General features: G+C 30.7%; 5 protein-coding genes and 1 long non-coding RNA gene across 10 annotated transcripts in view; 4 read left to right on the top strand and 2 right to left on the bottom strand.

Annotated features, from left to right (window-relative positions):
• Positions 1-8,209: 8,209 nt before the first annotated feature.
• Positions 8,210-14,163, bottom strand: LOC129302822 (transcriptional regulator STERILE APETALA-like). Its single transcript, XM_054941694.1, has 2 exons — positions 13,903-14,163; positions 8,210-9,436 (listed from the first exon to the last, which is right to left on the bottom strand). Exons 1-2 carry the CDS (start codon positions 14,161-14,163, stop codon positions 8,312-8,314), a joined length of 1,386 nt encoding a protein of 461 aa, XP_054797669.1. The 3' UTR covers positions 8,210-8,311.
• A 3,849-nt stretch (positions 14,164-18,012) lies between these two features.
• LOC129300336 (pentatricopeptide repeat-containing protein At4g26680, mitochondrial) lies at positions 18,013-22,017 on the bottom strand. Of its 2 annotated transcripts, none has more exons than XM_054938907.1 (3): positions 21,881-22,017; positions 19,445-21,581; positions 18,013-18,546 (listed from the first exon to the last, which is right to left on the bottom strand). In XM_054938907.1, the coding sequence occupies exon 2, from the start codon at positions 21,185-21,187 to the stop codon at positions 19,589-19,591; it is 1,599 nt and encodes a 532-aa protein (XP_054794882.1). In that variant the 5' UTR covers positions 21,188-21,581; positions 21,881-22,017; the 3' UTR covers positions 18,013-18,546; positions 19,445-19,588. The 2 variants fall into 2 exon arrangements, with proteins under 2 accessions (XP_054794882.1, XP_054794879.1); XM_054938904.1 differs by having other exon boundaries at positions 19,284-21,581.
• A 17,099-nt stretch (positions 22,018-39,116) lies between these two features.
• On the top strand, positions 39,117-39,881 carry LOC129304231 (uncharacterized). The gene is made up of 2 exons (XR_008591631.1): positions 39,117-39,475; positions 39,687-39,881. It is a non-coding gene; the product is annotated as an uncharacterized LOC129304231 (long non-coding RNA).
• A 4,769-nt stretch (positions 39,882-44,650) lies between these two features.
• LOC129301615 (heavy metal-associated isoprenylated plant protein 47-like) lies at positions 44,651-45,555 on the top strand. The gene is made up of 3 exons (XM_054940168.1): positions 44,651-44,722; positions 44,820-44,898; positions 45,181-45,555. Exons 1-3 carry the CDS (start codon positions 44,717-44,719, stop codon positions 45,456-45,458), a joined length of 363 nt encoding a protein of 120 aa, XP_054796143.1. The 5' UTR covers positions 44,651-44,716; the 3' UTR covers positions 45,459-45,555.
• Positions 45,556-50,149: 4,594 nt separating this feature from the next.
• On the top strand, positions 50,150-57,842 carry LOC129304087 (uncharacterized). Of its 3 annotated transcripts, XM_054943728.1 has the most exons (13): positions 50,150-50,512; positions 50,693-50,988; positions 52,189-52,276; positions 52,498-52,791; positions 53,210-53,368; positions 54,218-54,358; positions 54,511-54,567; positions 54,949-55,087; positions 56,543-56,647; positions 56,761-56,957; positions 57,152-57,193; positions 57,297-57,414; positions 57,525-57,842. In XM_054943728.1, exons 2-13 carry the CDS (start codon positions 50,879-50,881, stop codon positions 57,542-57,544), a joined length of 1,470 nt encoding a protein of 489 aa, XP_054799703.1. In that variant the 5' UTR covers positions 50,150-50,512; positions 50,693-50,878; the 3' UTR covers positions 57,545-57,842. The 3 variants fall into 3 exon arrangements, with proteins under 3 accessions (XP_054799703.1, XP_054799701.1, XP_054799702.1); XM_054943726.1 differs by having other exon boundaries at positions 57,297-57,842; XM_054943727.1 differs by lacking the exon at positions 50,693-50,988 and having other exon boundaries at positions 50,152-50,512; positions 57,297-57,842.
• Positions 57,843-62,972: 5,130 nt separating this feature from the next.
• LOC129302335 (uncharacterized) overlaps positions 62,973-64,812 on the top strand; it is an 8,875-nt gene continuing 7,035 nt past the window's right edge. Inside the window, exons 1-3 of one of the 2 annotated variants that reach the window (XR_008591259.1) lie at positions 62,973-63,377; positions 64,042-64,107; positions 64,656-64,812. The exon at positions 64,656-64,812 is cut by the window's right edge and continues 116 nt beyond it. The gene's annotated coding sequence lies outside the window, so the exon portion shown is untranslated. Of the gene's footprint in view, positions 64,108-64,655 lie in introns of both variants that reach the window. The other variant, XM_054941135.1, reaches the window with a different exon arrangement.

Here is a 64,812-nt window from a genome sequence, read left to right on the forward strand (position 1 = left end):
ACTATTAAACAAGAATAAATATGAAAATATAGAGTTAATTTGAAAACAAGTAACTATTTTATTAATAGATGAGTTTCGATTAAAAATATCTTACATATGTAAGGGAGGGAGTATAAAATAAAATATTTTTGTTATAAAAAGACCTATATATATATATATGTTTGTAGATTGAAATGGGAGGATTATATGTATATATCTAGAGCTAAGAGCCCCTTTAGTTTTTCATTTACGAAAAATTTATTTAACAAAAGCTAATTTAGTAAAAGTCAGTTATTATAATAAAATTTGTATTTGAATGTTTTTTTAAATGTAAATTTGATAAAATAAAATTTGTTTGGATAATATATAGTGAAGTTATTTTTAGATGTGTAATGACTAAAAAGGATAGATTCTTATTATAAATAATTTTTTTCATGCAAATCTTGATATATTGAAAAAAAATTGATTTACAAATAATTTATAAATAACACACTTTTCAAAATTTTTTATAAGTATATTGATTTATATAAATTTAAATAATTTATAAACAAATACATTTTAAAAATAAATGATTTCATTAAAAAAGGTATAAAAAGAAAATAAAAATTAAGATTCTTTCACTGAAAATATATTAAAAATAATGTAGGAAATATAAAAAGAGCAAAAATATTTTATAAAAATTAAATAAATATAATTAAATAATTCTGTTCAAGATATAAAGGTATGGTAAGAAAATAAGCTACAAGGGTATTATGGTTAGGGTATTTTTACTTCACTTTCAATTTGAAAAACATGAATGAACAAGCCACTGGAAGTTAACGGCGTTTGAGTAAAGAGCATTTGACATTTGAAAAAAACTTTTCAAATGTTAAAAGTTGTTTGAAAATTTTTAAATTGGGCAAAGTGACTTTTGAATGTGAATTGAAAAAGGATTTGAAAGTGAATTTTCAAAAAGTAAGTGAGAGTTGAATTTGAAATACCAAATGCAAGTTAGAACATTTAATGAGGAGACTTAATTTTTTAAATGACCATGCTACCCTTTATTTTTTTTTTCTCCCTTCTAATTTTGTAAGTGGATTTCCATAATTTTTTAAGTGGATTTCCTAATTTTGTAAATGACCATGCCACTTAATTTTGTAATTGGATTTTCACAATTTTTTCTAACATATCAAATTTTATATTTTTTATTCTTATTATTTAACTTGTTAGATTTTATGTTATTTTAAAATTTTTCACATTTTTTAAACATTTATGATATATTATATCTGTATAAAAAAATATAAATAATCATAGATCAATGTCTTTTTTAGTCTGTATATATTTAAAAGTACAAATCATCATTATCTAAATAACTTTTAATTTACTAAATTAATTTTTTAAAAAAATATATTTAAATTTAAATTTCATTATAAAAACTGACTTTTTTGTTAAATGAAATTTTAAAAAATAAACTTTTAACAAACTAAAAATCAAACACACTTCAAAATCACATTTTACAACTTTTTCAATGGACTTCTTAGGTGGACTTTAATTTAAAAAAAAAAAACCAAACAACTTTGGCATTTAAAAATCCTCAAAAACACGTTGCAAATGTAAAAAGTTTAGTGCCCAAACACACGCTAAGTCACGCAGGGATCGTTTTCTTTTGTTTTGTGTATTCCATTTCAACGATTTCTCCAGTCTTTCTGTATCAATAATTAATTGAGTATCATGACCAAAAAAAAAATAATTGATGTATTGGAATATTTATCAGAATCCAATGTTGAATTTGAAATTCGAGAGTTGACATTTGTTTATAGTGCTATATATATACACTAAGTTTGATCGCTAATAATGTCAATGCATTCACATATAACAAATTGTTCAGATCGCTGACCATCAAAGATTAAGCACATGTGATTAATTATTTTTGGTTTCTTCTCAAGCTAGCTTTAGCTGAATGATGTGAGAACTTTTTTTCTTTTCTTTTTTTACTTGGAGTCACTTCTTTAAGTTATGATGTCTGCTGTGAGAAATTTTGGTGTGTATTTGATGTGTCTGTGGTTAACAGTTTTTTTTAAAAAAAAAAACAAATTGTATTAATTATACTTCAAGCAAAGTATGAATCCATTGACTATATATATGTATATGTATATGTATATTAAGTATATATCTTGGGAAAACGTTTTCTTATGACGCCATTCATCTTACATCCTATATGTCCGATGCAAGGCAACAACCACCAACTCTTTTAATAACTTGACTTTCTTGAGTCTACAATTTATATTATCATTCATATGAACCTACATTCACAAAATAAAGATATAAAATGAATTATTGTGCTGAACAAATTATATAATGACTTAACAAATTAAAATTTGTTGACATTTCAATAATAATGCATCGATCAAATATCATTCTGAACAAAGAATCAAGTCGAATAAACATATATATAATATAATCTTGAATTCCTTGAACAAATAATCATACAAAAGAGAAACCGGACGGAGAGTTCAGAGTTGTCCCCTGGTTCTCACTCATGCTTCTATAGCTATCGATGAGAGCTTGTCTTGTCCTCATAAACTTGATACTTATAAATCTGATCCAATAAAGATTTAAATTTATAAGTTCTCTCATTTTGAAATTAACACTTTGCTCAAGCTCAGTCTTTATTAATAAGACTTTGGACCTGACTCGAAAGCTTGTATAACTTTTTTTTGTTTTTGTTTTCAACTTAAAATTTCTAATTATACTAATACATTTATAAATTGCAAAATACCTTGATCATCAAATATTTAAAATATAAATATTCTTTGGTCCTTATTATCACCAATCTTCATTTAAAAATTAAACATAGACTATTCATAGGGAAGTCTACTTTGAGGAGGTTGGGCTATTTTGACAATCTCACTAACTTCAACTTCATTATCTAGAATAAATGTTTAACAAATTGTGTTATTCTTATATATCAATTCAAAATTTTAAGTAAATTAAATATTTAAAAATACCTTAACCATCAAACATTTAAAATATAAATATTCTTTAGCTTTTATTATCACTAATCTTTATTCAAAAATAAAACATTGACCATTCAGAGGGAAGTCTACTTGAAGGAGTTGGTGCTATTTTGACAATCTCACTAACTTCACCTTCATCACCTAGAATAAATATTTAACAAATTTTGTTATTCTTATATATTAATTCAAAATTTTAAGTAAATTATATGCATAAAGTTTAAAAAATTATAAGAGTTTAAGAGTTAACTTAAGCCCCGTGTGTATAATTTTATATCAAAATTCTTTACTTGTTTTTGAAGTCCGTCTAAAAAAGTGGCCCGTCAGGCCCATCACTACTCTAAAATCCTCCAGCCCTCACATGATGGGCCTGTGGGCTTTTTATGCGCCACGAGGGAGAGACCAAGAGACAATCCTCCCTCCAAGACACTGCGCATCAACGACAAATGAATCCACGTAATTTGGCTCGACGCTTCAATAATTGGAGATATATCAGATAGAGTTATAAAAAATCAAAATTAATAAAATAAAAAACAAGAATTACTCACACGTTGAATCCTAGCGTGTTGAAGCATGTTCAGTTTTTTTGGATTCATGTCCACTGAAATATATCATCCTAATTCAACTCCAAAAGAGATCATTTTCACTAATGATATCGTGCAATATTAAGTAACAGACAAGATAAAACTTCATGTTATATATTTTTGTTTTATATTATCAAAAATTAAAAGTAAAACTAACTTATAATAAAAAAATCTATTAAAAAGTATTTTATGAACTCAAATAAGCATTTTACGTTGTTCGTTTGATAAAAGAGGGAACAAAATAAAATAAAAACTCAATATATCACGATAGTTCATGCTGCAGATTTCCTTAAATATTGAAAATTACAACAGAAATTTTAATTAACCAATGCTCGTGTACTTTGAATAACTATCCATCACCAACACAATGGATCCTCTTCTTCTGCTGCTAAGAGAATTCCTCTATCGTTCTGATCTGTTGGAGGCTTCAATTTCTAGGTTGCTAGATCTTCTTTCCTCGGAACCAGTCATGTATTTCTCCAGCTTGTCTTCTATTTCGTTCATCATTTCTCTGCATTAATTACTATGCCACTCTATATATATTAACTCTATCTGGCCCATCAGTTGTGTGTTAACCTGTCAGCCAAACCCCATATCAGTAAATAAGGTATTTGTTAGGAAGGACGTGAATGAAATGGATTGAAAAAGTGAAAGCAAAAATGAATTAAATCACTCATTTCTCTCATAAAAAATATGATAAAACTTATATATATCACAAATGTGGGGATTATCATATTCTAAAATTTTTTATAACTTATAATTCTCAATCCTATAAACTAAAATTACCCTTCCTCCTTGTAAATATAGTTCATGTATTTCCTTCCATATTTTAATCATATTATTTTTACTTTTATTTTTCAAGTCATTTCTTTCTACCAACTGAATGGGACCTGAATTGTACTTGTTTATATATCTTGTGTCTAGGAAAATGCGTGAGGAAATAGCAACTAAAATAAGATGGTCTCTTTTATGCAGTCCCAGTGCAAATTTCTGCTTGATTTTTTCTTTTTTTGTCTTTTTTATTGTCTACCTAGTATCCAAAGCTTCACTTTGACTAATCTAGGTCCAACTTGCATCACGCACCTAACTATGGTGGGTGAGTTTTTCAGCTGAGAGTTCTCTGCATACACAAGACTTGAACTCAAGACCTTATTTAAATGAAATCAAGTCGTTTATCACTCGGACCAACCCCTGTTGGAAATTTCTGCTTGATTAGTTCTATTACAAACCACTCATCATCAGTGAAAGAATCATTTTATATACTTTCAAATTAAACCAAAAAGAAACTGTGTGTGTATATGTTCAATAGTGTGTCGAATCTACGTACCTTGACATATGTGTGCCCGAATGACCGGCAGGATTTGGAGAAATTGATGAGCTGTGTCACTTGAATGTCATGTGAATTTCATAAAGACACATCTCAAATTTATTTGGACGGGAGATGATAATATTAGTAAGTTTTTTAGGATTCCGAACGATGGCATCAAATTAAAAAAAATTAATGTTTAGTGATTTAATTTTGACAGTTTTGGCAGTAGAAATATCCCAGTTGAGTTCACTTGGGTTGCAAACTGGATAGCTAGCAATTCCAAACCTCTAAATACTGATATGAGACAAAAACAAATAACGAACATATTAGTTCTTCAATGAATTTGAAAAGTACTGCATAATCATGTGTAGTCCTAGGATAAATCAAAGTACATACTAGTTTTAATTTCTTCGAATGTGCAAACACAAACACACCAAGCGTATCAGGTCTCGAATAACTGTCAAAACATAATGCATGTGTTTGTGTATTCGACTGTTCGTATATATTCCAGGAAATCCTTGTGCAGATTTTTTTGGCTATATGTAGTTAACTTGGAGCATATTACATCCAAAATTGTCAAAGCGTAGCAAGTTTAGTACCTTTCTCTAGGGTTGGTAAATTCTTTCACTGATGATGAGGTCACATAAGTATAAAATAATAAAATATTATTTGGAGAAAAATACACCAATGACATATTTTTTCTTTATGTATGTATGTATAGATAACGGTAACAATTTGATCATGAGATGAAAAACCTTACAGATAATTAGTCGATGCCTACACATCCAAATCCTGTAGATTGAAATATTGTCTCCGTTCATCTTCTATGAATTTCTCAACATTGAATTAATCTCATGACAACTGATAATTAGTGATTGTGTGATTATTGTTTCATTACAACACAGATCGAAGAACGAGGCAATCTGGAAAATAAATAAACTAGCCCCTGTTTAACTTTCTTTCTTCTAATTTACATAAGCTAAAATTCAAATTTAGTTATTTAAATTTATATAAGATTTTAGTTTGATCATTTAATTTTATAAAGTACCAATTTAGTTTTCTTGACCATTAATTTCAAATAATTATTTTTTATTCTCATCATTATTATTTTAAAAAATTAAACTTAATTAACATGCCAATGTTTGAGGTTTGAAATTTTTTTGTCAATATTTAAAAGTTAAATGTATAAATGTTTTTGTTAATAAAACTAACAGTGTTAAAGTTAAAAAAAATTAAAAATGTACTTTATAAAATTAAGAAATTAAAATAAAATTTTATATGAATTTAAAAGAATAAAAGTGCATTTTAACCCTAATTTTTAGCCCTAATTATTTTAAGAATAAAAATTTAAAAATTAAGGTGAGGAAAGATGATAAGTATATATATATATATATATATATATCAAAGGAAAGAAGATGTAAATTGGTAAAAAGTAACTTTAATCATTTAACTTTATATAAAATTCTTGAGCATTGCTAAGAAAATGGCAACTTTTTAAATGACATTTTATATTTTTTGAGAGATTAGTCTCATAGTTGCTTGCTATGGAATACCTTAGGGGGAAAAGAACTAACGGGATTTAAAGACACTTAAAATCACAAAATCAACATTTGTACAATGATATAATCTAATTTTGATACTCTTCCATCCTTATTATAGAAGGATAATCCCGTGAGAAATGAATTAAATTCTTCAAATACTGTCACTCTAATGTATCTCTTTGGGTATTTACTCCTTAAATAATATGGGTAAATTTTTAAGATAAAATTAATAACTGAACCATCACTCTTTAATCTTAATAAAGTGATTAAATGTATCTACACATGCCTTACTAACGCCATTACTCCTTAGATTTACAATGCAGATTTGACCATAATGTATTCAACATCTAAACACCACATGAATGACTCAATGAGTAGAATGATAAGTCCAATAGAGTTTAAACAAATTATTGTTCATATTTATATATTCATAGATGAGAGACGCATAGGATGTCTGAAATGCTAATTTTACTCACATGCAGAATTTTTTTTATTTGGTTTCACATGGTTTCTAGTCATAAGGTACATTAAAGAAGAAATGTGATTCGTACAAAAGTCTCACATACATATCTCAGTTTTCTGACCAAGCAGTGCCTGCCTTCTTTGACTACCTTCCCATTATGATTCAACCATGAACCCACCAACATCCTTCCAATTCCAATTTCAAGTTTAAACTTTAAAAACTCTCTTTCTCTCTCATGTAATACACTCTCATATATATATATATATATATATATATATATATATATATAACATTTATTAAAGCAAAACTGAAACCCAAAAAAGTAGCCAATCGATGATACAGAAGGTGACATAAGTACAACAGAACACCTGCACCCTTTCCATACTTCTTCAATTATGAACAACTCTTACCCTGCCCCCTTAAATCCCTCAACCTTTTCTTTTTCATTTTTTTTTATCATTAAAAATCCTGTGAATCACCCTTTGAGTACAACCAAAGTCTTGTCCTCACATGTCCCGCCTCTAATTCACCCTAACTTACAACTACAAACCATTAAGTTGGTTAAATTAATTTATTTTATCATTGGCCTGACGTCATGGATCCTTCAATTAATATTCTCATCAATTTACTCAACAATATTATAACCATTATTATTATTATTATTATTATTATTATTATTATTATTATTATTATTATTTTCCTTTGGCTACAAATATTTAAGAAAATAAATTTGCAGACATTGATAAATCCTAAAGGTCCTCCATTTAAAAATATAAAATATTTTTTAAAAAATTAAATATTTAAAAATATAAAACATCTTCAAGCTTTTAAAATATAATTATGATCTTTTTTTTTGAAATACTTCTATTAATGAATGACTTTATATTTATCGTAAAGTATTTAATAGAGGTAAATATAAAAAAAAAGTTAGTTAAAAAATAAGTAACTATTTTATTGAAGAGTAAAATTTAATTAAAAATACCTTATATTTTTTAACATAAAGAGTAACTCTTAAACATACATTAATTAATTTAAAAAGGTTCTTGATAAATAATAATATAAATTATGAATAATTAAATAACATTCCTCAAATATAAAACATCTCATCTTTTTTTTTTTTCCGGACATGCATCCAGTCCTCTTCCTATCCATCTTCTTCCCTTGTTTTTACTTTCTAATCATTAAATTAAGATTTAGATAATTTAAATTTGATCTCTTATAAAATTATCATTAAAATATTAAATTATAAAACAAAATAAATAGTAATATTCAAACACCTAAAATTGAATAAGAACAGTTAAAAGTGCAGTAAAAGAAAAATAAAATAAAATACTTTAAAGGAGATCAAATCATCCAAATTTTTGAGTTCATGATTAAAAATTAAGAATGGAAAGAGCAGAGGATGAGAAGGAAGAAGACGCCTCTCCCCCTCTGGTTTCCCCTTATACATCGAAATCCCATAGGTGTATCGACCTGTCATTACAAGAAATCGCCACGTGTCTCTCAGTGCACACCATAGCACTCCCCTCACCCACCCTCTCTTCCACCGTCGAACGCCGTTGTCCCCGCCGTCGCTCCACGTCCCACACCTTCACTACACCGCTGGCGCACGTTAGCGCGTACCCCAAGTTCCTACACCCCATCAAACCCCTCAACTGACGTGTCCTGAATTCACATAGCAGCTCTAACGTGCTCGCACGGCGCACCTTAGCGTCGCCGTTCCTTTCCACGACAAAGAACGCCTCATGGCTCACGTCCATCGACATCACGATGAAGCCTCCCACAGAGGACGAGAGCTCGTTCAATAAAATCTGGTTCGTCAGGTCCAACACTACGAGTTGTGAGCTCGTGCACGCCACCGCCAGGCCCCGGTTCGTGACCCGAAGCCGGCCCAACGGTTCGACAAACTCCGTCAACATGTGCCAACCCATGACAGCTTCCGGGTCGGTCAAGGATCCGCCAATGAACACGAGTTGTTCGTTTTCAGCGTCCCATATCTGAAAAGCCTGGCCAGCAACTCCGGCGAAGAGTCCTACCCACCAGCGGCCGCGGCCAGCGAACTCTACGAGGACTCCGCTGTTGACTACGTCACCGATGCGTGCCCTACGTGTATCATTGTTGGGCTCGTCGAGGTGTGCCACGTAGATGTCGCCATCCAGCGTGGCGAAGACGAGCTTGTTGTCTGAGAGCACGATGCCAGACACGGATCTCGCGAAGGGACCTAAGCGGTTGGCTTGGTGGGACCGGTACGTCCTGAAGTGGACCCGCGTATCAAGGTCGAAGAGGCGGACGGTGCCGTCGGTGAAGCCGCAGGCGAGATGGTCATCGGAGAGGGTGAGGCAGCGGCAGATAACGGTGCTGTAGTGGTCGTCGTCCCTGTCTGACGGGCCGAACCACAAAGAGGCGTAAGCGTATCTGCCAGCGACGAAATTCCTGGCCATTCGATGCCGGTGAATGAACTCTTCGTACCACGTGTCTCGCGTTCGATCAGTGCGCCGCCATATCCTTCCGGTCAGCCGCTGCCACAGGCGATCCGACCGGGATACAGCCTGCCACCTCGAACAAACCTGCGTGCATAAAAAAATGAACCGACCGACTTAATGATAATATTATTATTAATAACTTATTAATAGAAGTCGAGAATGTGGAGACAACAGACATGACATATTCCACTATTGAATTGTCCATCATCGACCTTCCAGTTCAATGAAGAGTCAGAATAAATAACAGCAAATAGCAGTATAGCACAGTTTTACGATAGATCCTACTATCTTTCATAATATCATGTTGTCTGAATCATATACTCCCCATCCATTTTATTGACCAATTTTACCAACCTTATTCATATTAATATAAAAAATATATAAAAAATAAAAATATGTAAAATTTTAAATATGTTTCATTATAATAAATTTAAAAAAATAATAACATATTATTTATTCTCTCTCACAAAAAGTAACTTTAAAAATATTTTTTAATTATTATTTAAAGGCACCATAACTTATAAATAAAATTAAATAAATTTTTAAATTTTTTTTAAAATGTGATTTATAAATAAAATTAAATGAAATATGAATCAATTCATGATATATAATATAAAAGTTGGTAATTTATAAGTAGCCATGAGCACTAAATAAGTGAATATATTTCAAATTCACCCCAAAAAAACAGGTGCCTGATTATGACTATACAAATAGTGTTTTTAAAATAAAAACGAAAGTGCAAGTACAGATCCGGAGAACTAAGCCGCTACAGGTAAAAGTGTTGTATATTACTCAAATATAACAAAGGCTGAAGATGATGAATTAGAGTTGATCAAGTTTAAGAGGAGAAAGAGAGTTGATATCTGCTGACTTTCGTCTTTAAACTTGCCTGGTTTTGTTGAGACTAGACAGGAGAATGAGTCAACCTAGACACACCGTTTCATCTGCTGTTTCAAGTGTTTTTAAGTGTGTGACATGTCACTTTTACACGTTGAGAAATAAGGAGAAAAGCCCAAGATTTTCACTAGGGTTAGCTACTTAGCATGACAGGAACAAAATGAAGTCGGAAGGAAAGGTGAAAAGGGCAAAGCAAGAGAGCTGAAGCCAATGGGACAGCGTGATGGCATCATGCTCGTGAAGGCAACGGCATGCGCGTAGACTTTTGAAATAAATGAGTGAGAGAGAGAGAGAGAGAGAGAGAGAAGCAGGACTAGGGTTAGGGCTAGGGCTAGGATATGGAGAATACAGAGAAAGCAGGAGGAGGAGGTTGAAGTTGGAGAACAAGAGAAGCAGGAGAGACTAGGCACTAGTGAGCAGTAGTAGAGCTTAAGCTAGCTAGCTGTCAGCTCGTCTCTGTCTCATCGATTCTCTCACAACCTCCTCCTCTTTATTAATTAATGAAATCACCCTCACCCACGAGATTCGAATCTTCCTTCTCATTCATGCTAACCAAGCCAGACACTCAAATCAATTATCATCATCATCCTCTCATATTCGAATCATGTCCATATCATAATATAATCCTATTAATCTCCCCATAACCACCCACGTTTTAACCATGCATGTAGAATAACTTGAAAGATCGTGCAGAGAGTAGCTAGGGATATCATTCTTGTATAATGAATTTACTTTGGCAAATGTACATATGTAAACAGATACACAGGAAGGCAGTGTCCTTTGCGGTTGCATTACACGAGACAATGATCAGATTTTGTCGCATAGCAGCGGGAAGCATAGCTAAGACTAGAATATTTGTGACAGGGAAGGTACGATAATAATAATAATATATACACACCCAAACACTGTGTGTGATATCATAAGACAGGAATGAGAGAGAGGAGGAGAGAAGAGTGACAGCTACTAAACTTGGTGGTTATTACTCAATCTCAAACCATGGTTATAGATCTGAGAGGGTACACCAAGTACAATCCATTTTTGCACAATCCATCATGATGATGATCAAACAATACTCAGAAGCACCCCACATCATAAAGTAATGTTTGGACAAAGAGAAAATATTTAAAAGTGAAAGTCAAAGATCAGATGGATTGGGGTCAAAGAGAAAAGGGGGGGTTTCAAGTGTTAACCTAGCGGGCTATATGCTATGCTCAGCTGCTTGCCTGCCTTACCCTACACCAAACAAAATTTATGAGAACCAAAAGTAATGACTTGAAAGATATGGATCTTTACTTTCTCCATCCTTGTGGTCCCATTCTCTTCCCTCCAACGCATGCACATACTTATCCTCCTCTTAAAAATATAACATCATGGGAAAAACCAAATTTATTATTTTAAAGAATTACTTTACTGGTATATTTTAAAGGTCATGATAATTTCCTGGGAATTGTTAATATCTTTCCTCAAAATCAAGGTAATTAATGATATATTTTTTAAGATTTTTTTTGGGTGTAATTTTTGTCATTGTAGTAGCTATAAAAGTTTTTTAATTTTTTCTTGTATGGTTGCGCATACGAAACATAGGATTGAAGCGTGCTTCTACCAACGGCCATCTCTCTTTCATTTCCAAGAAAGGTGTGACCTAGGGTTTGTCTTTGTTGCAAGCTGCGAATCTTTTGCTTTTTCCACTCTCTCCGAGCAACATCCTTACATATCAAATTCTTGTAATTTAGTGTCACTTTACCATTTAAAAAAAACAAACAAACAAACATAAGCCTAACTTAGCTATCAATATAATTGAGATACTCTTTACTATACATTAAGGTATTGAAATTCAAACTAGCTATTGAATCAATCAAAATAATACTCCAAGTGTTAATAATTCGAACTATGATTAAATAAGGAAATATATAAAACTTAACCTATTGACCTGTCCAAAATTCTTGAACAGACCGGTCAGAAGACAGGATTGAGTTTTTAATACTATGACATTGACTAAATCTCCCCATGCATTGTATATATACACATACATATTTCTATTTTTTCATATTGTTTTTCATATAAAGGGAACCCTTATACTGGATACTCCTATTTCAAACTATGTGCCGTTATGAACAAAACTGATGATATATAACAAAGATAGCAAGATGAAAGCATTGATGGAAGAAAAATACAGTTGAAAGCATTGATGTGACCGTGTGGGAATAGCAAGAAAAGGAATGAGAAGACTGCACATAACGTTTGAAGGTGACAAGCAAACAATAGTTTTGGAACACCGGCATTGGGCTCCATGTGCTTTTTGGCATTACATATGCACATGTTGCATTTTGACTGGTTTTGTCTTGTCACAAATAACAAAAAATAATCAGATCACGAGGTCCTTCCTTGTTCTTACCCCTAACCCTAACTATAATATCACAACTTTGATCGCTCGTTTTACCTCCATTTTTATTCCTCCAAGCCTACAATGTAGGTTAGCTCATCCAAAATGGTTACATATATGATTATATATATAAACTTGCCTAAAAGAAGTACTGATATTTTAGGGCACATCCCGATCAGAGGTTTAAAAACCCAAGAAAGAAGATAGAATGCCTTGGTCTTGGCTTGGCTAAGACGAGGTCGCTGTACTGAAAGAAAATGAAATTTCTAATTTTTTTTAGTGGTAAAATATTTCTATTTTAAATGTCTTCTCATGTGCTGCTCAACTGTAAAAGATGCATGATTCTATATCATTATTTTTATAAGGAACAAAAAGCTGTGATGTATTAGTTGTAGTTAAATGGATATAAACCCGTGTTCTAGTATTTTGTATATTTCAAAAAAGGTAACTAAATATAGAAATGGAGAACTCCTCAGGATGAAACATAAATGCTAATGGACACCTAATAACGAAAGAAAGTTGAAAGATCTAGTGTCTCTATCTACAGTGTCTGAGGTAGAAAGGCAAAGAATGGATGTTATATAAGAACCAAAGAAAGCCAAAGTCAAAAAGAAGATAGAGAGGTTCATGCCAAGAAAGGGAGCAGCAAATTCGAAGCCATTTTGGAACCCTTTTTTTGATTGGATATGAAAAGGAGGTCCAACTATAGTCATTTTTAAAAATGTTTACAAGAGACCACCTGATATGAAGTAGGGACACACAATATATATACATTTATATGTACATATATATATATTGCTTGTTTATTGAGAAATGACCCAGGAAACAGTTTTCCCACTTGGAAACGTCTATAAAACTAAACCTACATAACCACTCGCCTCTCTCTTTCTCTCTCTCTCAATGCATTGATTTGAATTTAAGAATGAATCAATGCATTCAAAGAACCAGAAACATTGTTAATTTTTAAAAAAAATATTAAAATTAAAATCCACTAAGATTCATCATTTCGATATCCACTAAAAGGCAGTGTTCAGTTTTCTTTTGCACATTACAAAACTCTCCATGTTTGACTTGACCTATACTTTGTCCAGTTTCGGATCTGTTATAACCACTACATACTCGCACAAGATTTCTCATTCCTACATTCAAAAAGACAAATCTCATACCATAAAGGCAAGCAAATCACAACACACAACACAGAGAAAGAAGAAACCGATCGAAGAAGCTGACGCGTTATGATGTAAAGTTGAGTTGGAATTCAATGAGTTACCTGAAATAAGTTGGCAAGTGAAGTAGCTGCAGAGACAATACCAGAAGAGCGAGCAGCATCAATGGCGACTTGGACAGTTAAGTCTTCGAGAAAAGGATCAGGCCAGAGTTCATTCATGGCACGACGTGGACGAGACGAAGAGGGCTGGCCAGAATCTGAGAAAGTTCTGGAGCTAGGGCCAGGATCAGCACCAGCATTATGGTTGTGATGATTGGGGCTGTCGCCAGAGGAGGAAGAAGAAGAAGATGAAGAAGAAGACATGGGAGAGGGAATTGGGAGGGAGAGGCTTAAAAGTAAGAAGGGAGGGACTAGAAAGGAACAAGGACAAAAAGGTAGGAGATAAGGACACAAAGTGAGGGACCCAAATAGAAGTGTCTGAGATTTTTTAGCTTTATGTGTCGCTATAAAATCACTTTAATAATAAGATATCCAATAAATTTCACTTTCCTTTCCATAAAAAATATAAAAAATATATACCTTTTACTTCTACAATATACTTATTTTTTATTATAAATCTTTATAATTTTTTATTTTAAATTTTTAAATTTTTATTTTTTGATATTTTATATTTATCCAAAATTTTTACATTTTATTCATTTAAGAACTTATAATATTAAAAAATAAAAATTTAAAAATTTAAAATATTAAAAAAAATATACAGACCTATAACAAAATAGGAATAAAATGCATCAACTAAAAAGTATGTTTTTCCAAAAATATATTTTAATTACTCTTGGATTAGTTCACTATTATAATGTATAAGTTGTCTACTTTATAATTTTTTGTTTTGTTTTAGAATCCTGCACTCTTTTAATTTTTATGCAATAAATTGTGGATTAAGGTTTGAGTGAAAGGAACTAGGTATAATATTTACAAATAGAAAAATTCATAGTATTAAAATTCAGATCAATCCGATTAATTAAACCAATAAACTATTAAATAAATGTATTGACAAGCTCGATGAAATATTTTGTTTGTGACTAGTATAATGGCGGATTGATTATGGTTTTGAATTTTAATCATTAACTTTTAAATTAATGTTTTTACTATTTAATAATTAATTTAATTTTTAATACCTTTAAAAAAAACTATCATCCCTCTCTCATGTTCAAATTCCAGCGTAAAGTTAACTAATCTTACAGTTTTCAAAAAATGGTAATCGATATTTTAAATTTGTAATGTTACATTATAGTCCCTGGAACTTTAAATAAGTAAAATGATGAGAAAGGTGAGACTTAAACCCAAGACTTATTGGTTTTTCAAAATTAAGCCGCCAATATTTTTAATAATGTAATTCAAGATATTTTAGCAAAAATAATAAGTAAGCTTCAAAATAACAATGACAACTTTATTTTGGCGTAAATGATAACCGGGCTTCAAAAATCCAGAACTTTTTGAAAGCATATTATAAAGCCTCAGATTCATAACTCATTAAACAGTACCCTTTTAAATTTAATAACTTTTGTTTTGAAAAAAGATCAGTAAATTTGGAAAATTAATAATTAGACTCGGCTGTTATTTACAAAAATAAAAAAGCTATTATTAACAATGATAAAATACCATATTTATAAGACAAAGTTAACGAGTAGACTTAATTGTTATTCACATAACTAAACTGTGACGATTCAAGACTAGTCATCATATATTTCAACATGAAATTACCACTTGTGAATGACTTGTGAATTTGATGGTTTACGGTTAATTACTATTCTTACAAGACTCCGATCATTCAAAAAGGACAAGAAGAATAAGGATTTGGAGTTAATGAGTTGGCCTAGCTTCATCAATTTAATAAGTGTCTCAATTATAATTATTGAATTCAATATTTAAAAATTATGGAGATATATTTTTCTTCATAAATTTATAATAATCCTTACTATCAAAGCATTCTTCACATATGATGTTTCCTTCTAGAATTCAAAATTTAATATTTTTTAAATATTATATGAAAAAATTTTTTACAACTATTCAATTAAATTGAATAGTTATTATCATATCATTTAAGATACATTTATTTAATAAATTGACTTAGACTACTCAAACATTCAAAATTGAGAGTCAAATCCTTGTAGATATGTATGTGTGTGTAGCAGTTAACACACTGCGTTGGATCATTTGTCCCTCAACTTTTTGAGCTTTCTTGAAGTAGGAAAGATAAGCAAGAGGGTTAATGAATTTTTAATTAGTTAGTGAAGGAATTTGTATTGGCGTGATATGATTGATTCCTTTTTGAGGAAGTGGAAAAATGTGGAACTTGGTCAGAGCAATAAGCGCCAAGACTATAGTGAGCGTGGAACAAACTGTCCCTCATTTTTGTGCCACTATTATGACTAACACATATGATTTGTAATCATTATCATCAATCCATAATTGGCTCTCTAAAGTATAGAATCTAGAGAAGAATATAAACAAACTGTACTACCTACCAATCATGGCTTTAATTTTTCATATTAATTAATAATTATATCATCCTCCATTCCTGCAGCTTGTCTCTTCACCCTTGCTACATCATTAGACTCTCCTGTCTCTTACTTATTTTCCCCCCACCCTGCACTTGCTTTCAAAATATAATTCATTTCTTATTTATATTTCATTTTAGCTTTTGATAACATGATTTCCTTTTTTATTTTATTTTCTATTTTTTTTAAATATGATTTCACGCAAGGGTGGAAGGAGGTGACTAGCATGGGCCACCTCGTAAGTTTTTAAATTTTTATAGTATTATATAGATAATATATACTTAACTCCCAAGGTTTATGAAAGTTCGATAATATATGTGATTTTTAATCCTAGTTTCTTTATAATTAAATCCTGATTTTACCCTGCTTTCATGTTACATTGAATTAAGATTTTTATATTTTAAAGAGTAAATATAAATTATTCATTTATAGATGGATGTAAAGAAACAAACTTTGTTGCTTCTTGTTGTTATAGATAGATATAAAGAAACAAAATTATGAACATAACAATGGAAAAATGACCCTACACATAAAGATTTTTCTTTATATCACTATATTCTTGAATGTTTGTGTCAAAAGGGATCTTATATCATGTCACTCGCACGCCATTCCATTCTTTAATGAATCCTAAAATCCTGAGAGTTAGATTTATTTGCTCACAAAAAGTTTAAAGTCATCGCCATTTTTTAGTTAGAAATTTGTCATGAGCACTTTGTTATATCTTTGTAATCCTATTTGGTTCAACCTACATTAGTCAAAACTAAACTCAATTTTTAATACTCTTCATCATTATTACTTTAAAATTACCTGATCTCAAAATTTTGAAATTGATTATAAAATGATTTTTTTAATACATGCATGAACTTCTGGTTCCGCAAAGAAAAATCTAAAACTTGGATCCAAGTTCTTCTTTTGTTAATAGGCCCATTTTCAATTTAGAAAAATTTTGCAAGTACCCATAATGAATTTAATAACCCTTTTTTTCTTGTAGGGAAAATTGCAAAGAAGTTCCTCATTGGGACTGAAATTGTGTTGGAGAGTCAAAGAACCAGGGTGCAAGCAACTTGCTCTTCTGGTTCTTCAATACAATTTTGACTCCAGTGAGGTACTTATTAGTAATTTTCCCTTTTTTTGCAGTGCACCAACTCCTTTTCAATTAGCCGCAGCTAGTTGATGCATGAATATGAGAGCTTGTTAAACATTACTACTCATAACCAATCAACTGTAATGGCTGCTGAAATCTAATGAGTTACAATAGTTTCAACTCTGGCACCCAGCAGTTAACATATCTAATATAGAGAACAATACAAATATTAATTTTTGTTTACACTATTTTTTTGGGTTAATTATATTTGGTAGGCAAGAACTTTCACATGGTGGATTGAGCAACTTCTAATCCATCATTGTTCCAAAACTAACGTAATGGATGGAAGTGATAGTGGGGAAGGAGTGACAAAAAAATAACGAATGGTTAATGCGCGTGCAAATGCATCTACATAGAAGCCATGCTATTCAAGAAACCTAAATATCGCGACTTACAAAGACGTCGCGAACTCAGGCAAAAACAAAAAAAACAAAAAAACAAAACCACGCTATTAAATAGAGACATTACGAAGAAGCAAGCCAGCCTCTCTTACATGACAGGAAGGAATTTTACAAATTAATTTATTATTTGAACAAGTTCCTATCCTCTGTTTATTTACAGACAATGAACAGTTAACTTCCAAGAACTGCGTGTTGAAAGTGAAGCTATCTGTAAATAATATAACAATGCTACATCATAAAAAGGCTAAAAGACGCCTTCCATATGCACCAAAAAACAAAGGGACGCCTACAAACAATAAAGGATCGTATAAAGACGCCTGCACCCATTAGCAACTTTATCAGCAACCTCCAGTTTACGGCAGCTGGGGAGGCCGCAGGGCTGATAAGTCATATTAGATTCACTGTAGATGTACGTTATACATTCAAGAAGGGGGGACTCAAGATAGCAGGACCGTTTGTGAAAGTTGCTTCTCTTTACACTTTTCCCCACCCATCTCTTTAATTGTATTTTATATGAATCAATTTGTGACTGCTGAGAGGGTCTGAGTTTGCTACTAAACTAGTTCAAGCGTTGTCGCCAATTGGCAAGGCCCGAAAGGGAATCACTTTCAACTGTACTAGAATTCACCTCGAGCAAAACCTGTGATGGCATCAAAATTCAAATGGAAACTGAAATGTCATTGTCATTCTAGTTTATGAGAAATGGAAAATGAAAGGGCTAGCGAATGCTCAAGCCTTCAACATGGTCGACAAAGTAAGGATTTCACCGATAGTAAGATAAAAGACAAAACTTCAACACTCTGTGATATGTTTGCTAATTTCTTTCCATAAAAATATGACATCTGAATATTTCCATTTTAGAATTCAATGTCACCTGGTTAAATGAATTAAAAACATTTCTCTGCACATTATTTTTGATAATTTGACAGCAGAAGCATAAAGTTCACATAATTTTGTCCTAAGGTAAATTACTAAACTAATCCCATGATTTCAAAAACTACTACACAGCATAACTTGAGTAAGTCTAACTAGTGCATTCACCTAAACCATCTACAATGATGTCAAAATTACATGTGAGGTTTCATTTTGGTCAAAATCTGCATGCGATAACTTCAAACAGATATGTTATTCTGCAAATACAAATCTACTCAATGCTAAGATCAGAAACCAAAACCCTAAATATCAACATACTGTATTACTGCGCATGCAAAATTTCTGAACTCAACCTTATGGGATCAGCATGTATTTAGTCCTAAGCAAGGGAGTATTCTTATTAGGCAATCCAATCAATTTCCACAAACTGTGTTTTCAAGGCACTTTCTTGGTTATATCAATGGACATCAGGGAACATAATCAGTTCAATGCAATCATACTCACCACTGATCTTTTGGTCCATTGACTCCTCTACTCGAAGAAAAATGGAGGACGAACTGATGAAGGAAAAGGCATGATAATTTCCATATGTCACAATACATGCCTCCCCATTCATCGTAAGAAAAAAATATCAGCTAAAGAATAATATGGGAATTATTCTTTACCAGAATAAGATTGTATATGACTCAACGAACATTTCTGACATTGAAGCATGCACTGTAAGAGATGTTGACCCCTCAGATATCCATGTAATGGGCAGCTTCAAGAGTCATAAAACATACAGGCTTATAGCATATAAACTCACAATCTCAATCATTCTCTACAGGGGTGTTCATAATTTTCACTTTGTCAAACCCTCTGGGCAATAGATGCTTGGCTTCCAAGTCATCACATAATTTTGATGCAAATCTACTTTTTCCACGCTTGTAGAGTCCACTACAGACCTCAGACAAAATAGTAGAATCAGGAATCATACATCTCCCCATCATGTCTCTCATGACTTGGATGGCTCCATCAAAATCTTCATTTTTGCAGAAGGTAGATATCAACATTTGGAAAGTGTGCTCATTTGGATGGCAATTACTCCTTATCATGCTTTTATAGAGTTGAAAGGCACGCTCTGAGTTCTTTTTCATACACTGCCCAGTAATAAGAGCAGAAAAGGTAGAAGCATTTGGGACCAACTTCTCCTTCTCGAGGTCCTTAACTAGATATGCAGCTTTCTTTGTTTTGCCTTCCTTGCATAATCCCAAAATCAAAGAATTATAAGTCAAAATATCAGGTTTAACCTGATTTCTTGACATTTCCTCATAAAGTCGACTGCTCATCTCAATGTCACCAACTTGACTATATCCCTTCATCAAAGTATTATAGGTTACAATAGTGGGAGATACATTATTGGCCTTCATCTCAGTGAAAATCTTATTTGCTTCATGTCGTTTACCCTCCTTGCAAAATCCATTAATAAGTGTGTTAAATGTGATCGCTCCAGGCTGGACCCCATTCTTCTCCATCAAGGATTTAATCTTCATGGCCAAAACTAGAAGACCCTTGTTACAGTATCCTGAAATCAGTACATTATATGAAACAATATTTGGACTTAAACCCCTGCTCTTCATTGTCTCTAACATTTCAACAGCCTCCCGTAGCTTTCCCGATTTACAATAAGCACACATGACCATATTGACTGTATAAACATTTGGTGAAATGCGGTTACAAAGCATTGCATTGTAGAAGGACAAAACTATATCTGCTCTATGCAATTCAAGCAAAGAGCTTAAATATGCATTGCATGACTCAACAGTAGGGAAAAACCCATATTCCTTCATCCAGCAAAAAGTGTCAGTTGCATTTCTGCACTTCTTCATATGAGCAAAAGTCTTGAAAAGAGAGTCAAAAGCCCTAGGTGAAGAATCGCATATACGGTAGGAATAGAGTAATGCTTCAAATAGTCTTGAAGGCAAATCTATGGCGTCTGAAGCAAGAATATTGCGCAAAAGTGATTCAGCAAATTTAAATTTGTGATTTTTGGTGAGAATATGGATAAGTATAGAATAGGTTTCAAGGGTAAGCGAATCGGATTTTTTACTTTTAACCCAATTGAAAAACTCCAGGGAAAGTACATGGTCCTTTTGAATTTTTAGCAGAATATGTTTAACCCTGAAACCTGTTAGACCAGATGATAATAAGTCAAGTTTGGCCCAGTCTGAGTGAATTAGATGGCTGTGAGCTACATTTACAAAATCAAGATCCTGTCCTTTGGGTTCAGGAATTGTTCGATGAGGGATAGGGAATGGGCTTGAAACTCTCATACGCAGTTTCTGAGGAATTGAGGATTCGACAGAAATGTGATTTCCAACTAATGGATCAATTAAGGCTGAAAATTGACGAAATGAGATCTTTTTCATTGCTTCCTAGATTGTATAAGCAGTAGATCTATTTCACCAAAGGACAATGGATGAGATCTTTTCTAACAAAAATCAACGTTGCTTAGGAAAATTTTCCCCCAACGTAGCAAGTAGGGGAAGGGAAAATAAGTTTGGATTAATTGATGTACTCAAGCATTCTCCAAGAGAAAAGTGACATGCATAGTGCACATTGAACCTTGATGGCTTGATCAATTGCCAAAGAATGGTTCCCAACGTGCTGTCTTCTGAAACAAAACTTCTTATAAATGAAGTCCCCTGCAGGTTGTGTGAAGAAGCTAACTCAATCTGGAATCAATTTTCGGTGCTGTGGCAAATGGAGGCATAGCATACACGTTCATGGATACTGATTTTCTCGTTGAAGAAAGATAAAGCCCTAGCATTAAACAAATTATATTTAGTTTACATAAAAAATTCAAAACACAGGAAATAAGATTCAGCAGACCATGACGGTTGAACAATGAAAGAAAAACTCAGCAACCAAACCGAAAACAAATGAATCGGTTTCGAAAAAGAAAAGAAAAAAAATTGATAAATTTGAGTATTGGAATCAGGAGAGGATCACTGCTGGGTCTGGGTCGGGGTTGGGGCGGCCCCAAATTTCATCGGGCAAAGAACAGGCACAACAAGGATGATCTATAGTGTAGAATAGAGAAATAAGAACTAGCTAGGTACCTGATTCGCAGAAGAGAGAAGCAAGAAGACGATACTTGAACTCTGAAGCTGCTCGAACTCCGGCGGCGGAGCCCCAAACTCTTCCAGCTGCTGTGGTGGGCGCCGTACAATGAATGTGACGAAAGATTTTGAGCATTGGCATGTGACGTCCACGCGCGTTCAATGAGGATGACAATAAAAAATTATAATGTTTTTTTTAAAAAAAATCTAGGAAGCAATCAATTCAGAGATAATTTAAAATTTTTTTTAAGATAATTTAAATTTTAATTTATCACATTTTAAAAAATTAGCCTCTCATTAGACCAAACTTTTATTGGTGGTAGTATTTATCTGGATGATAGCATTTATTTTAAAGGGCAAGACTTAGTTATCTAACATTATATATTGGAAAACTATAACTTTCAATCTCTACATTTTACCCAAATTTTATTATTAGTCCCTACATTTTATTTTCATTAGTATAAGTCCTTATAATTTGCTCTATCTACATTTTAGGTCCTTACACTTTTTATGGGTGTTGACATGACACTAACCGCGTTAATTATGTTGATGCGTATTTTTTTATGGGGGAAAAAAGGAAAAAGCTAATGTCTATTTGTTCAATAATCAGACTCCATCCACCTATGTATTTTGCGGACAAAAACAAGCAACAAGTAGGGCCAAGTGTGTTAGAGGACCATAGCCCTTATTTCTAAGGCACGGAGAAGAATTAAGGAACTAAGAGTCCAAGACTGACAAGGACGCTAGAAAAGAGTGTTTGGAGGACGTCACAAAAGGTTAATCATTGGTGCTGGGATAGTCAACATGGATAAGTCCTACTTGTTTACTCAATTGACAGTATGTCTTTCATTCACTTGTTTACTCATTTGACCCTCATTCATTTACTCATCACCATCCCTATATTTTAAGGTCTCTGCATTTTGAGAGTTTTATTTCTTGATCAGGTCCTCTCATTTACTTGACCCTATTACTATTTCTAATATCCTTATGAAAATCATCCTTAATGTTTCATTAATGTTGTCTATTGTCTATGATTTTTACATGTCTTTTCTTCTAATTTTTAGCTTGTTTTGTGCTTAAACAAATTTTTCTATTTAGAATGATTATTGAAGTTTTATAATTTGCTGCAAGGTATAATATAGACTTACAGATTGATTATAGCAACAGTAGCGAAAGGGAAGGTAGTGAAGATGTAAATTTATCTAATATAGGTATAAGTGATTTCGAAAACATTGATGATGATTTCTTTAATCAATATGTTGGTATTGGAGATATATTAGATGAAGTTATAGGTAGCTCATAATTAATGAGAGACCCACCAGCTCAATCAATTGAGGATAGGAACGTAGAGGTTACAGATAAGGAAACATTGAGGTTGTTGTTTGATTATGGATTTGATGAACTTCATGAAGAGCAACTATCTAGTGATGATGAAGATGAGAGTATGCCTAAAGTTACCTCTAAGAATGAAAAATGCAATCTTTTAGAGATGTGCAAAGAGTTTCAATTCAAATTGGCACGAAATTCACTTCACTTACTCAATTTAAGGAAGCACTAAGAGAATATGCTTTACTTAATAAATATGAGCTAGAATTTATGAAGAATGACAGTGCAAGGTGTCGAGTTTAGTGTGTACAAGAAGAATGCAAATGGTTAATTTTTGTGAGTAAAGTTAGTGGTGTATTGACACATTGTGTAAAGACATTTCAGTCTAAACACACATATAGGCTGTCCATTGGTGGAAATATGGCTTATTATGAGTGAATTTCAGAAAAAATAGTTGGCATGATAAGGACAAACAAAAATATTAAACCGTTTGACATCATTGCTGTAATAAGGGACTATTATATGGTTGATGTGTTTGTGTGGAAGGCATTCAAGGCAAGGAAAAGGGCAAAATCAATAATTGATGGTGATTACAAGGAGCAATATCACAAGCTAAGAGATTACTATAATGAAGTTAAAAAGTGCAACTTAGAGCAACTTTTTGTCTAGTGATTGAAAGACCACACATAGATAAGTCGCCTATGTTTTAGAGAATATATGAGTGCATAGGTGTTGTGAAGTGTGGTTTCATGGCTAGTTACAGACCTATTATTAGATTGGATGGCTATTTTTTAAAGGGTTTATATGGAGGAATTTTACTTATGACAGTTGCACATAATCCTAATGACCAGTACTTCCCCTTAACTTAAGCAGTGGTTGAGGCAGAGAATAGAGACTCCTAGACTTAGTTTTTGAAAAATCTCTTTGATAACATGGGAAGTATTCAAAAAAAAAAAAGATGGGTGTTTATATCTGACCAATAGAAGGTATTTTATTCTGCATGTATTTATTTATTTGTTTTATTCCTTTGTTTGGTTTTTTAATTCTATCTTGTCACTACTAATTGATCAATTGTGTGTCAGGCTTAGTTTTTACTTTTGATGAGCTACTTGAAGGTGCTGAGTATTGCTTTTGTGTATAACATTTATATGCAAATATTAAGGCAAAATATGGAGGAGGCCCCATAGCTCGGGCCTTAATCCTTTATGCTGCAAAAGCCATATATGAGATGGAATGGAAACAACGTATGGATGAATTGAGATTAGTTTCGAAGGAAACCCATGATCATTTAATGGGATTTCCTCCTACTTGTTGGACCAAGTCTCATTTTGGAGAATATTGCAAATGTGATACAATCACCAATAATATTTCAGAGTCATCCAATGGAAAATTGTTGGAGGCAAGAGAACTTCTAATTGTAAGTACACTTGACTAGATCCGAACATACCTCATGACATGATTCACTGAAAATTGTGTAAAGGTTAAGAAGTATTGAGACAAGTGCACTATTAATGAATTTAATTTTCATCACAAACTTTCATAAATGAAAAAAATACTACCACTGGGCTCAGGACAAATGAAGCCTAATAAACAATTTACAACAAGTCCAAGGTTCAATAATAATTTATGGATATCATCAATCCTACCAAACACATTTTTTTACCATTAATATGTACAATCTAAAATAAATGGGCTTGGCCCAAAAGAAAACCACAATTAATATCAACATACTCAAAAGCCATCCAGTTCAAATAAAAAGATTGAGTAGTTTAGTCAAATAAGCTATAAAAATTATCCAAAATAAAATTTTATGGAATTCCTAGGTCATGGCAGCGATAATTATAAAATAAATAAAAAATCATGTGCCAAGCCGAGAGAAGGGAGCCCAAGCTCACTTCTTCGATGCCTTCCCTGTAGCTTTACCTAGCTGCTCACTTGAAAATTGGTAAGAGTTAACATGTGAGATTAAAATTTTAATAACAGTTGGATATTTTAACGTATACCAACATACTTTTGAAACTAGTTTGCGAACATATCTATAAATATACATATGTATTTCACAATTATATAAAAATTTCTAAATCAATATCAATTAAAACAATTGTGATACATTTTCTAACATCACCCTTATAACTCCTAACTCTCTTATTACTACTAGCTAGAGCTTAAACTGATGTTATATCTGGCTAAAGATATATTGCCTTCAGAATAGGACTCCCTTTCTTAAAAAGAGATGCCCATCACCCCAAGAAATTAAGGACATTGGAAATTACAAGAAAAAAGGCCAACCACTACGCGTATAGTCGAGACAAACTACATGGCATAAATATTCAATCTTCAGTCTCAAACAATAATTATATTGCTACCCATCCTTATTATCTCTTTTACATCATATAAAGCAAATGTTACATTTCACACACACACACTAATTAACTCAAATGTACAAGAAACTTCTTAGCCACAATAACAAATTAATCTATAACATTAAATGATATAAATACCATTAGAGATATATATATATATATATATATATTGTAATTTATCCATTCAATATAAAATTCAATTAAACTTCTCAATTTTTCAAATTTAACTCCTTCTTTTTCAACTTAGTTTTATCTCACTTACATCTAATCAATCCATTTAAATTTATAAACCACACTTCTAACTCCAACATCCATAATCCAAATCTTAAACTCTCCCAAATTCAAATTTTTAACCTCTTTTAATAATGTAAATATTTCATGAAAATTTTAACATTTATTCACCCTTTCTAAACCTTAAAAATAATCATTTCAGTCCCATAATCATTCAATACCTCAAAAATTAACCTTTAAAATTTTTAAATTTACAACCATATCCTTTCAATCTAAATCCATCCCATAAAAATCCAAAACTAAGTTAGATTAACTTATCTAAATCTTAAAACATAATTTAATCAATATAAATATCCTATACATCAGACATTATAAATTTTATAGCTAAGACCTTGATTTTAAATTCTCAAATTAGTTAATAAAATAAATTTAAATCAATAAAATTTAAGTATTAATTTACCTATACTATTTTATAGTTTCTGTTATTAAAAATTAATACTTTCTCTAAACCCTAACTTTAAAATTTATTTTACTCATTAAAATATTACTATCATTAAAAAACTATGGATGAGTAAGAAAATATTTATTAAAGAAGTATTGAGAATATAAATAGTTTGAATATAAAATCTTATTTTAAAATTTTTTCAAATTCTTTATCCTCTCCTTCCCTTTCTCTCTATCTCTTGTGTGCGTGGAAGAATGAATAGGAAAAGTAAAATCAATGTTTAATATACTCCCTCTCCACCGCCTCTTCTTATGATTATTTTTTTTGGTTTTCAATACTCCATCGCCTTTTCTCTTTTATATATATATATATATATATATATGTATGTATGTATGTATATTTTTTCTTATTATTATTATTATTATTTTCAATTTCTAAAAACAAATCTTAATAAAAAATTATATCATAAGTTAAACTAAAAATCTTTTAATTTATTTATTTACCTTCAAACATCCTTCCTTATTTCTATCAACTCTAATTAACTCTAAAATTTAAATTGAAATATTACACACTGTGTGTCCAAGACCTCATAAGGAAGTGCAAGAATTAAGGAAGTGGATGGTTAGATATGTAGCAAATAATTGATATAAGGTTTCATATCTCTCACAAAAGTTCAAGGTTGATCTAATTGATGAAAGATGTGGTTGCAATTGGTGGTAGTTGAATGGTAGTTCTTACAGGTAATTTCAACAAACTTTGCATTCAAGCTATTTTGTTAGATCGATTTTAACTTTCATTAATACTTGTGATGCAAACATGCAGTTGCTTGTATATGTAATAAAAGGGAGGATCCACATTCCTATACGGATTATTACTTAAGCTTGCAAGATTTTGTGGCTTGTTACTATCTTGTCATAAAGCCAATCAGCAAAGACAAGGTGTGGCAAAAAGCTGATGAAGACCTTCTTGATCCCCAGTACACCACAAGTATCCTAGCTGGCCAAAAAAGAAATGAAAAAGAGGGGTAGATAAGGATGTAGCATCAATAAAGATAAAGAGAGAAAATACAAGCCTTAAGTGTTCAGGTTGTAGAAAGGATAGACATAATCGAAGAACTTACAAGGATCCTAATAAAAACTTGTAAAAAGGAAGCGATCTGCTAAACTACCTATCAAAAGTACAAAGAGGCAAACATCTTACACACCAGAGTCCATTAACGCAATTCCTCATAGGAGCAATCAATCTTGATTGAGATGTGAACTTGTTATAGTTATGAAAATATGGGATTTTTTGGGTACATGTTTTGTATGTAAGATTTGACTTAGATGGTATTTTGGTACATGTTTTGTATATGAGACTTGACTTAGATGGTTGTTTCTTTCAAACTATTGAATGGAAAAATTGTAATATGACTTTGATTAGGCTATTGTTATAATGATTAAGTTCTTGAAGTCTCAACTCATTGGCTTTAGATTCTTTCCCATTGTTATTTTTCTTTTTTTTAAGGATTGATATCTTTACTTTTTTCTTTTTGTGCAAACGTTAGCTGATAACGTAAAAATTATTTGTTCATCTAAATTTATTTGTTACATTTTCAATTAAAAATTATGATACTCGGATAGTTATTTTTTACATGTTGCATTGAATCAGACTATAATGGAGGTGCCCCTTTTTCTCCAATTTTGTTTATTAGAAAAGTCTGTTGCACTTGCATGAGTTTAAGTACTTAAATCAAGAAAGCAAATTATACAAATTCCTTGGTCTTTTGGTTGGCCAAGTAGGTAGTTTGAATTGAAGTATATTCATATGTATTTTTTAGCAATAATAAAGTTACCATCATCAAGTTTTAACTGTTATGTTGTATATTAAAAAAATAGCCATTTAGAGTGTCAAAATATTAGGCGATTGGTCCTTTTTATTGTAATTCTAAATACTATAAAATCCATTATTATGCTCTTAGAGCTCGTTGATTCTAAAAAGGTGGAAAGAATAAACTATAATAGAGATTGAAATTGATATAAATTACTTTTGCTTTACCTTTTCTTTTTCAATGCAGGATATACTTGATCTAGCTAAGTACGCAACCGTGCCAATCATCAAGCTTGATAGACTACAACTACCCTTGCCAAATGATGGCTGATGCCCTTATTATAACTAAACATGTTGATCGGTTGGAAGGAGCCAAGGTTAAGTTATATTGTTAGGCTATTTTCTATGGCCAACCCTCTATATATTTGTATTTTCTTTCTTCAAAAGAATAAGATGAACTCAGAGAACCAATAATTCTGAAATTCAACAACTATTTAGAAGAGAGACTAGAATAGAGCTTCCTCTAGTGAAATTATGCCAAACATAGAACATTAATTATGCCATTGATATTTGTCCAATAAAATATATGTAACAAAGAGTTAGCCATACACAACATTATAATTGCCAACACTATTAACATACTTTCCATACTACAAAAGTAATTACAATTGCCACCATCTATATGAACTATTCAATAAACCTTATCTTCATTCTCAAATCAACATTAGCATCTTTAAGCTTCTTGATCTCCTCTAAAATTTGATTACTTATAGGACCTTCCACCCACTTAAAAAAATTGCATCCACAACCATCCTGAAAAAACAAAACAATCATAATACATAAGCGTTATCACTTTCAACACCAAATGGGGCATCCCCACATAGAAAAAAAAATCCACCACCACCATTTACCTTATAATTGGGGCATCCCACAAACTTTTGACCAAAATTTTCTTCTGTCCAAGCAATAAGCATTATCACTTCATCACCACATTTGCATCTTTCACTTAGTTGTCTACCTATTTTGTGCATTGAGGATGTCTTACTGCTTGATGGCATCAGCTTGGAATCAAATTAAATAGAATGAAGAGGACATAATCAAGTTGAAGACATAGACTTAAGAGAAGAAGATGATAGAATAGAATAAGCATATCTACAAATTCTAAAATTCTAAACAATGGCTACTTAACCTAGTTAGTTCAATGGTCTCCGTAGCCCTGGTTCGATGCGTCTTCTCCAATTTCTCCAAGTCCTCTCCTCCATCCAGACCTTGTTTCTTCATGATTTTCCACTAGTTCTAAATCTTATTCTCTTGTATCTAGATTGTGTTTCCTTGAGACTTGCTGTGAGTTCTAAATCTTGTTCTCCTCTATCTAGATTGTGTTTCCTCAAGACTTGCCGCAAGTTCTAAGTTGAACTTCTCTTCTGACCCAGATAAGGGAAACGCTCATCTCAATTTTCTTGGTTGTGCTTGTAGGGCTCCAAATGGTTCTTGGCTCTATTTGTTTCTTGTTTTTGTTCGCACAATACACACATGAATGAGGTCTAATTATTAAACAAATACTTGTTTTCTTTACCTCCTACAAAAAATATGCATTGGCATAATTAACAGTGTTAATGTTCACATCAACATAATTAACGCTATTAGTGCCATGTCAACACCCCTCAAAAAGTGTAGAGACTTAAAGTGTAGATGAAGCAAACTGTAGGGACTTGGACCAACAAAAATAAAGTATAGAGACCAATAGCAAAACTTAAACAAAGTGTAGGGATTAAAAATTATATTTTTCCTTATATATTTAACATATTTTTATCCAATTAAATTAAAATAGATAGATTTTAATGTGTTAATAACATTAATAATTAGAATTTGTGATAGAATAAATCATCTATAGAAGATCAAGTACTTTAAGTATATAAAATTAAATACATATAATTTTTTTTTAAATTTGTTCATGAAATATTAATTTTTTTTATATTAAATAAGTTTGAATATAATCCACTTTATTAAAATAACCCAAATGATTTATCGAGATACATGCTGAATTTTATATATTTTGAATTACGAGATTAGGGATGTTGGGGTTTCTTTTTGCCATCTTTGTTGTACAATAAAATGGCATGTAGCTAGCCAAAGTAAGATTAGAAAAAGATCAAATGTTATATTGATTTTTACGAATAAAGCCAAGCAATCAATTTAGCAACGCCAACTTGATGAACCCTATCAACAAGAATCACAAATCGTAGCAAAGGCTGGCTTGCGTTCACAAGGACCAATTCTATTCCCAGTCAACATTATTTAGAGACAAAGGAACTAAAGGGTAAACATGAGAATCAACTTTGACTCACAGTTTAATAACTTCGATGCTTTATGTTAGAATACATTATTTATAAAGATTTATTTTGTTTAAATTTTTGTGCAATAAAATTTATTCTGTTTAGATTTAGAAAATATTTAATATTCATTAGATACTGTTTAGATATTCATTAGTTCTTGACATGTTAATCTTTATATATTATAAGCTCTTCGGATTAATAATGTACGTCACTTTTCCTAATTTCTTTTATTTCTCTCTTAATTTCTTTTATGGTACTGAAGCTTGGTTAATCTATACTTGGTCTGTGCTAGAGCTTTGTTTTGTATAACAAAGATCTCACCCTTCTTCTCTCTTTATAGTTTATTTTTTTGAGAATCATTTCTAAATTTTCTATCTAGCGATTCATTTCACCAATAATCACTTATCAGTTTTTTGTATAATGATTCACTTCTCCGAGAATCACTCTTGAGTTTTCTACATAATGATTCATGCCTTTGAGAATCACTCTCCAGTTTGCTAGAGATTGAGAGAAGCTAGTCTGTTTTGGTCATATTTACTTCTTTAATCCTAAGTTTTCCACCTAATAATAGAAGCTAGTTCATTTTGACCGTATCTTGCTTCTTTACTTTCGAGTTTTCCACCCAGTGATAAAAGCTAGTTCATTCTTGTTGTACCTTGCTTCTTCATTGTTTTCTACTCAGTAATCCATCCTTCAAAAATCACTCTAAGATTTTGTTTAGATTCTTCATGTCAATACAAAGCTCTTACAATCTCCAGATTATTTTGAGTTTGAGGGGGTGTGTTAGAATATATTATTTATAAAGATTTCTTTTATTTAGATTTCTCATTTATTAAAATTTATTTTGTTTAGATTTAGGGAATATTTTGAATTCATTAGATATTATTAGGATATTCATTGGTGATTATTAGGTTCATCTCTTTATATTGTAACTCTCCAAACCAATAAAAAAAATCACTTTTCTAGTCTCTTCAATTTCTCTCTTGACTTCTTTCACTTTTCAAATATTCTAAGGCCCTACCATTTGATTATGCCTTCAGTCTTATTTATAAGATGGAGAGAGAGCAAAATTTTACCCTTCATTAAATGTTGGTGTTTGTGGTGATTTTTAGTATGCGGGCGTGCCACGAGTGTATCCTTAAATAGTGCGATATGCCTAAAACAATGAGTTCTTAAGGTCTTTTGTCATAATTTTTCCAGATGCAAGTGCTTAAAAATAAAGATAGAGAAAAATAGAAGAATTGCATTATGAAGGCAAACATGATATTGACATTGATAAAAAAGAAATTGCAAAATAAATAAATAAATATGTAAAACTAAAAGAAAAAAGCTAGAGCAATGATGCTACTCTTCTACTAGAAGCTGTTTATTATGTCCCATATTGGAGGGACTTGGGGAGTGCACTATATGCCCCAATAGGTTAGCCTTTTAGGAAGAGTGTAATAACTCTATGATAAAGTGGTATCAAAGCTAGATCCAAATTTGTCCAGTCATTAAGTCCCTCTGGTAGGCCACACATGACGAGGGTGTTATGGATTAGCCGTGGGAGTTGTTATGTCTCACATCGAAGGAACTTAGAGAGAGTTTTAATTATATAAACAAGTACACTGCACGCCCTAATGGATTCCCCTATTGGGCGGAGTGCCTCATGACATGTCGCTCTATTGGTTGCTAAAGGTTTACTCTACTAGATGCATGCTGATCTAACATAACTACATCTAATTTTATAAAAGGAATTATCTATGTCTAAGTATTGGTTATTGTATCGATATGTTGAGTTGAGTAGAGTTGGAGAAGTCCTGAAGGTGTTGGGGGTTGCTTCCTTTTATAGGTAAAAGGTAACAATTTTATCTTAGCTCTACTTTCCACATTTCTGATGCTATTATATGTAGTTATTCTCAAGACTTCTTCCACTCTTTCCCATCTACCGAAGTTATATATAGGTGGCTTCTAGTTACAAAATTTCTCCTATAAATTTTTATTTTTTGTTTGTAAAAAACATTTAAATTAATTTTTCACCCTTGACTTTCATGTAGAATTTTGTTTTGGCCCCCTTGACTGAGTTTCTAGATCAATCTCTAGTTCCTATAACTTCCTTCCTTCAAAAAGAACTAGTTGGGCTTACAATTACCTTCATCATTAATCCTAGTTAAACTAGATAACCAAGGTTTAACAAAGATCCGTTCAAAGAAAACAAATTTTAATAAGGGATCCTTAATATAAAAATTAAAAACATGATTATATCATTCTTCAAAAAATCAAATTATAATAATGTGCAAAAACATGGGAAAAAGAGAGAACCATAAAAAGAAAACATGAAATTAAAAACATAACTGTCATTTTTGAAAAATTATACTAGTTCACTGCGGTTAAGAGTCCTTCCCCACAGCAAAGGTACCAGCCCCACATTGAAGCGTACATTGTTGCTACTAACACTCACGCAGCAGCTCGTGGCATAGAGGCCTTCTCGCCATGACTAACACAAACCTAACTCACACCACCCAACTTAAGATTGGTGATACTGAGCATCAATGGTAGACATAAGACCCTGAGCCAGTAGGGGCAAATTTTTTTTATAAAAAATAATAAAACACATTATATATAATTGTATATTTTTTATAAAAATATATATGATTTAATAATATGATTTGATAGAAAATGTTTTCATTAAATTTATCTTAATTTGTTGTTTTAAAATATTTTATTGGTCACGTAAAGATTTGTTACTTCCTTTTAACTTCATTTTCCTTTCAAAATGCATAAAATTTGCAATCTACTAATTCAAAATTAAATTTAACATGAAAAATAATTAATGATTAAAAATAATTAAGATGATAATGAATTTAAAAACATATTTGGCTAAAATATACTTTTAGTCTTTTTAATTTCATATACAATTTTATTTTTATCTCTTAATTTTATAAAGTATATTTTCAGCATTTAACCTTAACAATATTAGTTTTATTAACAAAAAATTTATATATTAATCTTTTAAATATTGAGAAAATACCTTTATATTAAATTTAATTTTTTAAAATAACCATAATTGGCAGAAAAAATAATCATTTAAAACTAACAATATTAGAGTTAAAAAAATACTTTATAAAATTAAGAGAATAAATTAAAATCTTATATAAAATTAGAGAATCAAAAAATATACTTTAACTAACATATTTTAAACAAAGATTCATTTTATGGAACAAAAGAATACAAAGTAAATGAAATTTTTTGTACTAAAAGTGAATATTAAAATCTTTTACTTTGTTATAATATGTTTTTTTTTTGTATTAGTTTTTAATTTGCTGAAGCAAAGAAACAATTTATAAGGATTTTACATAATATTATATTTTATTTGATGGTTTTCCCTTTTCAATTTTCACTCACCATTGTGGTCTTTCTCAAATTACTTCCCCCAGCTTCTCTCTCTCTCTCTCACTCTCTCACTCACTCATTTTCTTTCTTTTTAGCTTTTCAAGCTAATTTTTCACAAATTTATATTGCCATATTGTTGTCATTCTCATTAGATGCATTTTGGAATTTCATTGCATCTTTGCTTTTGTTGTAAGGGTACCTTAAATTAAGACTTAAATTATTACAGTAATTATGGTTAATCAAAGACCAATCTAAAAGGATTATCCTACAGAAGATTAATCTAAACAAGTTATTAACATATATTTTCATAAACTATTTTAAAATAATTTAAGAACTCACATCATTCAATTAAATTTGTGTGAAAGCATGAGATTGATTAAGCATTAAGAAACACATTTGAAGATGGGAGAAAAATTTTCCCCCTATTTTCTCTTTGTGCCTTGCTCCATATAGTGTGTGTGTATATATTCTAACATAATACTTCACTACTCAAACCTATCCATAACTGGCAGCGAAAGGTCAAGTCTCAATCACATCTATCACAATAATTATCACTTAGTCATCTTACTCCACCTCTATCATCTATTTATCAATAGCTCATCACATACATAAATTTTTCTTTTTATTCATGTATAGTTAATATATACCACTCACCCTTGTACATCAAAAACATAAAGGGAAACCATAACAATATTTAAGTTTTCAAATTATGCACATAATAATAATTATTTTCATTTGCAAAAGTATTTCGGCTCACTAATATAAACATAAGTATTAAACATTTAAACCACATTTTCAAGGGCTAGCAATACACTTTCATCCAATACAAAACCCATAATACAAGTGGATAAAGAATATATTATCCTAATTAGCAATATAATAAAATGAATGCGCCTATCAAAATAAAAAAGAAAGGCCTATAAAAGTGATTATTATCACTTGGTCTAATGTTCCTTTCCTCTATTCTTTTCAGATGAACTATCTCCTATAATATAGTAAAAAGAGAGAAGTGAGTACAATCACTCAACAATTAAGATACATCTAAGTTATACAAATGTATGATAATTAATCATGAATATAATTCGCTAATAAATTTATCAAGATAACCATGTAAATAGTCATATCGAAATTATATTAATTGCATTAACATTTAACTCATGTGAATAATCTCAAGAATAAAGTCAAATACAAAATTGGCAGATTGCCCACAAGTACTGATTGTTTGTACAAAATTGGCACAAGTGCAATTATGTATATTTTTCACATATTTATCACATGTTTTCATTTTCACAATTACAATAATAGTCTCAAACATAGCCATTAATCACTCAAATGGCATAATAATAATAAAATATATGATCAATATTTTCTTTATATCCCCTTTATTTTCTTTGAGAAATCTATAGGCCAACAATTGAAAGGGATTGTCTATGTGTTAAGAGTACCCAAGGCCTCAATCATGTCATAAGGGACTACCAAGTTAGGGTTATCTTACTTATTTATGAACACAATTTTCCCTAAATACATATTATAGGGTGTCATACCCAATACTAACTCTACCTAAAACTCCACGTAGGCCATTAGGGTTAAGCCCCATAACATGAACAATGCTACAGTACCTTATAAGATAAATAGCGGTTATAACCCTTAGGATCAACGGTTAATAGCTAAGTACCATATGAATTATGCACAACCGCCAGCTTCTTTACTAAGGTGAACTTCTATTATATGATCATACTTGTGAGAAAATGCATTTCAATAACTCTCAAATGTGTAATTCACAATTTTCCCACATGAAAGCATAAATTAATATTAATATTTCACATTACAAAGAAATCTTTCATATTTATTTCTTTTTCTCCACATATAGCCATCATATTCAAATTCTTTACATGTGTACTCATTAAATTTGTTACAAATCATATGATCTCAACAATGCCGCATATGCGTTCCAAACAACAATTCCAAGTTTCGATGATATATACATATACAATATATATATATATATATATTCATTTGTTTCACAAACAAATAAATTTCTTCTTGTTACCTTAACCATTGAGAGGTCAAACGTTATCTCTTAAATCAATACTTTCAAAACTTTTCAAAATTTAAATGGTTCCAAATGATAATTAATTTACAATTAATCATATCATAATGTGTCAATAATATCATTAATAGAATTTTCAATTATATTCCAACATTTAAGTTTTTTTTTTAAGACTTTAGTCTTAGCCTCTTGAATTGTAAAATTCAATTTAACTCTTTCAACATTTCAAATCCTAATTCCTCAATATCCAGCAGCAATGTAAACATTCAACAATTAATTTAATATCCAATAACTCATCCTAAGCCATAAATTCAAACTCCATTCATTCCAATATTCCAAAACATCACAAATATCGACCTTAAGAATCCCAAGTCCACCAAATTATCATTATAAACAAAGTTATTTTGATTAATCCTCAAGAATATCATAATCCAATTGGTAAGAAAATCTCCGATTCTCAACTTAATCCATAATCAAGCATTTCAACACCAATTCTGTTTTTCTTACTCCAAATTACTGAATTAACGTCAAATCATTTTCTTTAATAAAAATTCCAAACACTCTAAGACTTGGAGTCCTAAGAAACCTTCACTTCTAATTTCAAGCTTAAATCCCAAAACTAAGAAAAAAAATTAGAATCTCAACAATACCTCAAACAAATCCAAATCAATTATTCAAACTTGAATTTAATCCATACAAATATCATATCTATTACAAATAATAAACTTTGTAATTAAAACCCTAATTTTAAATAATCAAATCAATCAATAGGGCAAATCTAAACCAATAAAATTTAAGTATAAATTTAGCTCTTCAATCCTATAGGTCCTATTTGTTAAAACTCACACTTACTCCAAGCCTTAATCCTAAAATACTTTAGAAAAATTACTATCATTAGAAAGTTCTTGATGTTCTTGATGAGATGGGAAATATTTATAAGGGAGTTTTAGGAATAAAAGTGGTTTTGAGTACCTAAGTGATCTTAACAGCTTGAATATTTACATGAAATGGCGGACCTTGCATGAGGAAAATGACGCGACTCACTTCTGGACGGAGGGAGGGAGAATGATATGTTGAAAAAAGGAGGATAGCTTAATAAGTGATAAGTGACCTAAGTGATCTTAAGAGCTTGGATATTTACCTGAAATGGCGGACCTTGCATGAGGAAAACGACGTGACTCACTTCTGGACGAAGGAAGAGAGAATGATATGTTGAAAAAAAGAGGATGGCTTAATATATGATAAGTGATTGTGTGTGTCAAGTTTGTGGGCCAGAAAGGATATAAATGAATTGGGCATGAAATATTTCTATTTAGTTAATGGGAACTTTTCTTACTTTCTTCTTGTATTTTTTATATTATTATTATTATTTTATTCTCAAGAATTTCCTAAAAATCTAAAGGGTTGAACCAAAATTTATGTATTTTACTCAAATAAAATTCTCATAATATTTGAATGCTTATAATATTCTAAGTTGGAAGAATTTCTCAAATAATTTTATTTAATCATACCTAACTTTATTGATTTTCTTCCTTTTCTAAAAATTATAATTTAGATTTAAGTCTTTAAAATTAAACTCATTTTAGGAAAATTCTGTTCACTTAAATAATTATATGAAAATTTTCATTTGCCATGAAATAATTTCTTCCTAATATTATGTAATCCAATAAATAAAAATTGAGATGTTACATCTATTTCTTTCTTTACTCTATCAATTAAGCTTGTTCAGTAGGTGCAAGATTAAGAGATAAGGAGAGGCAATGATACAAACATTAATACTACACCTTTGGTTTCAAAAAATTTTAAGGGGGTATCTGCCCACCCTAAAATCAATGTAGATTTGCCACCACTAAGGATCATGCCTGATCCACACCACACTCGTAAGTTGTTAGTAATACTAAGCATATTAATAATGAAATTATATCAATTACTGTGTGCAAATTTAGTGAAGGCCTCACTATGTAATTTTACTATTTTAACCTTCTATTACTCTAGGATAAACTCATACCCCTCATGATCATACAAGTTTAATTCTACATATGTAAATCTAACTTATGCATATCATAGTAACTTGATATAATCATAATCATCAAAACTTGCATGTTTATCACATCTCATGCACAATAATCATAACAACCCATCGTCTTAACATTAATAATACATCGCCAATCCATGCCCACATTTCATCATATTAACATTAATCACACTTAGCCAATCTAAGTCCACAAATCACCTCTCATTATCACATAGTATTCACATAAACATAGTTATTAAAAATTTTACCACCAGTAGGCATGCTTGCCTTTTAACATTAACTTAATGTCAACAAATTTACCAACAAGTTCATATTTCTCATTTTAGACCATTGATAATACAATCATAAATTACAGTTACAAACACTATGATACACAATAATTAAATTTTTAGTTATCCCAACTCTTAGATTATCACTTCAAGAATACAACTTGGATTCTAAGAGAACCTTTAACAAGCTTAAATACTTTCAAAGGTGCATGATAGAATGTTTAAATATGAAAACGTGCTGTTTGCTATGGCTGAAAGTGCCACTGGCCAGGCCAATAGTGCCATTTCACTAACTCAATTTTAAAATTCATAATTAATTTCACACATCTCCAAAAATTATGAATTAGAACTCTATATAAAGCTTGAGATGTTTACTTTCTAATGTAAAAAGAATTACTCAAAAATATCATTATTTGCTCTTTAAAAATCTTTGGTTACAAAGATAACTCATTTTTTATCTTCTTCCAAACCCTCGTTCATTATGAGTCATTTTTGAATATATTTAAATACCCTTAAATTTCCTTAAAATATTACTAACCTAATTAAATTGAAGGGTTAACATTTGAGGATGTTATAGGGCTAGGGCCAAAAATAAGATTTTAGCCTAAAAAATTGAATTTGGGACAAAAATTATTCAATAAAAAAATATGTTATTAAAATACTTGATTTGGTTCTATTTATAAGGTTGTGAGAGAAATTTTTTTCTATTTATAAATTATATTATTAAATTTTTATTACAATTTTTTTATTTTACTCTCTATTAAATATTGATGATAGAAATTGTATTATTAAAATAAGATAAAAGGGTAAAAATATGTTGCCACTTTTTTTCTTTAAGAGGCTCCTAGTATTTTATTATTATTATTATTTTTAGAGCCACGTTGCACCAAAACTTTAAAAAACGTGCAATTTCGCCTCGTGTTGGCCGTTAGTTAATCGTGCATTTGCTTTTAATTACCACATGTCATTTTTAAACAAACATATACATGCGTCTCACTCTTCTCTTTCCTTCCCTCAAGAAATCCCATTGTCTTCCTCAGGCCCTCTTCCCATCAGCTTCTTTCCGGCCACTTTCATCAGGAACAGATGCCTGGCCTACCAAGCCCTTGTCCAAAGTAACAGAAGATCTCGGCACTTTGTTATTACTCTATCGCAGGCGAGGTTGGCTGCCGAGTTTCTGAGTCTTTGTCATCGTCGTCCTCCCCTGAGACTCGGGGTCTTGTCGCTTGTGGCACTGGCGTCAGCGTCTCAATCTTCACCAACAATTTCTCGATGGTGTCTTTGCCGTGACTTGCCTCAACTCCTCTGAAGCCTGCAATTCTCGCTCCATCAACAATGCCAATGTTCTCGCCATCTCCGGTATGTCCTGAATCGGCCATTGAAATTTTGGATACCTGGCTCAGTACCCCTTTCCCAAATTGGGCAGGGGACTGTTGAAGGGGTTGGATTCGTTTTTTTTGGCTTTATTTTCCACCTTGCTTTTGGCCCCTTATTTAATCATTTTGGCTGTCAAGGGTATGACCTCTCCTTCAAGGTTAGTTTTTAAAGTCATTTGACTTGTGTTCTCCAGGTTTATGGTATCTCCTTCTGCATCTCTGGCGACAAAAGTCTGACTTAGTTGCTGGTTCAATTTCCATTTTGAATCTATCTTGCTTATATGCTTGTGATGGCTTTTTTATTGTTTAAAGATTAAACCTTATCCAAGCTTGAATGTGCGATCTCCTGTAAGAAGACAAGAAAATTCAATCCATATAATACGTCATCACTTTCTCTTCTCTTACTCTGGTTTTCTTTGCATGGACGCTGTGTTTGGAGTTTGAATCTCTCTGGCTTTTCATCTGGAGCACATGGGCAACGGCTGAATTTTGATTTGATATGAGGGTTTCGTTGATTTTCTTTTCCCTTCTGAGATTTTCTTGCCTGCTTTAGAAGTTTTTCTTGCATTTTTCTCGGGCAAATCATTTGGATTAGACGAAGATGGTGGGAGAGGGTCAGGGTTAAGTGCGCGGGAGATTACTTTTCTTGGATTTCTCTGGTACACGAACGATAGTCGGAGATGCGAATGCACTGGAGAGAAGGAAGGGGAATAGTTCAGCGAGTGACAGAACGACACGTGTAAAATTTTTAGTCAAAGTCAAATTTAACAGTAAAATGTTTGTTTAGGTTAACGATTTGGTGAAATTGCACAATGATTAAAAGTTTTGTGTCATTGTTCGAAAGAATATATAGAATATGGGGCGCCTATGAAGGAAAATTTTAGGAGCATTTTTGCCCATTTACTTATTAAAATATATATATATTTAATATAAATAAAATTAAAAACGTATTAAATTTTTAGACAAAGTAATAAGATTTGAGATTTTAAATTTGATAAAATATATTAAAAGTAACTTATAAACAAAACTAAAATAATATGTATATTTAATGAGGACATAGTCTAAAAATTTTGGACAAAACTAATGAGTTTTGAGAGTTTTTTTAAACTCTTTAAAATATGTAAAATAATTTGTATATAAAATTACAAGGAGTATTAATTACGACACATTGGAAATAAATCAACGGCATAACAACTTCAAGAAAAAGAAAATCACAAAACTCATCCTCATGGGTACATCTGATCGTTATTATATAAGACACCCTAAAAGAGATATATATGGTCCTTGTTATAAGTTATTTCATAAGTATTAATTAATATTTTTTAGTATTATTTTTATTTAAAATTATTTATTATAAGAGAGAATATAATACAAATTGAATTTTTTTTAAAAATATGGATAACATAAAAAATTTTCAATTTTTAAATAAAGTCAATGACTTAACTAATTTTTGTTGGTTCTGATGATGTGTTAGAAATGCATTATAACAATCAAGGAGTATGTGCATTAATAATAATTATAAGAACTGCATGTGTACTAGATAGTACAACTTATAGGCATTAAAAATAGTAAAATCATATAATGCATGTATATGTATACATATGTATATGTACATTATTTTTTAAAAAAATCAATCAGATAGGTATATGACTAATTTAGTCATTGTAAGAAAAATTGACAGAAAATTTATAGAGATAATGACCTGACTGATTTAGATATAAAATAAAAAAAAATATTTTATCGGAATTAAATCCTGAAGTTGAGAGCTCGCATATCAATATTTTTTAACTTCAAATCTTAAACTGAAATTCTTTTAATAATTTAGTAACAACATGGCTAACTAAACAATTGAGTCTAGAAAGTCTGCACAAAAGTTTGACATTCAACCCACGAGCTTGGAAGTTATACTGATATATTTGGGATATATATATATATATATATATATATATAAATAGAGAATATTATATAGAAGATGATAACGATATATAAGAAGATAAATGGATAAGCTAACTCATGATCCTTAAATCAAATAACACCATAAATTATAAACTTATTTATTATACAAATTACCCCCATAACTTTTGAAAATCATGTAATATTGTCATTAACAAAAGTTAACTTTAACTTTTAATTAATTAGAAAATGAACAAAAATGATATCAATAATTACATAAAAAGGACAAATTTTTTTGATTTTTTTCTATAAATATTGTTTGTAATTTTTTGCTCTTTATTGTAATTTTTTAGATTTTTGTATCATTTCTTAGTCAATTAATAGTCAAAGTTAATTTTTATAAGCAATAGAAGCCAGATTACACCATTTTAAAAAGCTAAGAGATCAAATTGCACAATAAACAAGTTTGGACTCCATAGAATTACTTGACTTAAATTTTAGGAAGTAATTTGCTTATTTATTCTATATAAAATATTCTTAGGGAAGAAAGTTAAAAAAATTAGTGTATAATATTGTTTATATATAGAATTATATGGATATCTCAATCCTCTCACTCAATAAGTACTCCACATGGTAATATGAAGATCATCAACTCAATTGAATTGTTACTAGAAATGTTGGCATAAAATATATTCCCTTCGTTCAAAAATATAAGATATTTTTTAAAAAATTGGATGTTCAAAAATGTAAAGCATTTTTAGTTTTTTGAAGTATACTTATTACCTTTTTTTTAAGAGTGCCCTTATTAATGAATGACTTTATATTTATTATAGAGTGTTTAATAGGAGTTAATATTAAAAAATAGGTTTAGTTTGAAAGTATGTAACTATTTTATTAGAAGGTGAGATTCGATAAAAAATATCTTACATTTTTTAATGGAAGAAGTAGAGAACATTAAATCATAGTTATAATTTTTTTTGTATCCTCAATAACTTAATTGCAAAGAAAAACTCACATGATCATATTTATAAAAGTCATTTTCAATATGTTTCATTGAAACTAAGAAAAATTTTAAAATTCATTCACTATATTTAAAAATTTAATAAGTTTTTAAATTTGCTCATATTAAATATATATATATTTTAATAACTTATTTTCTCTAACCAAAATTTAATTAAGGATAAAAGGGAAAATTTGCTATAAAAATTTGGATTAAAGGGCTTTATTGGCTCTCAACTATTCTTTTTTTGGCTAGAGGCTCTCAGCTATTCATCCATGAGTATATGATATTTTAAACTTTCAACATTTGAGAAATGATGCATTGAGCACTCTGTCCGAAAAAAGTTAAAAATTGCAACAACAAAAAAGAGATTAAAAATTACATAGAGGGACCCATAAAATTATACATGAGTACTCTATATGAAAATTAACGTCAATTAAGTTTTCCTAAATTAATGAAAAGTTAACATTTTGAAGTTTTTATTTTTTTTATAATTTTTTGTGTTAATTAACGATTAATGTTAGCTTTTATAATGACAGGTACCCAATACATCATTTTTAAATATTGAGGGAAAAAAGTACACTACATATAAGTTTATAATTTCAAATGTTTCTGAGCAAATAGTTGAGAAGTAAAAATGCTTGTTAATCCTAAAAATTTCTTGATGTAATTTATAAATAAGACCCAAAAAATCTTCTCTCTCGGTGTATTGTAGAATAGGACCAAAGGGAGTGGTTAAAATACATTCTCATAAAGTCAGCCGTTAACTCACTGATTCATTTATTTTTTTTATCATCAAGCTAAGCATAAATTTTAAAGGTTAATGAAATCCCATGGCTACGGCGTGGACAGTCGTTAATGAGAGGAATTGAGTCATTCATGGGATCTAGATTCAAACTTACAAGGTGTATGCACAAATTTATTAGCTTAGGTCTGGACTGGAGGCAGAAAAGGAAAATCTAATTAATTATAAGAACAACTTCCCATGGAAAAGGAAAACTGTTAATAAATCCCTCTTCGGGGTCTAAATTGTGCTAGAGATCAAAGGACTAGGATATCAGCAGATAGGATTCGAGTACAAGTAGATAGGCTCGAGATTTTACGGTTATCTACTTGCGCTCTGGTCTTTTGATTCTCCAGCACAATTTAAGCTTACTAACAATTTTCTCCCATGAAAATCTCTCATGCTCTGTACCCTAGAACCACAAGTTTCTAATTCTTATTTCTAAAATCTTCTCTCCAAAGTAAACAGAGGACAAATTTAAAGAGATAAAAGAATAAAAAGTTATAAATGTCCCAATCAATGATAGACTCATTCTAATCTCAACATCTAGATAATCATTATAGTAATATCACTTCTAGTTAAATTGAATCTTAGTTAAGTTCAACAACCAACACAACGGCGATTAGAATTTAACGATATACACCAATTCCCCAAAACATATTTGACTGTTCAAAGCTCCATATATATATATATATATATATACAGAAAACCATGTGAAACTAACAGCGACCGAGATTAAGAATTTATATCTTAACTTTTGAAATGAAACCTTTTGAGGTTTAATTAGCACTAAAAAAACACTGCGTAATTATATTTTGGAAAAAAAAATTACATATAAGTTTCAAATAAAAACCTTATTTATAATTAAATATTGTGAATTTGTAAAATTACAACTAAATCGTCTCTTGAGAACTAACTGTAATTTGTTATAGATGTGAAAAAAATTTAATGCCCAAACTTCAAACTAATTCAATTGTAAATTCATTGAAGACTATAGTTACAATTTATCACGAATTTGCAGTTAAAATATCGTAACTTAACAATTAAAATTTCATAATTTACAAATAAAATAAACTGTGATTATATATGGTCCCAAGAGATAGGGTTGTATTTTTGCAAATTCACATGATTTATTTATAAGTAAATTTTTTATTTGGGATTTTTACGTAATTTTATACATACGTAGTCAAAACTAACAACCAGCCACCTTGGCTGGAAAAAAAAAACAAAATATATAGCAAGAACTTTCCCTGACGTGTGACGCTGTGATCAGTTTGACCATTCAAACGAGATGGGGGAATATAATAGAAGTGAGACTGATTCTACAAGTAATCAAGAGACAATATAATACTCTAACCATCTCATTAATTGAATAGCAAATTGTGGTTTACTTTGAAGTCAATATAAACAATACAGTAAATCTCACCAACAGAGTGTGTATATATAACCACACATATCAGATCAGTTCCCCAGAATCACAACACAAACCCACATATCATTGAAGTTTCACTCTGCACAAAGTCAAGTATTTCCCAGCGTCGTCAAACATGCCAGTGAGCTTACTCTAAACCAATTTATGATCTCTCTCTCTCTCTCTCTATTAATAATTGTGCTGTGTGTAACGGAGTATGTGTTTGTAATTGGTTACAGAAAAAGATAATTATAAAGTTGGAAGTCTGCAATGAAAAAACCAGAACCAAGGCCATGAAGATAGCAGCAGTGAGACAAGGTAGCTTTAATAACTCAACAATCTCAGGTTGACTTGGTCATATGTGTTTACTTTCTTTCCGCATTTTGCTTTTGTCATTTATCAAAACATAAATCCTATTATTACAATAATTAACTTTTACAAAATTTCAGTTTAACAAATCAACTTTCGACGAACTAAAACTAGATATGTGTGTGTGTGTACGAGGGGCACATTTTGAGATGACCTTTTAATTTTAATTACATGAAGAATTCTAATTTTGCGTTCACTATTGCAACCGAATTCAATCCCTGTGTGTTTTAGGAGTGAACTCGGTGGCGATGGAGGGCGAAGGAAGAGACCAAGTGGTGGTGACAGGTGAGGGAGTCGACTCGGTCGAGTTGGTGAACTTGCTGAGGAAGAAGCTAGGGTATGCCACAATTGTGAGTGTGCAAGATGTGAAACCAGGAGACAAGAAGAATGAGGATGATGAATTGAAGCCAATTGAATATTATGGATATTGTGGTCCCTATCCTCCAGCCCCATATTATCAACGAGTCGTTTATGATCCATATCCTAACAATTCTTGCTCCATCTTATGACGCACCTAGCACACCACAACTAAAGCAAGACATAGAGACATGTATCTTTTTAGAGTTTCTATATATATATATATATATATATATATATATATCTATATTTTGCAGCTTTTACCGTAATATTTCTACATATATAACAAAATGAATAAATGAAAAATGATCTATCGGCATAGATCGGGTTGATTTATTTTTCATTATTACCATTTAAATGTTTTTAAAAATATTACCGTAATGCTTCTAGTGATTAAATAAATAATAGTATATGTTTATCTTAAATAAATAGTTAATTGGATGGATGATTTTGTGTATGGGTAAAGATATTTAGCTAGGGAGATTATGAATTCAAATCCAACGCAGATGTATCACCTTATCACCATAAGCTATATTATATTTGCGAGGATTTTTTTTTTTTTAATAAGACGGAGAGAATACTCGTAAGGATTATTTTTGTTACTAATAGGTTGGATATATTATGGATATGAATTCCTCTTATTGTATTGAATTCATTTAACCGTGTAGTTTACTTTTTTAGGATCTTTCTTTAATTATAGGCTTTTAAATTTTTAACCATTATACATAGAGCAAATAATCTCATTGGGCGAGGTCAATTATTTGCTTTCCGTGCCTAAGAAAGATTAATGTCTAACAGATAGATAGAGAATACATGCTCATAGTGACACAAAAATAATATATTCTTATTTTTGTTATAAATTGATTATATGTTAGAATTTTGAGGCAACTTTGGCTTAGTATTTAACTAAGCCATTGGGTTTTATACATAAGAAACGTAGACATCGATCCCTTGCTCAAATGGGATTCGAATGAGGTAGTGTTATTCACTATGAAGTAAGATATCATCATGCCCCCATGCAATACTCCCTTCATTAAAAAATATAAGATATTTTTAATTGAATCTCATTTCTCAATAAAATAGTTATTTATTTTTCAACTAATGCTATCTTTTCATATTTATTCCTATTAAACACTTTGTAATAAATATAAAGTCATTATTAATAAAGGTACTTTTGAAAAAAAAAAAGCAATAATTACCTTTCAAAAGATTAAAAATGCTTTACATTTTTAAACATTCAACTCTTTAAAAAATACCTTATATTTTTAAACGGAGGGAGTATTTTTTAAGTTATCAACTCAAAGGGTCTTCACTTGTCACTTTCGCCATTTTCATAATGCTCATATTGTTTATATTGTTGTATGATTTAGTAGTATTTAGTTTATTTTTATTTATTTTATTTTTTGCTATCGGACATATGAATTGAATTTTTAATATTCTTTGTTCCGTGTATGAAAGGAAGAGGCCTTTTCATCATTTCATTGCATACAATAAATCGAATTTTATTTTTTTATATAATTATTTAATTAGGTTATAATTGAGTATTGTGAAAATAGAATTTTATTAATGTTATATAACAAAAATAGTAGTTTTTTTTTAGACAAAGTATTCTTTCATATAAAAATATTCTCTCCGTTCGAAAATGTAAGACATTTTTAAACAAATCCCACTCTCCAATAAAATAGGTATCTACTTTCAAACTAACCTTATCTTTTCATATTCACTCTTATTAAACACCCTACAATAAATATAAAGTCATTATCAATATGGCCACTTTAAAAAAAAAGTAATGATTATACCTCGAAAGATTAAAAATGTTTTATATTTTTGAACATTCAACTCCTCAAAAAATGTTTTTTTTTAATGGAGAAAGTATGATTTTATATTTTTAAATTATCATTTTATTATATTTTATTAATTTCATTCAACTCAATGTCCGTATCAAACTTAAATGTATTAATATCAGCTTGATGTTTTCGTTGCTTAGGTATTTTTTTTTTTTTTGTTGGCCAACACGTTGCTTGCATTACATTACAACATATTTGACTTTCTTTGCAACCCCCTGCCACAAGTGAAACTTAAAAATTGGAGATATTATTGCACATATATATTCTACTTTTGAAGACTTTATAAGACCAAGTCAGGTATCAAGTTTTTTTTTTTTTTAAAAAAATTATGTCCTGAAAAACATTCCTGCCTTAGCGTGCAAGTTGCAACTTTATTTCTATCTAACTTGAATAAAGAACGAGATTGTTCAAGGATGTTTTAAACAGAAAGATGGAAATTAGAATTTGGAATGTGAACCAACCTAAAATACATGGATTGGACAAAATGTACTTTGAATTGGATTCAACTTATTTTTATACAGGTTGAGATTTCATGAGTAGGTCACCAACTCATTTACTTATTTTTTACATGAATATTTTTTTAAATACCCAAGTGATAAAGTTCTAATATGACTATATGATATTCCATGCTGCTAAAAAAATTCACGTCATAAATATATGAGATTGATCCACTCTAAATCTGCTTGTCTTGTGAAGTTGTAATGACAAAACTACCTCCATTTTTTAAAATATTTTTATAAATAATGCAGGCTAAGTGAGTCATACCTAACCAGTCAAAGCTAATCTATTTGGTTCATAAGTTATTTGGTCCCAATAATAATAAAAAAAACATTTTTATTCAAGTCAATTTTTCCCCTACCGTCCTAACCTTTATATTTGGATAGATAAACCTAAATAACCCAACTTATATTCCCATCTCTAATTGTAATTGAGATACAAAGTTAGAAATAGTGAAATTAATCCTAACTCATCTTATCTTATATATATTGCAAACCATCGTTAAATATGATTGCCAAAAAAAAAATCCTTAAATATGTAATGAGTAATGTTTTTGTCCCCAAAAAAAATTCAGTGTTATCGTTCTAAAATTTTTTATATTTTAAAAATTTGAGTGAGATTCACAAAAAAAAAAAAAAAACGTGTGAGACTTAAATTGAAAAATAATGGTTGATATTAGACAACAAGACATATAGTAAAAATAAAGGGTAAGATTTGTAATAAAATAACAAAATTAATTCAGACAAAAGTGTTTAGAGTGCGTATGTAACCTAGTGATTTTTATTTGTTTGAAATTAGCTTACACAAAGTAATAAATTTTAAATAACATAATTTGTTGAATGTATTTTTCACATGTATAAGATAATAAATAATAGAATAAAATATAAGTATGAATAAGAAAAATTATATAATATAACATTTTATTGTTTAGCGTAATATTTTTTAATTTTTTTAAATATACATTTAATATTTTAATAATATATAAGGTTTTATTTTATTTTTTAATTTTATAAAGTATTTTTTTAGTCTTTTACTTTTAAAATCACTGATTTCGTTACAAAATTTTTTTATATTAAACTTTTAAATATTAAAAAAATATTTTTAATTATCGATGATTAAGTATAATTTTTTAAAAATAATAATTATTGGTACAAAAGATAATTATTTAAAACTAATGTTGTAAGAGTTAGATGATTAAAAAAATAAATTATAAAATTAAGAGATTAAATTAAAACTTTATGTAAAGTTAAAGGATTAATAAAATACTTTAACCAATTTTTTTTTTTTTTACTTTACAAATACTAAAAGTCTAAAACAACTATGTATGTCGCACGGCAATGATTGTAATTAGCATTTATATGGAATGAAATTATTCATATATAATAAACATGTTAATATGGAACCAAATCATTCATTCTAACTTAAAATTAATTATTAATTAATTAATATTTATATAGGATGGAGAAACCTTTCATAAAAAGTAATTAGCACTAAAAAAATGAAGCAAAGTGATGTGTGAATTTTAACTCTGACAATTATTCTGTTCTAGCTTTAGATTAATGCATTTAAGTACTTTCTGAATAGCAGAGAATATATCGGTGTTGATCACCATATAGTCATTGTAATTTTAATTTAATTTAGTTTCTAATTCTAAAATTTATTTTTCTATTCTTTAAGGGAGAATTAATTTAGATTAATGAATATTCTAAACTCTAAACTATTACATAAATAGCATTCTAAACCTTAAATTTTTAAAATGTGTGCAAATTTTCCTTTACTTTTAAATTTTAGGTGCTTGAAACCCTGTCGTTAAGTTAGAGAAAATGATCATTATTTTTAAAGAGTCATAATGAGTGCCTTATCAATGTGTGACTAGATCCCAAAACTATAAAAATAATGATCATTTTTTCTAACTTAATGATGAGGTTTTAGGTGTTCAGAATTTATAAATTAAGAAAATTTTTTATACATATTAAGAGTTCAAGATTTAATTTGCTATTTGTATAATATTTTATGATTTAGAATGCTTATTAATCCAATTAATTTGTAAGCCCTTATAGTTTTTCTTAATTTTGAATTAAGTTTTTGTAATATATTTTATTTTAATCAGACTCTTACAGTTTGTTCTGTTATATATGTTAATTCCTAAATGTTAAAATTATTAATAAATGATTAGTTTTTTAAAAAAAAAGTTTCATCATTTTGGAAAAAAATAATTTAATATATATTTTTTAATATAATTTAATATAATGTTGAGAAGTTACTTCTTGAGGCTTTTTTTATGTAATTATTTTTTCTTATATTTTAACATAATTTGACTTTATTTCAGAAAATAAGGATTTTTTTTGCCAACCTGAAAATAAGGATTTATAGGTTAATTTTTTTCCAATTTTTAAACTAAAAATAAATGATTATTAAAACAAAATAGAGGAAAATTAACTCCCCCTTATTTCCTACTTTCTAGGTTGAAATTCCAAACCCCCCAAACACCAAAACAAAAAAGCCATGTGTTGCGCCGAACACACCGTAACTGCCCCTCCACACCCTCTCATGGAGAACCAAACGGGCAAAAACAACTAAAGTAAAGGCCGACTCATTACGCGCTCTATTTCTATATCCGCTGACCAGAATCCAGAATGCTCTCCAGTCCCCACCGTTACTTTTCAGTTCTTAGGAAACTAGCCTTTCGGTTGCGGTAAATTGTAACACGGAACTTCAGTCTTGACGCGATTGTGCAGTTTAACTGCAGGGACGATGAAGCATGCTTTGCTTTTTCTCGTGATACTTCTCTCCTCCAAGTTAAACTACTCCAATGCAGAAGAAGATTTCGATGTTCGCCAACATCTCTGCACTGTGTCCAGGTCTCTTGCGAATTTCGATCCGATTTTTTTAATCCTGCTACCGTTTCCCTTTCTACATTTTTGTTTTACGGATTTTGTATTTCGCGTGGTTTAATTAGCATTGATCTGTAAAACGTCTGGCCGATTAGCGTATATTGGCTTCTTTGATTCTCATCAACCCTAATTCGTGATTGTTTCCAGCGTTATTGGAATTAGGCCGGGTGGTTTATTTGATAAGACGCTCACTCTTATCATCGACGCGGCCGCCTCTGCATTTGATTTCATTGCTCATCCCTTAGCTTCTGTCAAATCCGAATAGCTTTCGAGGATGTCCTTGTTTGGTTCCACAACTTATTTGACTCATAAGACTTACGCACACACATATCAATGACTAGGACTTTATGCAGAAGTTTTCAAAGCAATTGTAAAGCTCTCCTTTCCTTGACAGGACTCTTCAACCTACATGTCTTAACACCAATCAAGTTCTCTCATAAGTTGTAAGAGACCAATGTTGCTTACTAAAATTTCACACGTATAATTATTGAATGCTGAAGGTTGTATATATATTGGTGAATAGGAATGATATTTTTAATTTAAATCCTTTTCAAGCTGATTAAGTAAATTTAAATTAGGAAAGAATCATATCACAATAAATTTGATTTGCTATAATGCATACTCATCCTGCTCAATTTTCTGCTTTGTGGTGGTTATCGATGCGACACAATAGACTCGGAATTAATATTGTGTGAACAGATGACAGTGATGTCTGTCCAATAGTAGTCAAGTTGCAACTATGACTAAATGTTGGATCGGCATCTCATTGTCGGTGTTTTGGGGTTGCAAAACTTAATAGTTTTAAATTCAACAAAATGGTGTTTGTTTATAGCTTGTAGACTGTTTTTAGATTTAAAAATTTGTTTCATTATTTTTTCTCTCAAATAATACGACATCTCCCTAATTTAAGTTATTATAGACGATATGATTTATAGCAACTGTGTAAAATCTAAGTTTGTCTTGACAACAGATTGCTTCTAATAGTATTAAATATGACAATGGAAAATTAGCTTCAGCCATTCTGATATTGCGGTTGAAAGAGTATGTTCTCATTTCTTTAAAAAGATATACTTTCATATGCTAAAAGAGAGTATTGTGATTGACAGCTGCTGCATGCTAATTCATGTTGTAGAAACAGTTGGTTTTGCTGCTTTTGGTTTGTTTTCTTTTAACATGGAAGACCAATTTATGACAAACTATATTATTGTGGAATTTATTTTTTTGTATTATTTTGATTTTGATTTTGATTTTGATTTTGTTTCACTATTACTTAACTGGCTGTTGATACTTCAGCTCACTGTTGTAGGAATTAACCTCATATAAGTAAACTGAGTTTTGGAGAGATAGAGTGTAGAGGCTTGTGTTTCATTGTCCTTTATCATCCATGTTTAGCAGCATGTCTGGAATTAGCTTGAATTGGCATGTATTGAGTGACATTTCTCAAAATATTTTCCTTTTTTTTCTAGTGTGTATTTATAATCCTATATTTTTCTGAAATAGTGATGTGACTTTTCAAGGATTTCCAGTGTGTGGGTAGACTAACTCATCATATTGTCTTATTCTTGTAGCTTAGTCATTGAATTTGAATGTTGAAGTTTACATTTGTATCAGATTGTTTGATTGCTCCTTGATTTTCACTGCAGATATGGTGCTGTGAAAGACATTGCTGACAACTCCTTTGTTCCTTCTGATATTCCTGAAGGATGTTTTCCACTCCACTTAAATCTTGTGGTAATTTTCCTGACACTTGTTGAGCTCTCCACTGATACAAATAATTGTGTCATAGTTACAATAGATTATTTAGAAATAGGAGAAAATTTTAGATAAATGGTTTGCTTTATTGCAAAATTCCTTTCCTTCTAAAATCATCTATCTGTGACAATTGGTGATTAAATTTGTCTGCCAATTTTACAAAATGGAAAATGGACGTTGATGCTACCTCATATCTTTAGGCAAGACATGGAACTCGATCTCCTACCAAGAAAAGGATTAGAGAATTAGATACATTGGCAGATCATTTGAAATCATTGATTAGCGATGCGGAAAAACAAAATTTACTGTTGGATAGAATTCCTTCATGGTTACGTGGATGGGAATCTCCTTGGAAAGGACGGCTCAAGGGTGGTGAATTAATTAGCAAAGGAGAGGAGGAATTATATGATCTTGGGATCAGGACTAGGGAAAAATTTCCACATTTGTTTGATGAGGAGTACCATCCAGATATATATCCTATAAAGGCTACTCAGGTGAGTTTATCTTGAACTTTCTTTTCTTTGTCAATATTGATTTGCGTTCTCTTTTTCTAATTTTGTGATTTAATTTAATTAATATGGTTGGACGTTTGGCGCTAGACAACGTTTGGGGCTAGACAATATCTCTTTATTTCAAGAAAGAAATTAATTGTTAGAGCTGATGGATAGATGTGATGATTGGGTTGTCAAATTTACTGCATCTGCAATTTAAATCTTGAGCTTTGAAGCATGGATGCTGACATGGCCACAATGACTTGACAAGTGTTGGGCATGTGTCAGACATAAAAATGGCTCCTCTTATTAAGTGTTTGAGCTTCATAGGCTGTGGATTAAGATAGAAATTTTCTATGCTTGGCTGCTTGCATAGAATCTAACTTGGAAAGCTTGTGCAACTATTTTTTCTGTCAAACAGGTTCCTCGAGCATCAGCTAGTGCTGTGGCATTTGGAATGGGGCTTTTCATTGGCAATGGGAGTCTTGGTCCAGGGAATCACCGAGCTTTTGCTGTTACTAGTGAAAATCGTGCCAGTGACATACTTCTGAGATTCTTTGATTCTTGTACTAACTATAAGGTATTTTGTGGCCATGAGTCCATAATTGAGTTTATATATGACTTGTAATATGCACTTTAGGCTTGTGCTTGATTGAGTTTCACATAATTTTCATTATTAAATTCTATACATATTAATTTCTTTTCGCATGTATGCCTTTTATGCTTTATGATGCCATGTATAACCATCCAAACACTATCTATCACCCTGTTCATAAACTATTCTCGTTGTCTTTGTTTCTGTTTTGATCCTCTTTGTAATAACATCATAAAGTTGTTCTTGCTCTTGGCGAGTGTTTTTTTTTTTTTAGGTTGGGGGGGGAGGGGCATTTCCGTACCTATCATAGCATTCTGATGGAACTTATTTTGTACTAAATGATCTGAAATGACTCGTATCTTCTTTAGAACTCTGGTAGATGATCAGAAAGTAAGTGTTGGATTAGCTAGCAGGGTAAGTGTTTGTTGGGAGTTGAAGGTTATCACATAGACTGAAACACAGTTGATAGTGTATGGTTAATACTATCTTCTTCTTGTTGACATTAAGACATTTCACTTTGTATATCTATATTGTAGGTTGAATATGAAAGTTGCTTTTTGTGGTAAGGAGGCTGTTGGAGGTAAATCATAGGCAGCATAGTTATTGCTAAATGATAATGCAAGATTATAAGATTAATTGGAAAAAAATATTCAAGGGCATGGGTTTTACCTTAATTGATACTATTTTATGGATTTTTGAGACTGCCTGTGATCCTTAGTGTTACTTTAAGGTACTGCATTCATCATATAATGGTGTCTAGTTTTGTATTTTTTTTTTTATTGATTTTTATTTTACTTTGTTTCTTTTTCATAATTTCTCAAGTTATCGTTGCAGAATTTCAGGCAAAGCCAGGAGCCTGCTGTTAATAAACTTAAGGAGCCTATCCTGGATGAGATTACGTCTGCATTAATTGAGCGCTATGGGCTGAATTTTACGAGGCAGGATGCATCTTCTCTTTGGTTTCTGTGTAAACAGGTGATCACTTTTCCTTATGCCCTACCCCTGTTCATTTAAACACGAAAATGGTACTCTGTTTTTTGGGAGTCTGCAACTAATATCTTACTGGTGCAATGCAATGGAGGTTGCTTTTTCTTTACAATTACCGAATTGGTGGTTGATCTTTGCAGGAAGCATCCTTGTTGGATATAACAAATCAAGCATGTAGACTTTTCAGCCCTTCTGAGGTACAGCGTTCATACTATTGTGATTTAATATGAGACCTGATTCTTGATGTCCTCTGATATTAAAGATGTTTGGAATTGAGTTAATTCTGACCTGAATGTATAAAGCCAAGTTTGACTTGGTCTTTCCATAATTTGTTCTTGACATAGAACTGGAAATCTCTTCAACGTGTTGTTGACTAGCAATACTGAAACAGAACAGAAAATGGACAGGTTGATGAGCAAGAAAATGAATATATCTGGGCAGACATTTGGACAATTAATGAGATTTTCCTGCAAAGTGATCAACATTTTCTTTTTTAAAAAATAAAAAACTTGGTGTATATTTATTATCCTTATGCTATTGTATGCTTATTGAAATGTTGATTTTGTTTGCTTGCTTAGATTACTTTGTTAGAGTGGACGGATGACTTGGAGCTGTATATATTGAAGGGTTATGGTAAATCACTAAACTATAGAATGGGAATGCCATTACTTGAAGATGTTGTTCAATCCATGGAGCAAGCTATTCAGGCTAATGAAGGTAGTTTGTGTGTGTGTGTGTGTGTTTATTTCAGGCATTCTGGGATAGGCAGTGCCTGTCACATAATTCATAGACCAAACTCCCAAATGAGCTTGCAACACAAGATAGGGGCCCTTGTCATAATAAAGTTACATATATTATTCTTAACTTTCACTTATTTATGGTTCGTATATGACTGTAGTAAATGGTTCCTATCTAGGAAAAATCTGTTGCTTTCCTAACTGTTGCAGTCTCTTTTTATTTGCCTTGAATGTTGTCAGAGACCAATTTGCCTCTTAAAGCTTGAACTTCTACGTGAAGATTATAAATAGTTTAATAAAATATCAAATGTGCCCCATTAGATGAGCCTATTGGGCTTGAAGTGTGAAAGGACCGTTTTGAAGAACCATGCCCCAAAAGCTACTCAATGAGGCTAGAGAGCCCAAAGCCCCTTGTAAACCCTCTATTAGAATGCTGCATTTCTAGGGTGGGACTCAATTCTCTTAGCTTGCAATTTGGTCCTTACAAAGTGACTTGAGCTATTAAGCGAAAATCTTGAAATAGTTTGATAAGCTCTAACTTTCATGTCATTCTACTGTATCAAACATGTAATAATATTTATATATGGATTAAATTTTTCGGGTTAGATCGTACTTACAGATGGTTGTGTGACCATATAGCATGGAATTTACTTGGATAAGATCTATTGAGAATGATTATACGATGTCATCTGTAAATTACTGACTTTTAACTGTTTTGTACAGGTTGAAAAAGTCACCATTGTCTTTTGACCTATGAAAATGTATTTTAATTTTTAACCCACTCAACTGCATAAATTATTATTTTTTGCCATAATAAAATGATGTATCTCATATATATGGAACTCACGAAAGTCAAATCCTTACTCTGCAAGAGAGTAAACCATTCCTACCCATACACGTAGCTATATGTTAGATTTTTCATTAAACCATGCTCTTTGAATTTGACATGATATTTTCTCAGACTTAAATTTATAATCATTGCTTTATAAACTAGTAATATAGTATATAATTCCTTGATTTATTTCAATTATAACGTCACATTCCTCTCTGACTTGGATTGATTTCAGTATTCACATATTATGGATTTTTACCATTGGCTCTGGACTGCATGTTAATGATTCTAGCTCTTGATATTTCATGTGGTTTGTGGATTATGTTTGTTTTTTTTTTTTTTTTGGTTCATGTCCTCATATTTTCTCATCCATGCTTCATAATATATGGAATTGACGTTAAATGCTTTGGAATACTAAATTTTGACCTTTCCACTGGTTTATTGTTGAATTTTTTCTTTTGTTTTTTTTTTCTTTTTTGGTTAATGCACAATGAGCAAGGAGAATAGTTGGGTGTCTCTGTAGATAAGGTTTTTTTCCTTTTGAATGATGTCTGTTTGAAAATTTCCTTTAGCACGTTTTCACAGTGCTGGTTATTTTTGTAGAAAAACAAGCTCCTGGCAGCTATGAAAAGGCAAGACTTCGGTTTGCACATGCTGAAACTGTGGTTCCTTTCTCATGCCTGCTTGGTCTTTTTCTTGAAGGATCTGGTGAGGCTTTAAAGTGATAGCATGAATAAATGCAAACTAAATCAAGGATCCTTTTACTTGGGAATTTCCACTAGCTGTGTGCTTACAGTCATTGTCACTTCGGCTGCTTGCAGAATTTGAACAGATTCAGAAGGAGCAACCTTTGCGGCTCCCTCAAATGCCCCCTCAGAAAAGAAAATGGCGGGGGAGCATGGTAGCACCTTTTGCCGGTAACAATATGTTGGTCCTCTATAGTTGTCCAGCTACAAACAAATCCACTAGCAGTTACTTTGTGCGAGTGCTGCACAATGAACACCCCATTCCAATGCCAGTAAGCTTTTGACATTGATGTGACATTATGCAGATTTGAATTGAATTTTAGCTACAGTTTATACTTTTAAGAATTTTATGCTGTTCAGTGGTTTTAGGATTTCATTGTCGTTGCATGAAATTCTATTTAATGTAATGGATCAATGTCAACCATAGCATTGGTAATTTTGTTATTATTTGTGATTTTTCCCTCAGGCTTGTCACGGTTCTGATTTCTGTCCATACGAAGTATTCAAGGTAGTTGAGCAATCCTGCTTTAATGCTTCAGATCATCCATGCTATACTTTAGTTGTTGAATCTTTCTATTATAGTATTCTTATTTATGTGTTCTCTTGCACAGGAAAGAGTTATTACGCCTCATAAGAAGCATGACTTTTATACAGTATGTAATGGGAAGGTAGGGCAAACAGGCGATGAGTTTTCTCAAATGTTTCAGTGGCCTCTCTCACCGGGAAAAGGTGATAACACTCCCAGAGATGAGCTTTAGTCTGTTTACTGGGAATAAGAGCCATAATTTTTTTTTTTTACCTCTTTTCCTTTTTGGTGCTGCGTCTTCACAACTTTTCAGCATGGGAGATGGCCACTTGAAGAAAGTTTCTTCTGCCTGTAGACTAATGTCTTTGTTATCTTGAGATTGCTGCTTGATTCCACCCAGTGTGTAGAGAATTCAGAGCTACATACACTTTGTACTTTTGGTGTCATTTTTGTCGTGCTTTACTTTCACCAGTTCAAGGATTTTGCTGATTCCGCCAAGTAAGGTGTGTAGCTAAGTCCTTTATGTTCATCTATTCTTGGAGCTTTAATTTTGTCGTTATAGTATAGTCAGATACATGATCAGCCAAACTCGGGACTTGCATTGTATTAATATATTTTTGTTTTTGTCCTAGTTACTGTAGAAAAATAATATTATAGGGTGTAGGGAAAAACAAAGGGAGAATTATATTAAAATCCCATATAAAAAAATTAATTACTATAAAATTAATTGACAGTTAAACTAAAGCCATTGTCATGTATTGTGAATGACCTTAGTTTAATGATTAATAGATTTTATAGTAATTAATTTTTTTATATGAAATCTAGATGTAATTCTCCTGAAAACAGATTGTTGGATCATGATTGTAAAATTGTAGAACAATGTTTAGGTTAGGCTTGCCATTTTTTTGGGCCTAAGCTTCTTCCCGTCTTTGACGTTAACTAACAAATTTGTCCTTCCAAACGCAGAGGCCTAATTGGCTGATGAGGAACAACATTTATAAAACTTATAATTAAATATTTAAAAAATAAAATCACTTTTGAGGACTATTAAAAAAAGTAAGTTATTGTAAGTATTTGTGGAATTATAGTTTACTTTCTTCATTTAAAAATATAAAATATTTTTTGAGGAGTTAGATATTTAAAAATGTGCGGCATTTATAGTCTTTTGAAGTATGATGATTGCTTTTTTTTTTTTTAAAAGTGTATGATTTTTTATTTATTGTAAGATATTTAATAAAAATAAATATAGAAAGACAGGATTAATTTAAAAATATGTAATTATTTTATTAAGAGTGAGATTTAATTAAAAATGTCTTATATTTTTGAAAGGAGAGTATATTTTTTGAAATTATAAATTGATTGATTTCATGGATATTTTAATAATTTGAAATTTTTTAGTATGTTTTTATATCTTAGGTGTATTCTTTTTTTTTTTTTTACATCTATATCTTAGATGTATTTGATTATTATAATGTGTTACCTCCATATAAATTAAGACCCTGTTTATTTAAGCTTTTTTTTTTTAGTGAAAAATCACTTACATTTTTTAAAAAAGTCTATTTTATGAAATTTGGTTTAGTTTTTTTAAATTTTTAAAAATAATTAGAATCTAAAAAAAATATATTTTTGATTATTTTAAAAAGTAAAATAAATTGTGAAAATAATCTATATGATAGATAAGAAAGAAAATCATAAAAATACAAATAAACGTGAAGATATTATAAAATTATAAAATAATTAAATACTAAAATTATTTTTTTATAAAATGAAAAATTCTAGAAGATTTTATGATTTAAATAATCTAAAAATTCATGAAGATATTTAGGATAATTACTAATAATAATAATTAATAATTAATGATCTATTTTAGTTTGACATTTACACTATGTTTGGAAGATATTTTTTGGAGGAAATGGAGTGGAGTGGGATGGTTAAAAGATATAAGTTATTATTTGTGAGTTTTTTTTTTTTTTTTAAAGAAGGATGTAATGGCAAGGAAGGAGCTTTAAAGCTTTTTTTTGCTATTCATAGCTCAATTTTTTTTGTCTCCCAAAATTGGGGGGTCAAGAATGGAGTGGCATGGTATAATTATTTCATTTATAAAATTGCCTCCAACCTTTTATCCTAATAAATAAAATCTCATCTATTCTTTTAATTTTTCATTCATCTCTCTCACCTCTTGTTAAGGTTGTACATGAATAGAGTTAGGCTGATATCACCCCAGCTTGGTGTTCAACCTAATGTGCATTTGGGCATCAGGCTAGCTTAGTTGGCCTGAAAATATTTTTACAAGTATTTTTTAAAAAATATACAAAAAAGTTTTTCTTGAAAAAATATTATTATTATTTAAAATATATTTTTCATAAAATTAATATTAGAATCGAAAGTAATTTTTTAAAAGTTTAAATGAACAGAAATTACCAATTATTTTTACATAATAATAAGTTAAAAATTAATTTTAAATTTTGAAAGAGATTTAAAAAATTGTAATGAAAAAAATGTCTAAATCATAAAAATAATATAATTCATGATATTTAATAAAAAATAATTTCATAAGATAAATATTATTCACAAAAATTTTTTTAAAAAAAAAAACTTGCACATATTTGGACAAAGCAAGGTTTGACCCCTGCTGATGCTTGGCTCCATGCGGCCTAATGCTTCAGGTAAGGTTGGATTGATCAAGCATTCAAGCATAAGATATAATCCTATCTCTCACCATATCTCTCTCGCTCTCACTATCTCTCTTTGTCGTATCTGTCAACACTATAAATTTGTTGTGTTTTCCTTTTGGGCAACATGAATGTTTGCATGAATAGTTCTATTACTTGCTTTTTTTATTCTTAATTTTTTAGTATTTTGTTTAACCATTAATTTTAATAATAATTATTATTATTTATTAGATAAATATTATAATTATTTAATGGCATTATTATTTTCTTTAAATGTAATCATATGAGTAATATTAAAAAAAAAGTTTTAAACCGTTTCGTTCCATTCATTTTATAATAACTTCCAAACAATGGTTATGGAAAATCATTCCTTTTCATTATAAAACTCTCAATCAATAAAAAATTTTATTTTATTTCACTTTATTTTGCTCCATTCCGTTACATCCTATTAATAATTGTTCTTTTTCATTCAATTATAAATTCTCAAACGTGCTTTTAGGTTGCTCGGCTCAATTTTGAGCCTATGTTAATGAGAGTTGGGCTTGAGAAATATGATCAATTTAGAATACTTGAGTTTATATCTTGAAACCTCAAAGTTGAGCTATTTAAGGTGGGACCAGCTTTTCCTAGTGGGAATTATAAATAACTGAAGCAAATGAAACCTTGAGTATACTTGGGTTGACTTGAGATGTCGTTTTTCTTAATTTTGTCATTCCTTTCAATTTCGGTCCAGCCCATCTTGATCCAGGTGCCTTGGACAGGGTCCTGACTAAATGGGCCACCGAATTGTTAGAAAATTCACCGCACTCGGATTCATCAACGTTGACTTGCTTGAATTCAAGAGGGTCAATTTACAGGTAGGTTAGATTAAACAAAGGGGGATGTATCACAATCACTAATTGATGTTATGATTAAAGATGATGTTAGTCACATGGATCCGTATCATCATATACAAACAAGTGATTGCGGAGACGGCAAACTTAATATTAAGTCAGCAACTTGAGATTGGGTCAGGTACTAGGACCCCATTTTATTTAACTAATTAATTTATTTATGCTCGCTTCTTTTTAGATTTCAATTTCAATTTCAATAAATTTGTTTGGGACAGATTAAAAGTCATGGCATGTTAGAAGGTTTTAATGTCATCCTGAATAGGCGATGTACGCAATTTGCTACAATATTGCCTTTTTATTGGTAAATTATTTGAACAATTAAAATTATATCATACAGTTGTAAGAAGAAACAAAATGAATCAACATGACAGATTAATCTTGGCAAAAAAGGAAATGACAGATTGATCACATGCCAAGATAGGAACAAGCAAGAAAAACTGAAATTTATCAAGATGGACGAAAACTTACACTTAATATAAATAATCCAGATTTTATCTTTAAATCTTAATTTTTTACAAAAGTACAAAATGGAAAAAAGCAATTTTCTTACATATTCTCATTTCTCACCTTATTTTGTAGGGAGAATTTCATTAAAGGCATTTAAATGTGGCATAATTTCAGTTGAGGCAAAATTTTTTTTTTAAATTCACTGCAAGCATAAAAAACTGAAATGAAATAAATTCTCTTAATTAAATGACTAGAATGTTTTTCAATTGTTATTAGCATTAATGAAATAATAAGTTAGGTAATGATTTTTACCAGTAATATTACTAGAATAACAAATTAAGTCACATATTTTATTAGTAATATTATTAGAATAAACATAACTCTTGTTATTCTCATAATATTATTTGCAATAACCATAGCTTGATTTGTTGTAATAATAATACTACATATAAATATCATAAATTGACTTGTTATTATGATAATTTTATTTGTGAAAGCTGTAAATTGACTTACTATTTTGCTAATATTATTTACAAAAATTATAATTTGATTTGTTATTTTAATTATGTTATTTATAAAAATCATAATTTGACTTGTTATTTATGTTAATGTTACTTGTAAAAATTAACTCCGCCTATGTTTATAGCCGGTCCCAAGCCCGGGTAAAGGAGGAGGGTTGTGTTAGGCCATCAACAGTCAATGTAAAAATTTGTTGAATCTATTATGAACATGGACAATAGACGTTATAATGTTAATGCTAGGTCGTTGCCCGTAAGTAATGCGCTGCATGGCTCGAGTACAGTGATAAGTGAGTTAGAGCCGCTGCATCGGCGCCCGGATGTAGTGTTAAATGAGCAAGGGCTACCGCGTCATTCTGGACGCACGCGGCTAAAGAAGTTAGTCCATAAGAGCAAAATTAGATTTGGTACTTGGAATGTTGGGACATTAAATTGTAAATCTGTAAAGGTTGTAGGAGTTATGATTCAAAGGAAAATCAATATCCTTTGCTTGCAAGAAACAAAATGGTGTGGAGAAGGAGCTAAGGATATTCAAGGTTTCAAACTTTGGTATACAGGAAAAGTAAGTGCACGCAATAGAGTAGGCATCATTATAGATAAGGAGTGGAAGAAGAACGTTGTAGAAGTTAGTAGAATTGGAGACAGAATTATTTCTTTAAAAATGATAATTGGACGTGAGACTGTTAATATTGTTAGCGCTTATGCGCCGCAGGTCGGGACAGAAGCCAGTCTTAAAGAATTATTTTGGGAGAATCTGGAGGGGTTGATTCGACACATACCACAGAGTGAAAAGATTTTTATTGGAGGAGACTTTAATGCGCATGTCGGGAGGGAAGCTGGTCAGTATGCGAGGGTGCATGATGGTTTTGGTTTTGGAGAGCTAAACAATGAAGGGCAAACTCTTCTTGATTTCTCATTGGCGTATGATTTTAAAATTGCCAACACTTGTTTCAAGAAGAGAGATGAGCATCTCATCACTTACAAAAGTGGAGCCTCAAGGTCGCAGATTGATTTTCTTTTGGTTAGGAACACAGATAAAAAACTTTGTAAAAATTGTAAGGTGATCCTTAGAGATGCTGTAACGACACAATGTAACATCCTGATTTTTATATAATAAAGAAATTGTGAAATTTAGGTTTTGAGGAAAAAAATGATAATAATAGGAATTTATATTATTTGAGGTTATTTAGAAATAATATTATGATTAGGTATTTAATTATGAATTTAAAAATTTAAATTTAAAACCACATAAGCAATATTTAGTTAAGATATAATACATAAATAATTTTTTTTATGTATGTGTTGAAAAAAAAAAGAGAGAAGGTAGAAGGAACAAAAAAAAAGGGGGTGGAAGGTTGTTGTTTCTAAGTCCCACATTGGTTAGATGAGGGAAGAGAAGAGGTGCCTTCATGTATAAAAAGGAGGGGGTGTGTGCATTAGGAAGCATGAGAGGCTAAGATGCAATTTAGAGAAAATTGCAACTTTTGGCCCAAAAGTTTGAATAATTAAATTCAAACCTATAGTTTTTTTTAATATAATTTTGGGACTCACAATCCCATTTTTATATTATTTTTCTCTCTTCCTCTCACGTTGCTCGGCGTTTTCTCACAAGGGGGATTATTTTCTTTTTCTTCAGGTATGTTCTAACTTTCCTGTTTAGATTAGCATTTAAAAATTTATTTAATTACAAAATTAATTTTATAGTTATTTTCTAAATAATATTAGCTTTCTAGTGATATGATTATTTTGTAGGATAGAGTAAATATTTTGATTAGGATTTTTCTATAGGATAGTTAATCTGATGATATGATGGATTAAAAATATAGGTTAAAATTCTTAGGGATATAATAAATATTATAGAATATTTTCTTGAGGTTGAAACTCATGTTTAAGAATTTTTGAGTTAAAATCTAGATCTATATGGTTGAATTTATGTGGAATCTGAGACGTAGGGATAAACCTATGATTATTAAATATTTATTTAAGTATGAATAGGTATTTTTGAGGTTATAGAAAGGTGATTTGAGGCTTCAGGATAATTCTAAAATTTTTAATTTATTTTTGGATGAATTTTTAGAATGTAGAAGGATGAAATTGTGATACTAGAAGTGAATTGAGGATAAAAAAAATAGTTCATTAGGGTACGAGAATTTTAGAAAAGAATTTGGGAAGTTAAATGAGGCATAAATCTTAAATTAGTGTTAATATGGACTATAGATTTAAGACTTTCTAACTCTTTAAATTAGAGTTATTTATTTTAATGTAAAATTAATATATAGTATTGTGAAATAATTATGTAGATTATATTGACAAAGATAGTGGTGAAAAAGGAGTTGTGAAGGGGAACTTGTTATTCAAGACACAAGGTAACCATTATTAATGTGTTGTGATGAGTGTGTTTGTGAATGGTTATGTGTTGTTTTGTTGTTTGGAAAAATTATGAATTATTGAAAATAAATACTGTATATACTTGTTTGAAATTATTGCCAAGTGGGTTAAAAATTTATTTTTTATTTATCATGATGAGATATTATTGTTCGGATATATTCCTGTTTGGATATTTGAATGATGCATGACTTGTCAGGGTATTTTAATGTATGGTGTTAATGGGAATTTCTGTTCGGTTAATTATTACCACGTGGTAAGCCCTCATTGGACCCAATGAGTGGCGTGTCGCTTGGTCCAACTCACCTTTGGCCGGGTGATTTGGCGTCCGAGCATGGTGAAAGGAGGAGATAAGGTGCAGTCATGCAATTAAATACTTGTTCGGTTGTTTGAAAATATTGTTTGGTTAAATGTTTTGTGTGCCCACTTAGCAATCGCATGATTAGTTACATCCGCATGCATCATTACATATTAATTTTTGGTTACTGGGACTTTTAAGTCTCATTCCCCGTGGTTAATATTTTTACAGGAGCGAGTCCGGCCGAGAAAGCACCAGAGGTGTAACTGTGGTGTATGAGACACCATCTTTTACGTTGCCTCTTATTTTAGATTATACAATGTATCTTGTGCCAACTTAGGACATATCTTCTTTGTGAAGCATGTAAACTCTAATCCTTTTTATTAAA

The sequence above is a fragment of the Prosopis cineraria genome, unplaced genomic scaffold (genome assembly GCF_029017545.1).
Source record: "Prosopis cineraria cultivar Desert tree isolate PC_DT_omini unplaced genomic scaffold, ASM2901754v1 PC2, whole genome shotgun sequence".
NCBI lineage: Eukaryota > Viridiplantae > Streptophyta > Magnoliopsida > Fabales > Fabaceae > Prosopis > Prosopis cineraria.

What these genes read in the sequence shown, in the direction of transcription:
- LOC129304087 (XM_054943726.1), top strand. Translation starts at nt 50,879, where the DNA reads ATGACTAGGACTTTATGCAGAAGTTTTCAAAGCAATTGTAAAGCTCTC. An exon ending in GACTTTTCAGCCCTTCTGAG is followed by an intron (nt 54,568 to 54,948) that starts GTACAGCGTTCA and finishes TTGCTTGCTTAG; the next exon opens with ATTACTTTGTTAGAGTGGAC. An exon ending in AACACCCCATTCCAATGCCA is followed by an intron (nt 56,958 to 57,151) that starts GTAAGCTTTTGA and finishes TTTTTCCCTCAG; the next exon opens with GCTTGTCACGGTTCTGATTT.
- LOC129301615 (XM_054940168.1), top strand. An exon ending in GATAGCAGCAGTGAGACAAG is followed by an intron (nt 44,899 to 45,180) that starts GTAGCTTTAATA and finishes TGTGTGTTTTAG; the next exon opens with GAGTGAACTCGGTGGCGATG.
- LOC129300336 (XM_054938907.1), bottom strand. Translation starts at nt 21,187, where the DNA reads ATGAAAAAGATCTCATTTCGTCAATTTTCAGCCTTAATTGATCCATTA.
- LOC129302822 (XM_054941694.1), bottom strand. Translation starts at nt 14,163, where the DNA reads ATGTCTTCTTCTTCATCTTCTTCTTCTTCCTCCTCTGGCGACAGCCCC. An exon ending in CACTTGCCAACTTATTTCAG is followed by an intron (nt 9,437 to 13,902) that starts GTAACTCATTGA and finishes TTATGCACGCAG; the next exon opens with GTTTGTTCGAGGTGGCAGGC.